This window comes from Silene latifolia, unplaced genomic scaffold, assembly GCF_048544455.1.
Source record: "Silene latifolia isolate original U9 population unplaced genomic scaffold, ASM4854445v1 scaffold_20.1, whole genome shotgun sequence".
Taxonomy (NCBI): domain Eukaryota; kingdom Viridiplantae; phylum Streptophyta; class Magnoliopsida; order Caryophyllales; family Caryophyllaceae; genus Silene; species Silene latifolia.
Window position 1 is genome coordinate 12439378 of NW_027413163.1, and position 72089 is coordinate 12511466.

Sequence of the window (72089 nt, forward strand, 5' to 3'; positions counted from 1 at the left end):
CTGGGCATTATAAATCTAGTCGGATCGGGTTAATTCATAGTTAGGCTATAATAAAATTGTCTCTTCAAAACCAAGTGCTTGCAGTCTAGTGGTAGACTTGGGTAACCTCAAAGCTTGCAAAGGCAAGAATTGCGAGGTCCCGTGTTCGAACTCACGGATGAGCAAATGCATGCGGTTATCTCGGCGGCTCCAATTGGGGTGGTTTACATGGTTCAGGTGGTGACGCCGGAATGCCTGGACCCGGGGGGATTAAACCCCTCGTCACCAAAAAAAAAAAAAAAATTGTCTCTTCAAGTATAAGTAGAATTGAATAAAATTTGGTTAATTTTATCACAAAATCTCATTATAGACGGTACATATCTGTCTATAACTAAAGACGGACCAAATACAATACCACATTCCTAATAAGACAAGCAACACATGGCGTGGTGAGGCCAAAAATGTCACCACTTTTAAGGTATTTGACCCGTCTTTAACTATAGACGGATATATCCGTCTATAGCAAGACTAGCTGTAATTTTATCAAGTCTATGTAATAAGTCACCAAGAATTGTAATTTGTAAATGACTCAACAACCACTTTTCACCACACGAAGCATGCTTACAACTAATTTTGAACTATTAAAAGAGACAATAAATAAAATAAAATACGTAGCAATTGATGTTCTGAAATTGAAAGCAATTATTATATGTCAATATCAACAAGATTAATTGTATGTTTTATCACCAAACTACGTTACGAGTAATAATTTACTAGGCCTTCTAATTATACCCGGCGAACGGGTCAATCACGTCGAGTTATTTTCGGGGTTAACAAATTTGGGTCGGGTTTGTGTAATTTTCGGATCGGCTATATTATCAAAGAATTTAAGGATAGCCGAATTCAGGTCTTCAGTTCGGATATCAAGTCGGGTCTATTTTGCCGGGTCTACTACTGATTGACATCACCTTCAATTCTTTGGTAAGCTTACAAAATACGTAAGTTTATATGCACATGAATTTGTTGAGCGAATCTACCACGAGAAATTAGGTGAATGAATCCCTTATTTTTAAAATTGTACTCTCTCCGTTCCGATTAATAATTATCTACTCTATTACTTTTGGCACAAAGACTTCAAGCAATAAAATGGGTGATTTTGGACCACACGGAACACATAATCTACTTGACATGAGAGATAATTATGACTAATACACCCCAAAATAAGAATAGATAACTTGTGACGGAGACGGAAAGGAGTACTCATGAAATGAATGTATTAATCGAGTTGAAAGTTGCTTGCTTTAAATGGTAACATAATGAAATGGTACAGAAACATTAAAGGACGATAAGAGAGTAATATTAGATCTGATTTGGTGGAATGGTATCATAAAAGGAGAGTGTTTGATCTAGATCTCTACCAGACAATTTGGCATTTGTTCGCTCTTAACTCTCTAAGATTGGCTTCTGGCCAACGACAACTTCTTCAATATCTTCATTTTCAGTCTTACTGTCTACTTCTTTTCTTTATTATTATTTTACCTCACTATTTTTTTCATAAATATGGTATGCAATGTATACATCCAATATATATAAACATACTTGTCATAATACTTCTTTCCTAAGTCAAAACTAAACCCGTCAAATCCGTGTCGTGTTTGTGTCGATTTACTTACATAAATGAGTCATTATTTCTTCACCCTAACCTGTTAATTTTATGTCGGGTCGTGTCGTGTCGTGTCATATCATGTCAATTTTGGAAATGTAAAAGCATATTTATGTGATGAAAGATCACGAAAAAATTAAAATTAATTTAATAAATAGGTCATTTAATAAAGTGTTCATGTTTAAAGAGTTGAACCCAAACTCATCCCAATTAAATTTCGTGCCGTGTTTGTGTCGACCAACTTACATAAATGAGTCGTTAAACCTTAAATTTCGTGTCGTGTCATTGTTTTCCAGCTCTAATCAAAACTGATCTCTCTTTGAATAAAAATCGCTAAGGTTAATAAACTTTACTCGCAAGTAATTGTATAAGGCCTCGTTTGGTTCATACGGGAATCAAATGCATGTGTTAATTTGCAATGCACGGGAGTTTAATTCCAACATCAAAATTCACATGAATTACAAGAATCTGTTTGGTTGCCATGTTGGAGTTATATTCTCCTAGGAGTTTCCAATGACCATGAGGAGGGTAGGTAGTCAAATTCCCCCATCATGCCTTGAGTTTGAAAGTCCCCCATTTTACAAAAAAATGGGATAACCAAACAACCTCCAAAAACCACAATTCATGGGATTTTAGAATTCCCATGAATTTGGTGGGCAACCAAACGAGGCCTAAGGTAGTCTTATATAAATTTATTGTAAAACAGTTTTTCTTAATAACTACTTTTACCACTAATAAAATTGTGTTTGGAACCGTTATTTTACACATGTTAGTATAAAATCGTCTTAAAAGTATTTAGCGAAATTATTTTATTAGCGTGTGATTGATTATTAGCTCATACTAGTTGTTTGTTGTTAGACAAATTAAAGTTTAGTCATTCGCTAAGGGTGAACTAGTTGTTTGTTTCAAAAAAAAAATTAAAAAAAGTATTTAGCGAAATAAAATCCATGTAAGTTTGTTAGAAAATTGACGAAGAGAGTAGTAATACCGCTATTGGCATACACAAATATTTGGTTAAACACTGAAACTTTGAAGAGACGGGGTCTTTTATTAAATTATTAAGAGACCATTTTATCATACCTTATTATGTATTTTTCAAGCAATTTCTATTTGTAGAAAATATATTAGGATCCTAATATTTTTTCTACAAATTTCAAGTGGTCTTTTGAAAAATAAAAATGAAAATGGAGAATAAATACTCCATAAGTTCATTTTGTTCCTCCCATGTAGCTTAAAGCTTAAGCATAGTTTTTAAGAATCAATATGTCTATAAGTATCATATTCTGTCTTATGTTGGACTTCAAGGATTATCAATTGAATTCATTAGAATTACAATTCACAAGGTAATATTTCAAGTTCACAAATAGTACTATTGTAATATACGAAATTAAGTTGGAGCAGAAGTCTCATAACTAAAAAGACATTATTTTTCTCTTAAAACGTAACCTCTTAATTAATCGATTAATATCATTCGTTTACCTTCTTTTTGAGAATTATACATTTATACTTTAATTAAAGGTAAACAAGAAAATAAAAATGCCAAAAGAGATGTTGTTTCACAGTAAGAAATATTTGGATTGATTGGTGGTAAGCTTGTAACATCTAGTTTTGAACTACAATTTATAAGCATTAAGTATCAATCACTAGTACAGATTGTCCGGTGACCTCCGATAAAAAAAACAATAAGCTAGTGAAAGTTAACGGTTGATTGATAAGTACTTCCGACTTGCCAATTAGACGGGGCAACATTGTAGGCGATGATAATCTCTCCGGTGGTATACGATTTGAGCTTAAAACACAAAGCTTGGCCACCCAATTTAGAGAAAACTTGGTAAGAAGCCCCCCAATTTTGAGACATACTAATCCAATTAGTTTGAGAGCCTTTAACCCACATTTGGCATACGTCGCCTGCCCCACCAACGTTCATTACGTACACCAAAAGCCAATATGGGTTGCCTTGGAAGCTAAATCTTATGCCTCCTGATCTTTGGCATGGTACCCTGCATTACACAACGTACCCTACATTAGTTGTCTTTTAAATTAATGTCATGTGCATGTCTTATATGCTTTATCATGTCCATTAATAATCGATGACGGAGGCTTGAACTCGTGACCTATTATAAATATACCTGATTAATTGCTATTAGTCAATTAGGACAAAACCTTATGTTCAGTGGCGGATCTTCGAGCAAATAATAAAGAGGACCGAGGTCTAAATTGTTGATTGGTTTGTGAATATATATATAACAATCACTAATTTAAGGGGAAACAAATGATAATTTTACACTGAAATCTAAAAAAATGATCGGGGGCCGAGCATATAACTAAGGTCATCCACTGCTACTAAAATCTGCCAACATTATTAAATATCATAAATCTGTTCTTGCTATTTGTCAAACAAGGCCTAAATATTTTCGTGTCGTGGTGAACATTTATATAATATTTTATATTTCTAACTAATAGTCAAACCTTGTAAGTTGTAACCTTTGAACTTAAAAAAGTGTTAAGTGAAAGACGCAAAAACATGTTGACATACCTTCGGTAGTTGATAGGGATGATACCGGCCGTGTAAACAGCAAGCCTTTGGAAAGCGGGTTTAGAGAGATCCAAGTGCTCTCGAGGGGGGTTACACCACCCGCCAGCGTTGGTATCCTGGTACCAATTTGGCGGGCAGAGGTTGGTGGCGGTGATAGTGATAGAAGGGCTACCACTAGTGCACCATTTCGAATTAACACACATGACTTGGTAGCAACGACCACAAGCGTAACCATTGTTGAATAACACTGTGCTTAATGCTGCTGTATTGGTTCCGTAACCGTTGCTGAATAAATTTCCGTATCCACATGCGCCTCCTATAATTCAAGACCAAATGGTGTAAACAACAAATCAAAGTAACTCGTTTTAATAAATTAAATCAAACACAGTGGTGAAGCCAGGGAGGGTGCTATTGTATCAAATTGTTAAGGTACAAGACACTATTAGTTCGGCCTCAAGCCCTCAACCATTACCAAGGGTTTGGTTGGGTTAATTCTTTGACATAGTATCATAGCCGACATGACTAAGATTCTTTGACACAATTTTATATTTAACACAAATAAACAGCTATACGAATTAGACAAAGCTCAATCCTACGGTTTTTCTAACGTGTACTCTAAGGATACACATTAATGACCTGAACGTGGTCAAAGTCACAAGATATTTTCATTAATTATGGTAAAAATGAGTATAATATCTTGTGAGTTATTTTTCCACATTGAAAATATTAATGCGTGTTTTTAGGGTACAGGTTAAAAAACCGTTAATGCAATAATCATGTAATATATACCCATGGTGGCAGAGGCGGAATCATCGCCATAGAAAGTAGCATGAGCAAGCTTCCATGGAGTTGGCTGAAAGACACTTTCTCCACGTAATATTACCATACACAACACTACAAACCATAACATTAGAAACTTAGAGGCCATGATTTAATATGTTTAGCCTCCCAAAACTCTTAAAAATAAAATAAAATTATATCTGAAAATTATTATGAACAAATTAGCGTCACACTAAATTTTAGATTAATTTGATTTAAGTTGAAGCAAACATTATATATAATGTTACCAAATATAGAAGAAATTCATTAATCAAGTTGCCAATCATGGAGCCGGCCTGCCATAATCTTAGTGACTCCCACGAATTACTTTGTGGGAAGACTGGTCATAGTACTACGCTTTGTAAGTTGTAACCTTATATACGCAACAAGGCTTTTCAATGGATCGGCCGTCCGTTCTTTGGACGTGGTCAATACACCTGCTAGTCCTGTTCGTAAAATAAGCGGGTATATATGCGAATTGCATTTTTTAAATGTTTGTGGCATTGACTTAATTTGCCCCTAATTTGTCTAAACCCCCGTTAGTGATGGAGCTTATTTATTAATGGGTGTGTTTAGGCCGGGTTGAGAATTATTCAAATAAGAAGCGATTTTGAATGATTTTGTTGTTTTTTATGAATATATTTCCGTATAGCTTAATTTGGTGATGTGGTAAACTTAAATAGGTCGAAAACGCAAGGTCAAAGGTAGAAACAAATAAATTGCTAAAAAAGAGGCAAGAGCAATGCTCCCTAATTAAACACACTTTTCAAGTTTTTATGCTTGAGTAAGGACTCGAGATCAAACCTCGAATTCAACACGGGTTCAAGCTCGAGTCTATCTTCGATAACTTGTCAAAAGAAAAAAAAGGTGTAAGCCCACAAAAATCGACCAAAAATGGAATGTGGTAAGAAATCAAAGAATCCAAGGGAAAAGTGGTCTCTTTGACTCATGATTGGAGATCTTGTACGAGAAATACATACATTATTAGTTTTAAACCCGTGAAAAAAAATACACGGGTCATAATAACATGCGTTATTATTGAATACATGACTCAGGAGCATATAAATGAGCGTTATTAAATGTGAATATCGTGATAATATAAGTAAGTCTATAATTGAAAATTCGACATAAATATAATTTAATTAACCTTTTTTATTCTGATGACATAATACATTTTTCATCATTAATACACATACGGAGTATAATTTAGGAGAAAAGGACGGTTTTTATTCTCACGACTTTCATCATTAATGTAATTAAACTAATCGAATCAATCTATTAGTCGCCACTTCGAACGAATATTACATGGAATGAGAATAAATCAGATAATATGTGATAAGAGTCCCATTTGCCCTATACATTGATGGAAATGAGAATAACCGGATATATCAATTGCAAAATGAGGACAAATAGAAACTACACTCATCTAACTAACATCAATAGTTCTTTCTTAAGATGTATATATCATCTTACGAATAAAATGGATCAATAACACCTCACTTGCATAGATAGGACAAATTATTTTTACTAATCTCAACGACTTATGTGCAATATTATTTTTATCTTATGTACAATACTTTACACATTGTAAGATTAAGACGGATATATCGGTCTTAAATATGAATATGTGATCTATATATGTCAAACTAACATAGTCAAGTTAATATATCATAAAAAAATTGGCCAAATTAAAGATCCGGTAATCTAAAACGACAACCCAACAATGAGATAATAATTCAATTGCACTCATCTGATACTCATATGGCCTATATCAAATATGGCTATATATAAACAGTAGGTATTGCGTAAGACAGTTTTACACTATGAAACGGTCCCAATATTGTGTAAGACGATTTTAGCAATAAATGAACAACTTTTTTACAAAAGTGGATTGTCTCACCGTATGAGACCGTCTTACACAATAATTTATGATATATAAATACATAAATCAACTCTTTCTAAGAATTTTACCCTACTTCATATTACCTATACCCGCAACCGCCCTCTTCCTCTTACAATTACTAACCGACTTTTCATTTTGCCTCCTTTCTCATTGACTATCACCATCTCAAAAATTATCCGTCCTACTGTTATCCCTTTTCTATCTATATGTTAATCGGCCTTTGTTCTTTAATTAGCCTAATTGTACACAATTGTCCACTACTTCAGAACATTCCACATCCCTTCTCCCTCCCCAATCACTCCACCTTCACAGTAGCATAAGACGGTTACTACTCATCCAACATTTCAATTCAATCGCACCTATTTCCCATTTCACTATATTAGAACACGATTCTAACGTGATCAATGCGAATAATCATATATTTGCGTTGTTGTGCCTCGAAATTTGTAGATCTATTGCTAATTGTATCTGGGTCTCCATAATTTTTGAAAATCTAATTTCAAAAGAGGCGGTGTATTATTTTATGTTAAAATTTTCATTTTAAACTATATTTTCACACTTTAAATATTATTATATATCTTTTTTCTTATTTTAGTATATTTTCACTACTTTTGTTATACTCTTTATTGTAGATCTGATGCTCTTGTTAGTATTAAATCATCCCTGTATTTGTGTTCCAAGAAAATATTCTTTTTTTTTTTAATTAAATTCTATTTTTAAGACTTTTTCCTTTTTAGTATTTTTTATATTTAGTTTTTTTTCTATATTATTGAAGTACTTTAGTATGTTTTTTTAATTTAAATATACTTTCTTTTTGGACTACTATTTAAATTATTTTCCATAATTATTTTCTGATGATTATTGTGTTTGTGTCATGAACCATAGTTATATTATTTCGATTTCAACAAAAAATTCATTTTTTTTATTTTTTATTTTTTTTCCTTTAAAATGTTTCTGGTATTTTTTATTTTAAATAAAGAATGGCTTATATACGCAACTTTATTTTTTTGCTAGTTATTAAATATTTTATCATTTAGAAAAATAAAATAAATATTTTAATTATTTTTTTAATAATTTAATTAAAGACAAAAATCTAATCAATCATAAATATCATATAGTAAAGACAAATTAACTTGATTGATTTTTTTTTTTTGTTGAAGTAACTAGATTATTTTCTACTACGTATAATGTATTTTAATTATCTTTTTAATAAGTTAATTAAAGACAAAAATCTGATCAATCATAAATATCATATAGTAAAGACAAATTAACTTGATTGATTTTTTTTGTTGAAGTAACTTGATTATTTTCTACTACGTATAATGTTCAATGAAGATTTGTCTAGAAAAAATGAAAATAAAAGCTTCTGAAGAAAATGAACTGGCCAATTTATATTAATTTTCAGTACAATTTTCCATTTATTTTGTCTTTAGTGTAAGATTGAATGTATTTAATTTTTTTTTTTATCATAAGCTTTTTAACATATGAATATGAATATACGAATAAGATTAATCAGGATAAAAATTGAGTTGATGAAAAGAGATGAGAGGAGAGAGAGTAATTAAATGTTGTATGAATCATGGGGGGTCTCATATATAACCAATTCTCTCAAATGCATCAGCCAATCAGAAGCCAAAGAAAAACCCAACTTTTATACTATGTAGATATGAACACGATATGATAACTGTATGCATCCCTGACTAGTAGAGATGAGAGCCGTTACCACTTGTTTAAGAGATGAGAGCTGTTACCACTCACACCAACCAACTTTGGTTCGTAGACCTTAATTTGGTGATGTGGTAAACTTAAGCTATCATAACAAAGTAGTCTTAAATAGGTCGAAAACGCACGGTCAAAGGTAGAAACAAATAAATCACTAAAAAAGAGGCAAGAGCAATGCTTGCTAAGTTGCTAATTAAACACACTTTTCAAGTTTTTATGCTCGAGTAAGGATTCGAGATCAAACCTGGAATTCAAGACGGGTCAAAGCATTTAAAAATGGACAAAAATGGTATGTGGTAAGAAATCAAAGAATAGAAGAGAGAAATGGCCTGTTTGATTCATGATTGAAGATCTTGCAAGAGAATACATACATTATATGAACATGATATGATAACTGTACGTATGCATCCCTGACTAGTAGAGTAGTAGTAAAAGACTGCAGTGGAATGTGGAATATACATGGTTTACAGTATTACACAAGTGTTTATTGGCAATTCGGTAAATGTCAATCGATCACCACAAGAGCTCGAGAAAAAAAATGAAATATCTTGGTCCCTCGTCTCAAACGACAAAGCAATATCAGCATCCCCACCACACCTTGTAATATGCTTGAATCTACACTATCTTGTACAAAGGCTGCATTCACATTACAGTAGTTACAATGATATCGGTGATAACATCAGCAAACTTACAAGTATGGCATTGCATTGCATGTACCTTGATCTCAAGCCTGGCTTCCTTCTGGCAGGGTTATCAGGCGACTCTTTGAATCATAGATTAGTTCTGTCGCACAGCTGGAGAATAATGTTTTGACAGTGATTAGAATAGTCGAAACTCAAACGTGTCACAAAGTCTCTTATGAATGATGAGGTATGAGAATCAGATGTATGCACCCTAGACATGACAAATGTCTTATTCTGTACGAATCCATCATTTTGGGTATACTATGCACTTCGGGAGGTGTTTGGTCGGGTTGGTTTTGATCGTGCTTTTATAGGGTCATTTAAGGTCTGAATCGGATCATTTCCAATGGTATACCAGTGATGCTTTTTAGTTTTCGAAAAAAATGGGTATTTTGAGAGGTTTTTATTTAAGTTTAGGGGTACCAGTACTGATGTTTTCGAAAAATGAGGGATACCACGTAGAGAGACGGTTTTGGTGGAACTGACATTATGAAATGCTTGCAGTGAATAGATGGGGACTATAGAATGTGTGGGCAGAAACTTACTTGGTGCATTTCAACTTGTTAGCGTTTCCCCCGCTGGAAATTGAAAGGATAGTCCCGAAGAACGAAAGGTTCTCTGTACCACAGTTGGGACATGGGCCCTAACACAAGTACAGAACCTATAGTTACAATCTTAATCTTAAATTATACCAATCATTAATACTTTTAATAAGAGTGGCAGTAATATTACCTTCAAGATAAGGAAATCTTTGACAATCAACTTAGTGATGGCCTGGGATATCCATAGTATCGCAGGCAATGCAGCGAACCAAGTGAAAATGAAGCTGAATGGCTCTGGAAGCTCCAATAGCAGCGTTATCTCAAATCCCGTCAAATCATCCAGAAAGAAAAACCTGTCCGTCACCAAAACATTATTGTTTTAACTTTCCACGGAAAACATGTCTGCCTAGGTCTTTCAGTCTTTATTGTTTTAACTCTCCCCGAAAAAGTAAATTTGTATCCGAACATATTGTTTCAAGAGTAATTAGTAGATGTAGAACGTGCTACTTATTACTTACAGTCCAAGCGCAACTACTGCAGCGGGAACATTCAACAGAAACATTTTGAAATAGTCGACTGTCAGGTCACTGTAAACCTGTCATACTGAAGCTTATCAGAAAAGCAGAAGAGAAGAAACCCTTTTAGCTGAAATTATATTACGGCGTACAAAATATTAATTTAGACGAGTAGACACTTCCAAGCTTAATTGAGTTATCCAACAAGTAAATGACATACCTTTCGACTCCTGAGACTGCACCGAGGACCCTCTACGACAATCATACTTCCTTCCGTCTACAAAGGTGAAATGTGTCAAGGATTCATGATACGGAAGCTAGAAGAAGCTTAGGGCACAAAGTGGAAAGTACGGACCTTAAGTTTCAACTTGAGGTCATCAAACTCTTGATCTGACAAAATTGGTTTTCCGGCTACGTAAGCCATTGAAGCTTCTAAAAACCTCTGCTCATCACCACCTGATTAGCAATATTAATCCATCAGCAGTGAGTCTTGTATGTGAAACCATCTCATATAAATTTGACATATAATGTTTAATTAAGAACGCACTTAGCATAACTACGCTGCTTCCTTCCCACATAAGCTCTTCCTTGAGATTATCGAATTCTTCATTAGACATGATTGCCTTTCCCTCATAGTAGAATGACTGGTCATATATAAGGCAAGCGAACAATCAACGATGCAGCTAATTCAAAGTCAGAGAACCAGTAGGTTACAGAAACAAAGAAACAAGGAGTTACTATGTGTATACTTGTAGTGCTTGTAGGAAGTCTTGTTCAAGCTCTCCAAGCGACTTCTTCTGCTTCTTATCGATACTGCAATATTGTAACATGTTACTATCTACCTCTTCTTCTCCAGCTTCAACCTGCTGCCCTGAAATAATACAGTTTGCCATGCATCACATGATTGTAATCTTCACACTAACATTAATCGGATAATGCAAAAATGATGTCTTTCATGCCTGCATGGTATATAACAAAAACCATGAAATTTCTTGTGACTTTTACATTGAAATGTAAATTGAAGATCACCAATACATTACCCCAATTCCCAACACCATGTGCTGAAAGTCCACTTCATGAGTTATTGGAGGCTGTCAGGATTCGAACTCGTGACCTTTCTGTCTCTGATATCATGATAGGTGAACTATCTGAACCAAAACCTTAAGGTGATGGTTGAGGTTCAACAATTATATTTATTTCTTATTACTTACAAGTTACTAATCCCCCAAAACAGTGAAAGAGTTGACCATGACAAAACAGAAACTGAGGAATCTATGAATTGTTTCCATTATTTCGTCAAAATGAAGTAATTCCACATTTCTAGCAATTTTCAATTCCTATCTAATCGGAAGCTTTATATACAAAACTTCCATGTCAAAAAGAATAATTGAGCATAACAAAACTAAAAAACAAATTGAAATCCTAAGAAATATTCAATCATCATATATATTTAAAAAAAAAAAACATTTTTTTTCTAGTTAGGGTTAAATTCACAAAATTAAACAGCAAGAAAAAAAGACCTGGTTTATCAGTAGTAGCCCGTGGTGCAAGTAAGATGAATTTACGTCGAATAGCCAGACGACGAGAGCCCGTAAAACGAATGGATTCATCCCTTAATGATGAAGAAACTAATGAAACCGAATTTCTAGATTTAGGAATTGGAGAAGTGAACAATCTTGGTGATGTTAAGGCAGCAACCCCAAGTTTTGAGGCCATTTTTTTAATACTTGTATTTTTCAGGTGAAAAACTTCTAAGTGTAAGTGAGAAGAGGATGATCAATTAGGAATGGTAAAACAGAGGATACTCTGAACATTGTGAGGTGAGGAGAAATTGAGAAAGAGAGACATGTGAGACAAGAGAGTTTTTTGAGTGATTGAGTTTCGAGGGATCTTTTGCAGATAAGGTAACGGTCTAATGTGTGGAGTTCATTCATTTTCACAATATTTATTTGATTGTGTTTGATTTCACTATATATGCCATGTCATCATGGACAAGGTTATGAACTAGGTTGTTTAGACTTTAAAATAATTAGAATTGTCGCGTACTACTACTCGCGTATCATATAAAATGGTTTACGTAATATAATTTGATTACCACCACTTATAACTTGCAATTATAATGGAAAGAGTTAGGGCAATCAGTTATATATCATCTTACTCTTGTGCTAACAAAACAAAAAAAGTTGTTTCCGAATTAACCAAGATGAATATCAATTAATGTATTATACAACTGGTTGTATATACAACTTATTTTATGTAGTCGAGCTTTGTTATAAAGTTGTCGAACTCTACAAGCAAAATTATCGAGATATGATACAAAGTTATTGAGTTTAATAGAATAATTATTAAGCTCAATAATTTTGTAAAATAGCTTAATAACTTTGTGTGAGAGCTCAACACCTTTAAGCCTATTGTATAGTGCTAATATACAACTAGTTGTAGGATAATATTTATGGATGAATATTGCTTTGAGAATTGCATCGAATGACTGATAAAGTGATAATTCACATTAATAAGAAATTCATTCACTTTATTGAACAATTTTCCTTTTTCCCATCATTATCAAAATAACGCGTCTTTGATTCCAGAGGTACTTGGAGTCTTGTAATGTACAAAAATTACAAATATATAAGAAGCAATTTAAAAAGTTACAATAATTTATGGTAAAAAAAAAATTAACATCTCATTCAATAATTACACTTGTAATTGAAGCTTGTATACCTCGTGTTGGGCTTCTGCTGCATCTGTGCCCACTGTCCATACGATATTGTCCGCTTTGAGCCAAGCCCTCACGGATTTACTCTTGGACTCCTTCCCAAAAAGTCTTGTACTATTATATTTTGTATATAGTTATAAAGATGAGCTTTCATTTGTATTCTACCGATGTCGCGATGTGGGATATGGGTTTGCACCCTAACAGAGGGAAAATCAAGTTTGATTTAATCCAATTTTACAGGACTTAGCAAGGGCTTGTTTGCAAAGAAGGCCAACAAATTCCCTAATGCAGTATCTTTAGCAGCCTGAAGCGATTCAGGAGTCAAAACCGCTTGATGAGGTGACATCACCACATTATTCAAACCAAACAACTCCTTAGGCACGCTTGGTTCATTCTCATACACATCAAGACCAACCCCTCCTAGCCTTCCTTCCACCAGAAACCTCACCATTTCCGCCTCATCGATCAAACCCCCACGGCCAACATTGATCAAAATACCCTTGTTTCCCAAGGCAGTCATGACATCCTTATTGATCATGTGGCGGGTTTGATCGTTTAAGGTACAACAAAGGATGAGAATGTCTGACTCAAGTGCTAAGTTATGGACTGTGTCGTAGAAACGGTATGGAACTGATGGGTTATTGCGCCTTGAGGTGTATGCAATTGTGCAACCAAATGGAATGAGTCTCTTGGCCACCCGTGAACCGATGCTTCCTAGACCTACAATGCCTACTCGTTTCCTGGTTAACTGCAATTACCACAATTGTCATGAACTCATGATTGAGGTTCAATTCAAATGCTATACATGAGAATTCTCAACAAATAATAAGCATTCAACTTGATGAAAATATATTGTACGAAACTTTGATCAGACCAAAGTGGCTTGAGTGTAGTGGAGCACGGGAGTGCCTCAAAGCGTTGCAAAAAGGCAACGAATTGAGAGGTCCCGGGCGAGACTCCCTACACGGGAGTGTTGCGGTATCCACCTAAGTCCCCGGGTTTGCAGGGTATTCGAGTGTTCCCTTGGGTAACCAAAAAAAAAAAAGAAACTATGATCAGCGAACAACCCAAACTGAGAATTGAGGATAACAAAAAAACATCTTACACTAAAACCAAGTGGAATCTCCCGACAAAGAGGCCAAGACCCGACCCGAACAAACCGATCAGCAGTGGAAATTCCCCGAAGCACATCCAGCAACAACCCTACAGCGTACTCAGCAACATCAGTTGAAAAAGCGTCACCAATATTAGCAACGGATATCCCACGACGGCCACACTCAGCAAGATCAATGTGGTCGGTTCCGACAGAGGACCCGACCACGCACTCCAAATAAGGAAGGCAATCCATCGTGTCCTTCCCTAGTTGGGACAGCCCTGAACAGTACACAGCTCGGACTCCACCTGCGTGGGCCCGTAGGGTGTCCTTGTAGGCCTCTCTGTCAGGGCCCACGTCTGCGGTTGGGTCCAGCAGGGTGAAGTATGAGGAAAGGTACTCGAAGGAGGTGAGTCCGGGGACGGGTTCCCGATGTATTAGGAGGAGTGGTTTCGGGTTTGGGTTTGGGTTTGGGTTCGGGTGGGGTTGGTGAGGAGTTTTGGAGTTTGCCATTGTTGAAAATGCGAGTGGAATTGGAAAAGTATGCGTTAGGCTAGTGAGAATGACGTGCATTATGTGTTATTATAAACATCACTTACCACTGAGTAGTTCTCTTTAATGCGATTTTTTACTAATATTGTGTAAAACGGATCTTAATTATCTACAAGATAGCCATATATGGTAAAAATAAGCTGTCAAAATAATCTGTTTTATAATATATTTGTGTAATACCGTGTTACACCGGTACTTGTATATAACCAAATGGATGAAAACGAAACGAGCTCGAAATAGAAATTGCTGATTAATTATGACAAGCTGCCAATTCAGTGGATTAATAGGCCTATATGCCTGAAATGAGTAAAGTAATGGAGAATGCAGTGGACTGCTGAGTCTGTGATTGAGAAAGCCCTTGGTTTCTTAGCTTAACATAGTAATAAGATGAGAATTAGTTGAATTTCAATTTCATTTCATGATCTCCTAGTTAGTTATTCCGTGTTAAATAATACTCCGTAACAGCTATTTATAGATTTGGTGATGATTCCTATTACTGAGTTGGTGTAGCTTAACCCGGGTGCAATTCCTTAAATTATGCATTCTAATTTCAGTGATGTAACCGGAGTTCTGTGTTGCTTTCTCTGTGAGCAGCAGTGTTCCTCCCTCTGCAATTTCTGCATTCCTTGTTTACTATAGTAGAATTAACAGCTGCATCATCGCAGGATTGGTTTGGTCAGTTTCTCGTTTAAGACAGTCACGTGATGAGATTAAAATGAGACTGATTCATATGATGTGCCGGTTATTTCATCAAAAATTAGTAAGTGGTAGAGCTTGCAAACCTAACCGGGCAGTTCAGGGAATGGCATTGCCTACTGCTCCGTATCAGTTACTATCAGATAAAGCAGCGAGTTTATTAAGACATTCATACATGATTCTTTCATTAAACCCTAATGAAATACCTCTGAGTTTGGAGGCATGAAGCTTAATCAAATTTTACAGGACTTATCAAGGGCTTGTTTGCAAAGAAGGCCAACAAATTCACTAGAGCAGCATCTTTAGAGGCCTGAACTGATTCCGGAGTCAAGACCGCTTGATGAGGAGACAACACAACATTATCCAAACCAAACAACTCCTTAGGCACGCTTGGTTCATACTCAAACACATCAAGACCAGCTCCTCCTAGTCTTCCTTCCACTAAAAACCTCACCATCTCGGGCTCATTGATCAAACCCCCACGACCAACATTGATCAATACACCCTTGTTTCCCAAGGCGGTCATGACATCCGTATTTATCATGTGGTGTGTTTGGTCAGTCAGGGTGCAACAAAGGATGAGAATATCGGACTCAAGAGCCAATTTATGAACGGTCTCATAGAAAGGGTATGGAACAGAGGGATTATAGCGCCTTGAGGTGTATGCAATGGTGCAACCAAATGGAACGAGTCTCTTGGCAACCCGTGAACCGATGCTTCCCAGTCCTACAATGCCTACTCGCTTTCTTGTTAACTGCAATTACCACAAATGCCATTCCACTGATTTTCAATTTTTTGATAATTCAGATGCAAATTAAATGCTATAAATTATCGATAAGAATCCTCAATACAGAAATAACAATTCGACTCAGAAAAGAAAATTGTACCACCTAAACTTTTTAGGAGTCTTTCTAATCGCTCGAGTATTCAAACTAACGGAAACACAATTGACAATTTCGCTCTTCTTACATTGTTAACTTTGGAAAGGACATAGCTTAAATTTTTAAGGACTTTACATAGTTTCGCTTTTATTCGTAAAATTGGTATCTGTGACAATAGTTCATGGGTTAGAAGTTTAGAACCCCCTCCCTCCCGAAAAATCTCGTGTCCTCCGAGAGGACGGTACTCCTTACACTCAAAAGGCAATCTTATCAAATAGAATATTATAATAGCTTAGGTCTAAGGAGTCATATATTAGCTGGGAGGACAGACAGTTTAAATAAAGTTTTAAAACTGATGCAGGTGAAAATTGACCCGACTCATTGCCATCCCTAACTCTCGACTCTACGAATCCCGGTTTAATTAAGTCAACTATATGTAAATTCTTCATTACAATAACAAGATCAGCAAAATTCAAAATGAGAAAATCCAAAGACCGAAACTTAACAACTCACACTGGAACCAAGCGGATACGCCCCAGAAAGAGGCCAAGACCCGACCCGAACAAACCGATCCGCAGCGGAGATTCTTCGGAGCACATCCAACAACAACCCGACAGCACAATCGGCGACATCATCAGAAAACGCGTCCCCATTATTAGTAACAGCTATCCCACGGCGACGACACTCAGTTAGATCAATATGGTCGGTACCAACAGCGGTACCGACCACACACTCGACGGCCGGGAGGCAGTCGAGCGTGTCCTTCCTTAGGGGGGACAAACCCATACAGTATACCGCGCGGACCCCGCTTGCGTGGGCCCGCAGAAGGTCTTTGTACTTGTCGCTGTCGGACCCCACCTCAGCGGTGGGGTCAAGCAGGGTGAAGTACGAGGAGAGGTGCTTGAAGAAGGAGACATTGTAGTCGGGTACTCGGTTGATTAGGAGTAGTGGTTTCGGGTTCGGGTTTGGGTTCAAGATTGAGGAGTTTGTCATTGTCGGGAGAGTACGGGCGCGATCGGATGGAATGAGGGGGTTGACTTTTGGGAAGGGAATAAATGAATAAAATGATTGGTTTTGGTACTTTGGTTGGTTTAATAGAGAAGCCAGATTCATGCCAAAATGTTACTTCTATTAATTGTACTAAAATTTTGCCCGGTTACATTTCGGCATGAATCCTTGCATTTAAACCACCTATCAAACGAGTACGGCGTGCGGGGTTTGTGTTCGGCAAAATTCGAGTCAGATTTATTTTGCAAAGAGTCTTTCTTGTAACGGTCTTTTTAAAGAGATCTTTCACAGCTCCTCCTCACTTGCCCCTAGACCTGGCAAAATTGACCTCACCCGAATGACCCGACTCAAATAATTCGACCCGACACCCGAACTTGACACGACCCGAATTGACACGAATTTTATTGTTGCAAACTGATTATTATCCACAAATAACTTGATAATAACTAACCCGAAATAACCCGAACCCCAGACGAGGTCCGACCCAACCTGACTCGATGTTCGCAGATCTGAAATGACCCGACTCGAATCCGACCTGATTGACTCATTTGCCCGTTCTACTTGCCTCTTTGTCTCACATCTCTTCAAAGTGACGGATCTTGTCTATTACAAATGAGAATTTGTATTTATTTTGGGATTGTATAATTGTTTGTGTGAAAACAAGATTAGTACCTTAAAGTATTTGGAGGTCGTAACTACCCTCCTAAACTTTGTGATCCACCCTTTAATGTAAGGGTTTGAGCCACGGTTGTAGATGCGTAATCTAATAAACAACGCTAAATTACTTATAATAATTTAGCGCCTAAGGATGAATGATATAACTCCCAAACTTAAACACGGGAATCTCCAACGATACTTATATATCAAGAAGGATCCAATTACAAAACATCAACTAAAGTCTTCACAAGAGTACTTGTGGATGCTAAATCACAAACTAAAGTATAGATGGTTGATTACCTCCATGATCGGATAGGCTCGCCGTGCTACTTCTAAAGCTAATCTACTCTACTATTAAAGATCTAAGATCTAAGGATAGACTAAATTGTAGTTGTTGTTGTTTGAGTTGGTTGTGTAATATTACGGTTTTCTATGTCAATGGGTACTCTATCGAGTGAGGCTTACTATATCGAGTAAGTGTGTTTTTACGCAAAAGCAGTGAGTAAATTCGATGGGTACTCGATCGAGTAAGTGTGACACTCGATCGAGTAAAGGTCACTCGATCAAGTAAGTCATTTACTCGATCGAGTAAGTTGGTCTTACGGGTTATTTTAGCCGGGTTTTGTTAATAACGCGTGATTGGTATAAAAGGCTTCCGTCATTATTTTTAATCATTTTTGTTTTCTAAAACCATTCAAGAGGAAAAAAAAGAGAAGTTACGTAGTTTGCTTTCTTCGCGTTGTCAACAAATCCCAAGGCTAAGATTGTCGGATTGTCTTATTCTTTACGCCGTTGTGATCGTCGTGCCAAGGGTAAGCTTCTTGTATAATTTTTATAATGATTTGATAAGTTTGTTTAAAACCCTAATTGGGTAGATTTGGGGGTTTTGGGAGGATTGTACTGTTTAGGTGATAATTGTATGCATGTGTGTTATAGGAGGAGGATTCGTAGAGGAATGGTATTGATTAGCTGCTGTGACGGTCGTGTGATTGCTATTCCATGTAGGGTTTCCCTACTCAGTATTGTTTACATGGCTTTATTGATGGTTAATCATTGTGGTTGGTTTATATCATATTGGATTTGGAATTGGTGATTGTTGATAGTATAATGTGGTTGTTGTATAATCGTCCGTGGTTTGCGATTTGCGTACTCGGCTGAGTGGAGTCACTTGCGGGAGTGGCTTCACACCCTTGATTCGCCTTTTGTGGAACCCGCCACAGAAGGGATGTGCACATTTAGGAACTTGGGTTTATCGCTCGGATGAGATGAGCGGGGCTTAGGTGGGAACGGCTACGGTCCCCCACTGGCGGTGTGGAATACTTGTTGCAATGAGTATTCTGGCAGGGCTATATACTTAGTTGTGTAGTCAGGTGTGTGGAGTTGTGGTGGAGATTGGTTGATTGGCTTGGATTGTATCTTGTTTTCAGCTGTGTTGTTTTGTGTAATCATTACTGATCCCGTTTAATTGTTTTAAAAACTGTGGTGATCCATTCGGAGATGGTGAGCAGTTATTGAGCAGGTATGAGATGGCTTGCGCGAGGGATATCTGGGATGGAGTCATCACATGAGTCACTAGAGTCTTCCGCTGTGTCATGAACTTAGTTTATTTCGGTTGGTTTGACAGTTTTGAGAAACAGTTGTATTTACTTTATCAGTTTTGAGATTTGGACTTGTATCACTTTAAACTTATTTGTTTAAGTACGTTTCTTTATTGTCTATTTGATATACATTGCCTCGGGTAACCGAGATGGTAGCATTCTCATGATTTAAGTGGTCCTGGTAAGGCACTTGGAGTATGAGGGTGTTACAAAGTGGTATCAGAGCGACGATTTTGGAACATGTAACTAATGAACCCAAAGAACTTAGGGAGTCAAAATAAAATGAACCCGGGTAGGAGTTGTTAGGAGCTAATGCAAAGACTTGGGAGACGTCCTAAATTCGCGATCTCGCCCTACAACTTTGAACCGGTCACTATGGGGTGTGTCTCGGGATCGTTATGTGTTTATTTATGTAAATTGCATATCTATATAGAAGTGTGTTGTGTGAATCGGTGGGTGAATGCATGTGGAGGATAGGGGAATGTTGTGGTGAAAAATAATGATTAATATGAGTATGTGTGTTGATTGAATGACGGAATTGCATGATAGATGATTTCTAATGTGGCTATTAGAAACATGTGAAATATGATTATATATATATACATATGTATATATATATATATATATATGTATATATATATGTATATATATATATATGTATATATATATATATATATATATATATATATATATATATAAATTGCATCAAGTGAGTCTAGGTATCTTAGGTGAGTCTAGCATTTTAATCTCAACCATTCGATTTTAAACAAATGAATGGCTGAGATTAATCCTAGCTCATACTATATAAACTTAAAAATCTAACATAACAGCATCATAACCCAATATCACTTTATCTCTCTTCCTCCCATCTCTCTCTAAATCGTCTTCTTCTACAGATCCCCAAATTCTAGGTTTCCAATTTTCAACAATTCACGTTTAATTAATCTCATCAATTTTAGAAACTCAAGCAATAAGCAATTTTATTAGTTCAATCAATTCAGTTAATTCATGATTATAGCAATTCGGGATTGAATCTATTCAATCGATTTAAACAACTTAATCAAACCCCGATTTAGATCTTTCACCAAATCGCATTTTTCGTTCGATTACCTTCAATCGATTTCAGTTAGTTCTACGCTTTCTAGTTAATTTAAAAATTGTTATTGTTGATTGTTCATACTATTAATGTCGATTATATGTTGTATTCAAACTATTTTCAAACGTTAGGGCTATGTCATGGTGAAACTAACAATCTTTCGTTTTCTAATGCTTTGTTGTAATTGATTTATGTGTTAATTTGCGATTTTATGGATTATTTTGTGGTATAACATCATTTTATATTATTTACCGTTTATTATTTGTGTTATAAATGTTTGTAAACAAAATTAAGGTTTTCACATTATTAAATTCATACCTGGATTTGTTTTCGTGAAATTGCGGTAAATGTGAGGATTCAATTAGTTTTCGTAAAAAAATCAACGAAACTCATTATCGTAATAGCGTTACATAAAGAACATTAAAACCGCATGATTTAATTGAACTTAAAATATCCTTACAACATTGTATATTTGATGTTATGTGATTTTTTTCAATTAAATATGATGGTTTAACATTGTCATAAACTCGCAATGATGTTACTGTAATGATGTTACTGTAATGATGTTACTGTAATGATGTTACTGTAATATTGTTACTGTGAAATTATCATTAATAATGGACCACCGACTTTTGTGATATGGTTTATCTAGTAATTGTCGAATGTTTTGTTTTGGTTGTCAGAAGAATTGAAGAAAGAAGAAGGTTTGAGAAATCAACCAACACAAAAAAAAGGCGCACAAGGATACAATATATACAAAAAAAAGCAAGACGTTGAATAATCAATCATGGAGATAGGCATGAAGAAAGCAATGTTATTGAAGTTGGAATGATAGTGGACACTTTTACCATTATTGTTGTGTTATTTGTTGTATGGTCAACACCACTTTATTGCTTTATTAGTTTATTAGATAACTTTGTACGTTCCTCCTAATTCCAATACAACCAATCCTTATTCTGCCACGTCACAACAATAGTGTTACAGTAACATCGGTCATTAATCAAAGTTACAGTGTTACTGTAACATCTTCGTTATATTTAATTTTTCAATGGTATATCAATATTACTGTAACAATGTTACTGTAAAAACATTAATTCATTGAACTAACATGACAACAATGTTACAATAATTATTATTTAGTTTGTGTATTATATCAAACGGTGTATAAAGTAGTTCAAAAATGTAATGAAAAAGTTGTATGTTTCGTATTTTAAAAGTGACAATGTTAACATTGATACAAAGAATTGTGTTCTTTGTAACATCATTCATTCATAAAAATAATACGGATACAGTGTTAAAAGACCAAACTTTAATTACTTCAATAATAAAAAATCAAGTGAAAACAGACTAGCCCAGTTGATCCACTAAAATGATTTGCAATATCACATCGTATTAATGTGAAAAGTTTACAAGAAGTATACATCATAATCACACATCAAAATATGACAATAATGTTAATGACCTCAACTAGGATTTCAACTTCATTAACGTTGCCTTCTTCACACCTATCTTCATGACCGATTAGCTTGAGTCTTACTCCATTTTGTATATATCTTCTCTTTGCGCGCCTTTTTTGTATTGGTTGATTTCTCAAACTTTCTTCTTCAAATATTCTGACATTAAAAACAAAATATTCGACTATTAATAACTAAAACTTATGCGAAGCTTGTGGTCCATCATTATTCATAATTTTACAAGAACAATATTACAAAGAACATTATTTGTGAGTTTATGACAATTGTTATACCATCAAATTTAATGAGAAAAAACCAATAACATCAAATATACAATATTGTAAAAAGATTTCAAGTTCGGTTTTGTCATGCAAGTAGTAATGTTTGTAAACGCTATTACAAAGAAGAAGAGTTGAGGATTTTATGAAATCGTTGATTCGTCATGCAAAGTAGTAATATTATAGTAACGCTATTACAGTAATCAATCCCACGCAAACACAAAAGCGTACATTAATTACTCAGTTTTTATAAATCGTTAACCCTAATTTTTAGGCGACAATTAGAACATGAAGTATCACAGAATTTAATAACTAAGAAAACAAAAACTAGAATTAATTTCTCAATTTCTATGTTCGAAAAAGTGAATATATATACAATCAATTGACAGTTTATTTATATAATTCATGATCAACAAAAGCAACATGCAAATTAAACCTAATTTTTTGGCGAAAAATCAATTAATCAGTTTGAGCAAAACATTAACCCTAAATCAATTAATAGTTTCTTCATATCATCAATAAAATCAACAACAACCACAACAACAATAACAATCATCAACAACAACAACAACAACAACAACCTGAAATAACATAAATCACAACGAAATTTTTGTAAAAATATAACGAAAATTGAGAGCGATTTATACCTCTTCTTTATGCGATAAACAGATCTAATATAATCTTAACTAAACTTTTTTGAAGATCTTCGCTTGATTTTAATAAAAATTTCGTTTGATTTTTAATGTTTTTTTGGAAAAAGAGGCGGTTGAAGGAATTAGATCGTCCGTTTTTTTGTTGAATAATTGATGACTATGGTGTTTAGAGAGAGAGACAGGGGGAGAGAATACTTGTAGAGAGATAAAATTTATGACAATAATGAGACGTGAAAGAGGAAGTGTTTAGTTTATAATTTTGCAGATTGATAGAGGGTGACGTGGAAAAATGAGGGTTGTTGGATCTTGTTGATCCAACGGTTCTTATTGATATGCTAGACTCATCTAAGATGATAGACTCATGGGATGCTCACTCTATATATATATATATATACATATATATAGAATCAGGATCCCGTACGAACTAAATTAGGGTGCGAACCGTACGAACTCCTTCCCAGTCCTTAGATTAGATTAATTAAAGGCTAGGATTCTCAACCGGATGGGGATCCAGAATCAGGAATGGTCTCTCTTAGGTATGATAGCTGACTGGCTAAGTACTGATCATCATAGACACTGGAAACAAATCTGGGTGCAGGTAACTTTAGCATCAGATATGGATAGAACGAAACAAAAGGATCTTTTCATCTCAATTTCTGCCTGTCTCGGTCATAATCTTCAAGATACAATTCCTTGTGGCAGTCAGGATGCCTATGTGGAAGAATCATCCTGCTTATTCTCTTATTGTTAATATCATTTGTTCATAAAAATATTGTGGTTTTTGGGCCTAGTTCTCCATCTTAGCTTTTTAGCTGTTTGATGTATAGTGTGATAGCTTTTGCAAATTTGTAGTTTCTTTTCAATTTTGAAATGAAATGATAATTTTTTTGCAAAAAAAAAAAAATAGCATTTTCGAAAATTTACAAAATGTAGTTGGAAGAAAACAAGAGGATGGCACTCGACACCTAGATTATCCTAGTTCAATATAGCATGGCCGCATGTGAGTATATGACCTCCGACCTCCCCTCAACTAGTGTATCGTTCAACGATTTCAACCACTAGCTCATACTATCAAGCAAACATAATAAAGATTCGAAAATGAACAAGTTTGATTAATTTGGAAGAACTAAAGAAGGCACATGAGTAATTACAACAGCAAAACTAACAATTATGGTAGTGATACCAACAAACACAAACACGAACACGAACACGCGCTCAAATTTTGTTATTACGATACATCTGTATTAACATGATACTTAAAGGATGTGGGTATTGACTCCTTAACCGGCATTTGTCAATCCTGGGCTTCTGGCACTCAGGGCTAGCACGATTTGAGTAGAGGAAAAGGCTCCTTATTAGTCATTTAAGAAAGTTCCAAACCTTAAATGTCTCACATAGTCCCATACATCTAATACTAGGAAAAATTATATTTTGAGAGACACCGCCATATGAAAAAGTTAGAAAGTTGAGCCATGCCAACTCCGACTAAACATGAAGATATACACGTAGTAACAAAGGAGATAGACACATGAGAAGAAGCAAGAATGCCAAAACGAAAAGAGAAATATGCAGTAGTAGAATAACTCAATCGACCAATCGACTAAAGAGCAATGAATGCTGCAACCTCAGAGTCAACATAATGAGATCAAACACAAAAGAAACAAAATGTAGAGTAAAGCTAGAATAAGGAGAAGATGAAAAAAAAAAGAGAGAAATAAAGTAAAGTAATGGGAAAGTACATACCTATGGGGACGTAATTAGTAACACAGGTCTTACAATCAAGGTTAAGGTTGTAATGAGAGATATAGATGATGTGAATCTGTCCAGAAGTTTGGCGCTCAACAGGGAATTTGGCAAATACTAGATGAGTTATGTCGGGCAGCTTAAACTCCAGGTAGTAGACAGCGAGGCAGAAGGTACCAGGTGGGGACATAGGAATTAAAGCATCGAACATGAGGTCAAACACATTAGAGGGGAAATCATCGGAGATGACAGGGTCGTCAAGTTCTTTGTAGTTTTGCAAGTCAAAAGCCTGAAAGTTGCGGCGGTAATGGAATAGAATGATATCATCAAAAACGCCAACCACGCGACTCCATCCAATACAGAAGAGAAAATCCCATCTGGGCAGACGATCAGGATAGAGAGCATAAAGGGAGCCAATGATAGGGAAATGGAAAAGGATGCGGTTATTCTTCGAGTCAACAAGAACTGGAGTACTGACATTAATGGACTTCGAACAATGGATAATATTGGCCTCTGGTGGTGGTGGTGGAGGACGTTGCAAGATACGCCAGTTGTCATGTGGTTTGAGTGGAAGGACTAATTTTCCCCATGAAACTCAGAAATATTGTCACCGTAAAATTCCTCAAAATTACCTCCGAATACAAAGAGATTACCTTTATAGGTAGCACCAGGGACAGTGGTAAAGGGAGTCACACATTCAGGGAGCTGCTTCCATTGAGGATCATCACTAACTAGATCAATACATGAAACGCGTGAATGTTGGGGATGCTTATCCTTAATATATTCGGGGTAGTCTTCATCGGCATCTGAACCGCCGCCAAGGATGTAGATGACACCACCTGAAATCGCCATGGAAGTAAGCTCGTCGTCGAAATACAGCTTACCTCATGGGCACTTTGATATCTTCCTTGTATCTAAATTAACCCGATATAGTTCACCATAAAGACATGCTTTTTGTCCCTCCAGTAGATCCTCTGAACTCACAGCGTGCACCACTATTTCCGTCGAACCAGGATCCATCTTTCTTTATTTCTTCCTCACAACAACAATTCGGCGCTTTAGATGAAACCACCAAATATTAGGTTTGATTTTACCAAATATCGCATCTTAGTTGGGCCCAATTTTGTTGAAATATTCTTATAAAGCAACGGGTGCCCCAATATAAAACACCTTTGTTAAAACCAACAAACAATCTCATTTAAGATTATATATACACCCTCCTAACTTAGATAACTCACTATATTTGGGTGGCATGAGAATAAGCTAAAATATAAATATTGTAGGAATTACTGGTAGATGAGGTAATTGGAGTGAGGGAAGTTATTGTGGGAGTGAAGTGATTAAAATCAATCAATCAATCAATCAATCAATATATATATTTATCTATCTATCTATCTATCTATCTATATTATTAAAGGAAACTTTTTTTCGAGCGATTATAGAGAGTCCAAGTTTTACAAAAGGCTTTCAAACAATATTAAATATTAAAATAAGTACAAGTAATAAGTAATAAAATAGTTTTATTACCCGTGAATTCACGGGGCTAGCTATGTTGTCACGGTAATGTATACAAGGCCGGATTTGCGATAACACTGGGCCTTACGGACAAAAGGGGCTTGTAAGAAAAACAAAATGTATTTGCCAATATGTATATTGTCATAATATATCATCAAAATATATTTATTGTTATGCATATTGCCACAAGTTGCTTAACTTTTGCCACATTTTATTATTATTTTGTCACGAATATTGCTATGTTTGTGCTTCTGTTTTTGTTTTTGGTTGTTGGTGCTATGTTAGTTTTTCTATATTTTACTTTGTTATTCTACTAGTGGATAGCCGGTGCGATGCACGGGGCTCCCATTAGGAATATCTTAAAAAATATATACGTTACGTGTTCAGATAATTATAAACGTTGATTTACATAGTCATGGTTTAGTAATATATTTCAGCTAAGTTGATTAAAAAAAAATCAACTATGTTGAAAATCAGATCAAACAAAATTTCGAAGTTAATTTAGTTCATTATTGATGAATCATCCGCCTTTAACATAAAAGTTACACCATTTGGTATTAAATTAGTTATATCAATTGTATCACATTTAGAGACATAGTTTAATAATGTAGTTATCTTTTTCGATTGTTGCTTGCACCACCATTTTCTGGTTAATATAAAACACTATTATCGGAAACGAAGTTTAATTCCTCAAAATGAACATGTGATAAGTGACTACTTAAAAGAGTAAATCATATGAATGAACAAATGAATGAACAGCGGGTAGTAATAAATGATAAATAAAATGACCAATCATATTTAAGCATCTATGTAAAACTAATAAGGGGCCCACTTTGACATGGATGATACACGAAAGATATCCGATGGCATGTATATGACGAACTGAGTCATTAAAATTTCATATATGGTTTATAGACAGATGTATATTTATAACTTATTTTTTTACTTGATACATTAATTTTAACAAATTCAAGTCTTATCTTACATTGTTATTCTACCCCTTATTTATAGAGAGTTTCAGTTTTTAGAAAATGGTTTTAAATACTAAATATATACTCCCTCAGTCCCTCCGCCCAGGTTATTTGTTTGTATTTGGTTTTGGCACAAAAACCAAGGAAATAGGAAGGGGCAATTATTATATGACAAGTGAACTGATACAAAAATTACTCGAAAGAATAAGATTCGTTAGAGTTGCAAATGAATTAACAAAACTGGGACAAAGTGCGGAAGACCTGTCTCGATTGTCTCGATTTATGTGATTTGGACGGTTTATTGAACTGTTTGAGTCAGAATGAGAACTTTGTAATTTTTATGTGTTTTTGTATTTATTGAACGAAAATAAAGTAACAAGGGATATTTGATTCGAGATCTATGAAGAAAATAAATCAATGGGATATTTGCTCAAAACAGACCTATGCTTTGAACAATGGTGACCGATGTAGCAAAGCGCGTGCTAGTCGATCTAGTTTAAGCCTCGAAAAACGCGTCGTATGTAAACCGTTTTGGAACGAAAACGCGTCGATTCTATGTTTACAAAACTTGCAGTATTTAATAAAGCAACAACTTCAATTTTCTTAATCAATATATCATGGTTAAAATAAGAATACAATGACTCCTATTTATACTAATTAAAAAGACTCCTAAACCGATTAAGGAAATAAGCTTCCTTAAACCGATCTCCTAGATCTACTCGTGTAGATTAAGATTTCTATGGAAATTCTAATTGCCTTATTACACACTCCTTAAAGATATAAGAAATACTTCCCTAAAACATAATAGGTAAAATGAATTTAGGAAACGAGTAAACTTTCTTAAAACGGAATAAGCTACTAATTAGGAAAGTAGAACTTCTAACACAAATAGGAAATAAATAACTTATACTAATTCAACTAAGATATGATTTCTTTTAGAAAAGAAGTCTTGACACCTCTTCCTTGGGCGCCAAGTAACCGAGTAAACAGCTGGGGAAACTGCCTTCTGACTGAACAGTCGTGGCAACTGTTTATTTCGTCTAATCTCTGCATCAATTTCGTATCATCCCCTCCCCCTTTAAAAGGAATTGTCCTCAATTCATGATGCTTTAATCCTCCGGGATCAAATATGAACTTCACAAACCTGGATGCAAATTCATTTATAAGAAATAGTAATAAACTTGAATTATCTTTTAGTTCATCATCTTCAATAAAAACTTCAAGCTCATCTATCTTGTTTGCTTCCAAATTCCTCTCGTGTCTTCCACCCCTCCACCCTCCGTGCATAAGAATTAGAAACATGTTAATATCTTCATATTCAAGATCAAGTGAACATGATGATCTTTTAACAGTTGAAGCATTCACATCCATTAGAATACCGACCACATAAGAACTATGCACCTCTTTCAACTCTATTGAGCCAAATAATAAGTTATCATTGCCTTCAATATCTTCATAATTCCCCATTAACACCGAAGTGAAGACAGTAAGATCAGAATACCTATCACCATATAAGAACTCATCTATATACAATTCCAATGGTGATTTATATTTTCCCTTCATCAATGTTGGTTTGACATGAATTAGATTGCTATGAATCGAATTAATGTTCAATGTCAATTATTCAATAATTTCTTTTTTCTCTTCTTTTTTGTTATCATCCTCATCTAAATTCACAATCTTTGAAACTTCATCATCAAGAGCATCCACCATAATCGTCAAATGTTGGTGGATGATTTAAATACAGGGAAGCATCAATGGTGTTGTCTTTAAACTCTTCCTTGTTTAGCTCTTGGTCAAGTTCGTCTTCCATAGCAAACATTGTTAGATTCGATCTTTTGTCACGACCAGAATGCATAACATAAATTGCTTCGGATGACATAGGCCTCAAGACGATTTTCTTTCCACTAGATGATAGAATATATTCATTGCTTCGACCTTTATGTGTCACATCTCTATCAAATTGCCAAGGTCTCCCTAAAATAATATGACAAGCATCCATAGGGACTACATCGCATAAAACCTCATCTTTGTAAGGACCCATTGCAAAACAAACTCGAACTTGTTGTGAAACTTTCACCTTCTTACCATTATCTAGCAAATGTAAAGTGTATGGTTTAGGATGAGTTGTAGTTGACAAAGCAAGTTTACTTACCATCTTGGATGAGGAGGCGTTGGTGCAACTTCCTCCATCTATGATCACACTACACCATCGATCATTCACTTGGCCCTTGGTATAAAAGAGTTGAGCTCGTTGCTCCGTGTTGATAAGTTCCATCTTCCTTTCCCCCATAGGACCGTCTTGTTTTAAGGAAATCAAGAGCCGAAGCTCTGATACCACTAATGATACGAAAATTACTCGAAAGAATAAGATTCGTTAGACTTGCAAATGGAATTAACAAAACTCGGGACAAAGTGCTTAAGATTGTCTGATTATCGGATTTATGTGATTTGGAGTTTATTGAACTGTTTGAATCAGAATGAGAACTTTGTAATTTTTATGTGTTTTTGTATTTATTGAACGAAAATAAAGTAACAAGGGATATTTGATTCGAGATCTATGAAGAAAACAAATCAATGGGATATTTGCTCAAAACAGACCTATGCTTTGAACAATGGTGACCGATGTAGCAAAGTGCGTGCTAGTCGATCTAGTTTAAGCCAAAAAACGTGTCGATGTAAACCGTTTTGGAACGAAACGCGTCGATCCTATGTTTACAAAACTTGCGAGACACAATAAAGCAATGACTTCAATTTTCTTAATCAATATATCATGCTTAAAATAAGGATACAATGACTCCTATTTATACTAACTAAAAAGACTCCTAAACCGATTAAGGAAACAAGCTTCCTTAAACCGATCTCCTAGATCTACTCGTGTAGATTAAGATTTCTATGGAAATTCTAATTGCCTTATTACACACTCCTTAAAGATATAAGAAATAGTTCCCTAAAACATAATAGGTAAACTGAATTTAGGAAGCGAGTAAACTTTCCTAAAACCGAATAAGCTACTAATTAGGAAAGTAGAACTTCTAACACAAATAGGAAATAAATAACTTATACTAATTCAACTAAGATATGACTTCTTTTAGGAAAGAAGTCTCTGCATCAATTTCGTATCATGAACCAAATTGAGTGCGGAGGATCCAATTGCCCATCAAAGGCATCCCTAAAATAGAAGGACAAACAATTGACTCCACCTCAATATGGAATAGGCAAACAAATGACCAAGATAGAAGGAGCATTTATACAATCAATGTACTTCTCAACTGATATATATGCGCAATTAGTTGTTTTGATCTCAAGGTCAAGACTCGTAAGACTGAACAAAAATCCCGATTTACTAAAGCCATATGAGATACCGCATAGTTAACCATTGACGGAAAAAGTATGAAACACTACTGTAAAACTATTGCACCATACAATTATTGCATAACAAAGTAATATCGGCTATATGGAGACCAGTTAATGATTAAGAAAAAAAAAAGCATAAATGAACTTAGAAAAGTAGAAATGGATGTCACCACATATTTTGTATATTTGGCACTTCAATATATTTTTAGCGTCAACTATGGGTTTGAGATATATTTGAGACATAAATCCCATTAATTTTGACGAAAAAATTCGGCGATATAATACCAGCTTATATATTGTTCACATATTTCTCTATATATTTATCATACATTAAGTATATTCGGCTTATTCATATTTATTCTACATCAAGTATAATATATATTTATTTTAAGTATTTTTAAACATAAAATCATAATTGTTGACATTTGTTCATTTGTATATAATTTTTTTAACTCATAAAATATGATTTTTAGATTTATTTAATATTTTAAAATGCTAGCTCGGATTTTTACCTTTTATGTGAATATTATTGGTAATTTAAGCATACACATTTGATACGTTACAGAAACTCATAGTTGAAACTATTCCATACCATCACTGTAGTTTTTTATTTTTAATATTGTCATTTCTGATCTATTGCTATGGTAAAAGCGAAATGTTAAGTAGATGTCATTCTTTAATTACCTTTACCTACTATTACAAATTGTTTTTTCCTCAAGTATTCTTTTTAAATAAAAAAACAGTTTTTTTCTTAATTTTTTCTTAGATAATTAGGGGTTTGGTTACAGTTATTTTTCCATAACTTTTTAAATATTTGGAAAATTTTTAAAATAAAATTTGTTTTTTTACTACACGACTTTCATTAAGTACTAAAAATTGAACAAGTTAGATTTTTGACGATATTTTATATTTGTAAAACTTTAAGATCCCTTTTTTTCCTCATAAGTAATTGTATGTCACATAATATGCAATCTCAACACTTTTAGACGTTCTATCATATATTTTTTTTCTTTATAAAATCTTTCTAAAATAAATATTCTTTATAAAGTTATTTTGCTTTTATTTTAGTAAATAATAATAGATAAAAAGGTTTTCTATTGTTAATTTTGCTTAAATAAATATCTTGATTAATAAACCAAATATTTTTTTCTTTAAATCTAACTACCTCCTTTGTTTTTTTATATGTCTTTCTCACTTGAGACACTTATTTATCTCTTCAATTTTTCTTAAATTATTAGGTTAAAATATCACAAATTGTATACTCGTATGAAAGTTCTTTTCATAAGTAATTTAATGAAATAATTATGATAATTTTTGCACTACTATATTTTTGTCATTCTAATGGATATAGAGTAATATATTTATAACATTAGTTTTTTAAAAATTAATCTCTAATATCGGTAGTTTTTGTACCATTATTAATATACAATTTCTACTTCGAGTGAGAAGTCCGACCATCTAAATGGTTGTTATATCTTAACAGTAAACACACTCTATGAGAATACCTTGCTTTAATGGGTTGGCAATTAGTGGTAGGGCAAAGTACGGATCGGGTATTTGATCCAAAGTGCTAGTTCAGATCGGATATCCATATTAAAAATCCTGAAATTAGATATCCAATATCCAAATAAATGTTTCGGATATCCAATGTTTGGGTATCCAAAATAATCGGATCGGATGCGGATATCCATACTTTTGAATTTACTTTAAAATTAAGTTTGAAACACGATTATATTCATAGTCTTACATTATGATTTTCTTTAGTATTCTTATTCCAATGTTCTCGACATAAAATTTAAGTACCACCTAGATATTTCTCTAATATTTTAAACATTAATTAAGTTGTTGTATCAAATAAAATTTTATTTTCTCGAAATTATACTAGAAAACTATAGTTTCGGATCGGATCGGATATCCAAATGTTTTAATTCTAATATCCATATCCAAACCAAACCAAAGATTTCGGATCAGATATCCAAACCAAACTTAACTTTCGGATCGGATATCCAAACATTCGGATCGGATACGGATCGGATATAGGATCAGTTTGGATAATCGATTTTTTGCTCTGCCCTAATTAGTGGTGGAGTTAGGGGGGCTAGCACGGGCGGTCGTTCTCCCGACGGATGAAATTTTTGAAGGTTTTAGTTAAATTTTTCGAAATTTTTTCGAGTATACCTTATGAAATTAGTTGTTCGTTCCCCCTAAAATTTTTCGCCCCCCTAAGTTTAAATCCTGGGCACATCCTTTGTTGGCAATTTAGCATAAAAGACTACCGAGCATTAGCTTATGTGCAAATTTTTGTGTAAAGCGGTTTTATTATACCATAAATTTGGAAAATGATTGAATTATTTTATATACACATAGATTAGTAAGTTTGTTACATATAACCTCTGTCCTGATCATTTGTTTACCTATTCTATTTTTTTGTGTCTAAGTTAGTTATAAACCTTTTAAGTGTAGGAATGTCTCCTCACTCAATCAGTCCAATTGTCATCCAATAAATGGTCAACTCTCATTTCCTTTGTCTTTGTGCCAAACAAAAGTAAACAAATGAGTTAGAGTTCCTGTTAAATATTTTTTGCCATAATTTTATAATACACAGAGATAATTAAGAAGTTTTAATACACATAGATTAAGGTGTTTGTTATATATGAGAATATGAATACTACTCGTATTAGATTTACTTTTGTGTTGATCTTGTAAGGACATTTGAGCACTCAGTCCACTGACAATGCCTGTAATTAAACACGTCCATGGATGACCATATACATCATCATGAAATCAGATCAAATTAGGGGAAGCAAGGCTATGGCGGATGATCCATCGTGTTGCTTAAAACATTATATTATATTCAATTTAATCATACAATTACACATACAATCATTTTTAGCGTTAAATACACATAAGAATAATTATCGATGAAAAATAAATATTTTCAAGTTATTAATTAAGGAGTCAGAGGTACATAGAACTTGAATCCAGTTGTGTTAACAATGAAAAGAGTATTCCCCTTGTTTATAAGACATGAAACATTAATATTGTTTCTTATATAATCTCTAAATAAATATCACTTAAATTGTTTCTTATCTAACCTCTAAATATTAATAAATTTACTTTTAGGTATTTGTTTTGGAATGGGACTATTTTAACAGTTTATTTAAATATTTTGTATTAATATTAATATTAATTAATCTCACTAAAAACTTTAGGAATTCTAAAAAAGTTGGACTCTCTAATATCGCTCGAAAAGTTTCTGCTTTATATATATGTACTAGATTTCAAGCCCGGGCGTTGCCCGGGTCATATCAGTACAGTGGCTTCAAAGTACTTATTAGGAGATTGTTGTTAAAAACGACTATTGAATTGCATTTTGGTCACTTTGTTTGCTCAATACCAAAGAAGAATAAGATGGCCATGGTTCTTTTAAGAGAACTCATTTTTCATGATATTTGATGTGAGGCATGTTAAAAATGATTCGACCTATAATAAGTGTATCTCGTGACTCAAGATTGATCTGAAATACCAAGCTTTTAGAAACACATCAAGTTGATAAAAAAATGATCTGAGTGTGATTGGGTTTTACTTGGCTCGTCCTTAAACTGCACGCTCCGTAACAACATATAATGAAAATTCGTAATTGTTATCTTTGTTAGGATAAATGGGTAATTATCAAACATCTTTCTAATTGGTGCGTTAGACTATGACAGCAAGATTATGAAAACATATAATTGATCTTAGGGTCCTAGGTGTTAGCTTAAAATTGTAGGATAAGCAACAATGAATGAATAAGTACTTTTACCAAAAACATATTGACAATTCAGATTGATAAACAAAAAGTTAGTCTCTTAAATAAAATTTGTAGCGACAAAATCCCTCTTGCAAAAACATCGTAAGTTCATTAGATATGTATATATTGCCTCTATCCCAATTATTAATATACATTTGTTTTTTTCCCCTTACAAAATAAATTAAATGTAAACTATTCACTGTAATAGATGGAGGAATACTCTTTTCCTCATACAATGCATACCCTCAAACATAAAATCTTAGAAGTTTGTATATTATATTCTTTTCGTCTCAATTCTTTGTTTACCATCTATATTTTTGTGAAATATATTATTATCAAAGGTAAATAAATGATTTGAATGGAGGGAGTAAAAAATAATATGGATTTCTTTACAAATTGACAAACAAGTGAAACAACAGAAGAAAAACTCTAAGTTAGACACATCTGATTATTTGCTCTAAGTTAACAATTGAGTAAGATGTAGAAATCATACGGAATATATCATTATACATACAATGAAAATAGCGTGGAAAGAATGATAAAAAAAAAATAGAACACACATCTAATTTAAACCCCCTTTAATAGTTTATACAATATAAAATATGACTAATAACTTCAAAGTTTTGGACAAATACAAACTCATGTCTACGAAGTATTGAACATTAAAAGTGATATACTTTTAGGAGTTTAGATCCATTAGAATTCTTTGTAGCTCAAATCTCCAAACTCATAAGAATTCTATACACGTAGTTGTTGGAGATCACTCGTTATTCATCATGTTAAGATATAGTGAGAATTGAGATGCATATATACTATATATAATTTGTTGAATTCTTTTTATATTACGAAACTTCCATCGAAAATGTGTTAACTATGATATAATCGTAATACGCATGCAATTTCAAATTCTCATTAAGAATGAGAATGATGGACGGTATAAGGCTTAGTTTATACGGTATTTATTTATTTATTTATTTATATTCATAATCAGCTTATTCCATATTGCAAGTATATCATATTAGCTAGTCTCCATTAAGACAGATGTATCCATATAACTCATAATGAACAATGTCCCCAATTCCGCCAATCAATAGTAAATACTCACTATATTGCACTTACATATAGCTTTGACATAGGATTTAAAGCAAAGTTCTATACTTGGAAGGGCTATGCGTTCTCTCATTCATGTTTCTTTTTTACTAAGCAAAAATGCAGTTTTGAGTATGCTAGCATGCCCATAAAACTCGTACACCATGATACATACCGTATATACCAACATATTTTAAAAAAATAATTCTCCTTAATGTGCGATTATGTGGGAGAGTTGCTCATTCTAAAAACCATAGCTAGCCGCTTCATCCGTTTATTACCATTTAGTAAAATTAGTAAAAGCACTCTTTTTTTTCCTAAGATCATCACTCAACTAAACTTCCTTTATTGTATGACTTACTTAATAGTGAGTCATAACTACACTAATTTCGTTATTTGTTTAACAGCAACACAAAAATTGAGACGTAAGTTCAAGAAAAAAACTAATAAATATCTATCTTGCTTGGTGGACACCAACTATTCAAATTCTCTTACACTATAGAAGAGAGACCTGATATATATATAAGAGAAAAAGGTTAGTACTTGTTAGTTGGTACGATATACCGAATAATATAAGCACAAAGAAAAAACACAATGTCATAGTTACGGGTTTGCTGCTAAAAATCGTGCAGGTGCTACCGTTTCACCATGACTAAGTTGAGTAGGCTTGTAAGACGATTCCATGATTGTACCTGCAATATGATATGAAGAATACTTATTAGAAAAAAAATAGCAAACCAAAATACAAACTAAATTATTACGAAGAAAATAGCTAATGAATTATAAACGAAACTATTGTTTGGAAGATCAAATATGTAATTCGTATTATATATACTGTAAAACATATAGTGCCCTAGTAGTAGTTGAAGAGGTAGTATAGTTTTGATTGATTCCCTAGACCTTATTTCATAGATGCTATAGGACTCTAATTGAATTTTCTAATTATCTAAATATATACGTATTATTTGTTCTAAATATTTATTTATATAGATAATATGCAAAAGTTATAGCCAATAAAATCGCTTGAAAAGTTCCTCTTTTAAGTATATATATTGATTGATTGATTTTTTTTTGGCACGTGATGATTTTTTCTTTAATTTTTTACATTTTACATTGTTTTTCTACTTTTCTTTTTATGGGTCACATGATGTGTTTGATCTTTTATTTCTTTGCTTATTTTTTTTTCTTGCACTAAAGTGCATTTTTTTGTTTGATATTTTTTTCAGTTATTTTTTTCTCTTCGCTTTTATTTGTCTTTATCTTATTCCAACAATAATCGTGAAACTATAAAATTTAGTATGTATTTTAATTTTTGATTGTTGTTTAATTTATTTTAAAATTAAATAGGCTAAAGTTTAATATTTATTATGTTATTTATTTGCTTTTAATGTTTACAAATTCAATTTTCTTTTCTTTTTTCTTTTCAAAATAAAAAATGATGATATGGCTTGATAAATTGTTCTTAAATAGTTGAATGGTGAAATGTTATGCTTTTAATTGACTTTTTATTATATTTATAGATATTGGAATAGGAGATAAGATTCAAGTACAACTCTACGAATATGCAAACTACGGTACAAATTGATTTGTGTTCAACTATTACATAAAAGAAACCATATTGTATTATAACTACAATTCTACGTCCATTGCGTCTACAATTCTAAGCGCATTGCAACTCTACAATTCTATTTTATGTGTGGGTAAATATATATGCTCCTTATTATGTAATTCATGGTATATTTTTCTTCTTTGCTTCTATATTTCGTTTATTCCTTTATTAGCAATATATTTTTGTTATTATATACTCCGTATATTGTTGTCCTTATACTTGATCATTATTGTTGTACAATTTTTGTAATTTAATTGCATATATTTTTTCCTTCTTATGAATCGCTTTTATTTTTTCAGGAATTAAGCACGGTCACATCAAGATTATTATACATGATGGCGATCGACCTAGAAACTGATCTCCAACTTCATTTACTGCACTTGTTAATTAGCTTTGATTATGATTAATTTTTTTTGGTTAATGTTTTACTTATTGTTAATCTTTATTGAAGAATAATACAGAAAATGATGTAAGGCATGCTTTCGTTATTTTGTTGGTCACATAATAACATGTATTCTACTGTCTACGCTAGAATGAATTAGGGTTCGCAAGTATTAGATTAGAACTTATTAGAATAAGCGCGGAAAGATGAGTTTTATCATGGAAGTCTCCAACGTGAGTAGCTTTTCACTTTTTTCTTTCAAGGAAAAAGCTTTTCATTGTTAATTCTCCTTATCATCTTTAATTCCCTTATCATAATATGTAATTTATATTGTTTAACGGCAATGTATTATATGGTGGAAGATGCAAAAAACGGAGCAAGTTAAGCCCTTAATTCACCAGACAATTCAACCCAATGGTTCAAGCGAGTTATAAAGTCTAAGGTGTGCCAAATGGGGACTTCAATTCGTAAAAGTAAGCTATGAAAGTATTAAGAATTTGTTAAGAAATATATGACATTGAATTTATGTATACACAAGTCTTTGAATGCTTAGTATGACAACACGAGTGTTTGTAAATATAACTGGAGTAGATATTTCGTTAGAAATCTCATTATTAGAAGTATGAAGTTTGAAAGAAATTAGAGATTCTTCACTCCTCCTTATTAGGGAGGACTCTTTTGAATTGAAAAAGTTGTTTTAGATCAGACAAAAACCAAGGGTACTATTCAATAAAAGGATCGAAGATGTATATATGTGTTTTTTTTTTGTGAGCGTGTGTTATTTTTGAAGTTGCAGATAACTATCGGCCAATGAATTTTGGTGGCCCTGTTCAACATCTAAAAGTCAGGCCTCGATATATAAATAAATTTCATTTTTAAATAAAACCAATCTAAATTGTTGTTTTAGGAAAAATACATCATAGAAAGTAATATATTGTTCTTAAAGAAGACAATAAAACAATCTCCAATGACATTATTGATTTTGTTTGAATATTTTCTACTTCCTTGCATTTTGAGAAGCCAAATCTAGCACACATGACAGAAAATTTAACAACTAGCAGAAGACGAAACATATAAGCAAATGAGCAATTGAGAAAAAAAAAAGACTGAGAAGTCACCCGGGCTATTGAGGCACAACTATACAATTCATTATCGACTGAATTCCAGTAAATTTATATATCTAACTAAAGAAAAAGTTAGTATTAACAACAAAAATAGAAATTAAAGAACCAATGAAAAAAGAAAAAAAAACAAACAACAACTCTCCTATAGGACCGTCCTATAGCATAAAACGGCCTAATAGAAGAAATTAGGATTAAATATTTATAGCCTATGAAAATGGGGAGATGATGAAGAAGTAAAGTTTGGGCCTTCTGGGTTTGTATAAGATCTTTGAAATTGAAAAAAAAATGTCGAGGTTTACTCATAAGCCTGAACAAATTCTTTATTGGGGAAGCCCAAAACAAATGAAGAACAAATGAGGGCCTGCCATTTGTTTTAGGGGAAGAGTAAATTTTAGGCCTTAAAAATTTATCATTTCTTTTATTGGGTCGTTGTATATTGGGTTAGGACTTAGAAATAGTAGTAGTTTTTCATTTTAGCTAATAAGTGAATCAAGAAATTTTGGGCCCCTTATACACTTGGGCCCCGGTGCGAAGAGCTGAAATGCTCTATATATGGGCCGCCCCTGCTTTGACATTTATTTTTATAAAGATATATTAATCTAAAAATTATAAAAATTATTATACCATTAAATTTCTCATGAAAAAACCTTCAAGTGAGTATACATTTCATTGTGTTACCTTTTGTTTAGATGGGAGGGAGTATAAAATTAGAAAAAAAAAGCTTATTCGTGTGATCATAACCATGAAAAAGTGCGACATAATCAAATTTTGTTATACATGAATTAGTAATCAATTTTTTAAAGTTACTTATCTTACAACTATCTATTATAGTCTTGCCTATCCATTGTACTTATGTCTACTAATGACAATGAGTGAAGTGTTTGAGAGCTCTTATTAAAAGTTAAATTTACTACTCCCTCTTATTCACAGATATTTTTCACATTTTCTAAAGCGGGAAATTCACAAAGATCTTTTATTTTTCTTATTTGTCTATAATTTGTGGTTAATATGACATGTAAGTATGTAACCCTCATTCTCTCCCCAACTTTCATTTTCCTCCACATATTACTAAATATCCGGTGTGGAAGATCATACAGAACTAGGTTAAAACCAGTGAAATTCACGGGTCTGTTTTTTGAGGTGGCATGAGAATGGTTAATAGTAGCAAAAATATATAGTTTAAAGATTTTACGTAGTTATTATTTTCGAATAATTATTCATCTTTGAGATATGTCGTGTTCAGTACTATGATCAAAACTTACAATACACATCTAATTATTTATTGCACAAATTTTAAAATATATAAAAATTTAATTATCTATTGCACAAACTTTAAAAATATATAAAAATAGTCTTACATTTAAATTTGTGTATTACCGATTGTTAGAAAACTCGATTAATAAAAATATCATCAAAAAATTGTGTTAAATAATTAAACATTACTCGACACAAACTCGATTAATAAAAATATCATCAAACTCTTATAAAGTTAAACATTTCAATTTTCATTAATATAGAATATAAATATATCAAATATTGAATTAAAATTCACGGGTAAGAAACCGAGTCCATTTACAACATTGTAATAAAATTAATGTCCGTATTACTCATTTACATTACTCGACACAAACCGCTAAAACAAAAATAAACCGTTAAAACAAAAATTAGATGTAAGACATCTAGAAAACTCCGTCCAACTCTCTCACACACCTCTACCTCCTCACCTAACATCGTCCAACTGATTTCATCATCTCCTCAATCGTCACACCCCAACATCTTCTACCTCAATCATCATCATCATCTCTCAGGCAAAGGATTCCCTTGGCTTTGCGCGCTGGCAGTAAGGGGTGGTTCCGATCCCGCTTCTTTGATATATAGGCCGCTGAACGAAATGTTAAGGTAAATCCGTCATCATATATAATTAATGGGCCGTAGTAGAATCTTTATCAGAGGGACCGGGGACAATCGTCTCTCGCATCTTTGTTAATCTGAGTATTGATCGTCTTTCTTAATTATGTCACAGATCATCTAGCATCAGCGGATGTCGTCCTCGGTGAGTAATTATTACCTTTGTATCAGATATTTTGATTATATAATGCTAACGATTGCTGTGATGGTAGTTTAATTTGATGTTACTTGTGATTTATATGTTGTCAAGGAAGCAGATCTGTATTTAGAGGGAAAAGAATCACAGCTGGGAATCGTATTTTATCAGTCGTGATGATGTGAAGGGCGGAGTGATAACTCAGATCACGCTGATTATTTGATGTTCGATTGTTCAATTAAGGTGAGTTTTTGTACCTTGATTGTTATATTCGTGATTAATTTGATGATACTTGTGATTTCATTTGAGTTTTCTGAAGCAATGTAAATTTGACATTAGGGAACAAATATTTAACATTAGTCGTTTTGTTGTTCACCGGAATTTTAACAACAGTAACCACACTAAAAAAAATTCTTTTACCATAATTATTTGGGTTTCTAAAAACCGTCGTCACACGATATTTGAACACACGCTGATGATTTATTCGAATACATTTAATTAAAACAGCATAAGATAAATAGTGCTACCTGCTCAACATTAAAACACTATCATTCATTTTCACCGGTGACTTCTTTGGTGTTTGAAATCTGGTCTGCGTCTTGATAGTATTTGCAAATAACCATGTAATCTTGATAGTTTGCTTTCAAGTAGCTGCAACCTCCTAAAAATAATGACGGTATAGTTATATGGCTCCTAGATATAGATGGTCCAGTCTCTGCCTTCACTACACAATTATCTATATTTTTGAAACTCTCTGATCCATTCTCTGTCTCCTTGTCTTTAGACATATTGGAATTCTTAATTTTTTTTAAGTTTTTTGTGGTTGTGAACAATGGAGATGATTAGGGCTGTATTGTCGATTTTATAGTGATTCTTGTAGGGTTTGTTTTGTGGCCTAATTGCCGTTATTTTAGGTCGTATATTTCGCATATCATTTTAGTTCAGTTATTTTAGGGATATTTATATTGGAGAAGATAATTTTCTAAGAGAAGATAAGTTGATAAGATATATATTTATATTGGAGAAGATAATTTTTTAAGAGAAGATAAGTTGATAAGATATAGGGGGTGTTTGACCTTGTTTATATATAAAATGTGTTTTTCCTTTTTAAAAGGTTTTTTGTATAAACTATTTGTTGGAATTAAAAATTATGTTTCAGTGTTTCATACGTTTCAGCAAGTGAGTAATTTTTTGTTTCTTATTTTAAAAATATCACAGGTATACCTAATATTATAATTTGAATGATATTTATACAGACGAAATTTGCAAATATTTTTTTATACGCTCAAATATTATTTTTTGCATGTCATAAAATCTTATGAATACAAACAAAAAATAAAAGTAGAAGTAGATTTCACGTGATATTTGAGCAGGTAGTTGGAAAAGGGGGGTCTCTTAGTCATCTCTAAGAAACTTCATATTTGAGCAGGTAGCACTCTAATTCATGGTAGGACAAATGAAATAAAAATTAAAATCAAAAGAGCCTAACAAAAACATGCTGCTATTGGTAGTGAAAATACATGCTGCAATTGAACATGAAATATGATTGTATATATTACTTCTAAAAATACTGTTTGATCTGCTGTTAATATTATACACAGCATTTACTATTTTATTTTATGATTCGAAACATAAATCTTTTGCGCTAATGTCTTGAAATTAAAGAGTAAAAAGAGTCGCTAAATTATTGAGCTAAGATCAAAAAGTAGGCAATAATGTACGCTGACAACATGCCGTTACAAATTATCAAATATTTCCTTGTAGACGACATTTGTCGTCACATTAGATGTGACCCCTTCTTGGTCACAAATGAGCACTTTCAATCCCTTTTTACTTGTTACCCTGGAGATTGCAACGTATAATTGTCCATGACTAAACACCGGCCTAGGGAGGTAAAGTCCAACATGGGAGAGAGATTGTCCCTGACTCTTATTAATAGTCATAGCAAAACATACGGTAACTGGAAATTGTCTTCTTACGAACTTAACGGGGAACTTAGTCTCATCTGAAGGAGACAAAGATAATCTAGGTATATATACTTTGTCCCCCACCTTGCTACCGGTTATGATAGTGGCACCAATAACGCGTTCCCCTAGTTTAGTAACCACCAGCCTTGTGCCATTGCATAAACCACGGGTTTGATCAATGTTTCGAAGGAGCATTACCATAGCACCGACTTTCAACTTCAGGTTATGATTGGGGATACCAGAACACTTTATAGTGTTGAGAAACTCGGTAGAGTACAAATCTTGCATGTATATATTGCTCTCTTCTTTACTTATTTCATCTGAGCTTAAGTATTCTTTTTCAATCTCGGGAATCTTCGACAATATATAATCATTGACTGTCTCAAAGATTTCATGCATGGGAGCAAGAACAGCCCGTTCTTGCAAGTACTCGTGGTTCCCTAAATTATCTTCCAGTGATGGATATGTGCTATTGACAATCGCTGCAATAGGGTCGCTTGTTTGGGGTATGAGAATGTCCTCGGGCATCTCAATATCAACCTCCCCATCATTAGGGCCGCCGAGTAACCCATCTCCCACCTTTAATATCCATTCTGAGAACTGCCTGATCTCATCTGCATTGGAATTAGAACCTCCAGCTTGGAGACGCATGTTTCTTGTAAGCTTTAACACCTTTATATTAAAAAAAATATATATAGCTTATCAAAAATGGAGTATAAAACCATATATATATATATATATATATATATATATTAGTAGGTAATAGTAAATTCGTATAAAGTATAGTTTTACCTTGCATTCAGACCATAAGTATGAAGAACTGATCGAAGCGCCCACGATATCTTGCCTACTCCCTTTCGGCACCACCGGTAGAATCTGACGAAAGTCGCCGCCAAAGACGACAACTTTACCACCAAAGGGCTTATTCGGGTCACCATCAGCCGAGAACCTCATAACATCCTTCAAACTCTTATCAAGAGCCTCGAAACAATTTTTATTGACCATGGATGCTTCATCCCAGATAATAAGCTTAGTCCTTATCAATAATTCCGCTAAATCAGTACCCGGTTTTATGCGCGGACACGTGGAGTGCTCGGACGCATTGATTGGTATACCAAATCTTGAATGAGCTGTCGATCCATTTGGAAGTAGGATTGCTGCAATCCCACTTGAAGCGACAGGAAGTACAATCTCTCCTTCGCTTCTTATGGCGGCGCATAACGTCTTCCATATGAAAGTTTTCCCCGTACCGCCGTATCCATAGACAAAGAAGACCCCTCCTCGTTGAGCCTTGACTGCATCCATTATTTCATCATACACAGCTCTTTGCTCATCTGTCATAGATGTGATAAGTTTAACATGCTCCTCCTTTAGTGCATCTTTGTCATAAGACAACTCACCTAATATCAATTGGTTTATGTCTCCTGATGTGAATGAATCATCAAGGGATGGCATATTTTCAAACCTACGAAGGGTGCTACCATTGCTTTTGTGCAATGCTTCAATTTCTGCCAAAGCATATTGTTGCAGCTCCCTCTCGCTAAGTTGTAGATCTGCACAGTTGTACACGAACCCTTAACAATGTAATCAAACTATTTCATAAATCTTACATTATATAAAATTTGAGTATGGTTTTAAAATACCTTCATTCCGTAGTGTTAAACGTCTCCTATAGAGAATATCATCGGTCAAATGACGCCAGGTCTTCTCCCATACTAACTCAGGCTTAGCTAAGTTGCCGGCCATTAATAAGGTGGCAAAGAGGTGTCTTAGGTATACACCTGATCCCCAATCACTCGCTTCTATAATAGCATCAATATATTCTTTGTCATCACCAAGCAAGCCTCGAGCGTAGCACGCTTCTTTAAACGTTGGAAAGACTTCCTTATTAAACGTCCGTATGTCCTCGTATGATGTAGGACCCTTGACAAAATTCAATAGTGTTCTCATATAATACAGTTCACCACCACCAGGGGACATATGGTGCATCCTTCCAAGGGAGAATCCCCGCTCTCTTTCGGACCATCTCTTTTGATCCCTTTTCCACACATACTTCATCGGAAACTCAGCATATGTCAATTCTCTTGCTTCAAGATGGTGTTTGTTATATTCCATCCACTTTAAGAACATTGTCTTATTAATATTGTCTCTTTCAAGGACCGTGTTGATGTGGTCTTCATCATTAAAAACAACCCTCTGCTCATTTGGTAGGTGAAAATCTAGCCTCTCAACGGGTGGTGTCTTATAATGAATGTCGAATGCAAAAATTCTCCAAACGGCCTCGCACGGTGAAATATATCTGCAATCATAATACCTCTGGATCTCGTCTATCTGATCTGGATTCTGATTATTACGACTTCCGTGAGTCGACTGAACTGTGACTCGATCATAGCCCTTATTAATGTACTTGAATAAGTATTTGATAGATCTCGCCTGATTGCACCACTCCACATTAATGTGTGCGCGATATTTAAGCAACAATGTGGTATTGTATGGGACTACAAAGCTATTGTCAAGAAGTTTGCCACCCTTTTCAATTTTTGCTCCATTATTCCTCCTCCTATACCGGGGGTATCCTTCAGAGTCGACAATAGTTCGGTCGTTAAATTTTTTTGGAAAATGTCTAGAGCAATTCGAATCAACCATACACGGAGATTCTGGATAACCATCCCCACACGGACCGTGAATCATGTATTCCTTAACTGCCTCATACAGAACAGGATGTGTAGCTGGATCTGGTATCTCTGCGCATATCAATTTATCTACGTCAGCAACTTCGGGGAACTTATCATCTAGGTGTAAGAAGAGCAATATATGAGCATGAGGTAGGCCACGTTTCTGGAATTCAATTGTGTATACCACTGTGAAAATAGAAATATATAAAATTGTGGATTAGTTCAGTTGTTGGTGTTAAATTCGTTTGATTATAACAGCCTAATTACATTACAAAGTTGTAAAGGTAAAGAAATTACCTCCTCTTGTGCGGCCAAAAATATGACGTTCTTTCAAGTCTTTCATGAGCTCTTGTAGCTTTATCTTGAAAACTCGATCGAGTATATCAGGTCTGTTTTCAGACCTTAGTCCCTTCTTTTTGAGGAACCTGGTTATTTCTGGCCACTTTGGATTACACGTGAATGTGATGAACAGATCGGGATAACCGCACCATTTGCAAATAACCATGGTATCCTGATAGTTTGCTTTCAAGTAACTGCGACCTCCTAAAAATGATGGTGGTACAATGATACGGCTCCCAGATGAAGATGGTTCGGTCTCTCCCCTTGCTACCGAAGCAGCTAGAATTTTGAAACTCTCTGATCGAAGTTTTGGCTAGTTGTAACGGATAAAGGAAAGCCGTTGAGATTCCACCATCATATAGCCGTCAACCAAGAATTGTTGAAATGCTTTACCCGATGATAATAACGTTGAAGGTTCTTTGTCCAACGGTCGATCCTGTATACGGAAAGCAAAAAACTCACGAAGAGTTAGCTGATTTCGTGCGTTTTCACCTTTGCTTGACTTAGAAATTGATTTTTCACTGTGCTTGATGCCGAGTCTGTAGCCGTCTTCGCCGAATGGAAATAGGAGAGGATATTGCAATGATAGGTAGGAAGGATGCAACTCAGATATTCGTTGCAATCGGCCACTACGCGTCTCAATAATTATGTCCCTCTTCTCTAATGTTTCATCAATGTCACCAACAATAAGAGCTGCAACCTCAGAAGCTGTTGGGAGATTGTACGTTCTTCCGTCAGTTTCTCGCCTGCTGATTAACCTCATCTTAACTTCTCCTTCCATTCCTGAACTCAATCTAACCCTGACCATTCTGAACATTTTAGCTAGGGGATTGTACCGATCAATCATCTCTCGTAACAGAGTTATGAGCTGATCATTAAATTGTTCAGGATTTGTTGGGCTGCATATCACATAAATATATAAGTAAGTGAGTCTCTTAGAACATAAAATCAGGGGGATTTTTCCTATGCTGGATCATTAAATTGTTTTTTAGATTCTTTCTTACCTGACGGCATTTTTCCTATGCTGGATTTCTTCATCTGTATCATAAATGTAAAGCTGGCAGAATTTTGGGGGAGCCGAATCTGGTGGTAGCAAAGACCCTATTAAATGAAAATTCTGACCACCCATTTTGAAAGTGTAAGGTCCTCGACCTCGATTGACTGTATTGTCGATTTTTCCTCCCATTGAGGTAAATGAAAACATCGAATTATATGCTCTGATGTTGTCAATAAAGTGCCTGCTTTGCGGATGGCTTTGACTCAACAAATCTCTTAATAATTCAGGAGGATGTTTCAACATAGGGAGTTCTATGGTTCCATCCATGCAACACAGAGAGAAGGTTGGATTTTTTTGGCGTCCTATTCTTTCGTACTCTTTCTGCGTACCACATTTCTGCATAACAGTGTTTGCAGCTGTAATCCTTATCCCCAATATCCCAGTAACCTTCGAGTGTATCTTCTAGTGTTTCTGTTGCTGACATTAAGTTAGGTCACAACGTTATGTTAGTAATGATTGAATATTTTTCTTAGGCTTATAAACATTGCCATTTACTTTTTTTTTCCATAGCTACATAAATGACTCATTCTAAAATTACCTTGCTCAATCTCGCCAATATCAAAAACATTTCGACTTGATGATGCCTCACATCTGGTCAATTGTTGTTTATTGGCTGTGTGCATCGTTCTTGATTCTGCGAGGACGAAATGCCAATTACCCAAAGTAGAGTAGGTGGTTAAATAAAACAAATAATCATAAATTCATATATATTATACCCACCACTTCTACTTGATGACGCTTCTATATATGGGAAACACATATTTCTAGTCAGGCTTTGAGATATGTTTGTATTCTGCGAAGTGAATGTAGTCACTTGGCGAGATGCTGCAATAACGAAGTGTATATAAGCAAAGGCAAAATAGGTAGAATATATAAAAGAGGTGAGATAATGAAATGTATATATATATATATATATATATATATATATATATATATATATATATATATATATATATATATATATATATATATACCTTCATATGCGTTACAAATATTCCTAGTCAATTCCTCAAGTATTTCTCTACTGTAGTAAGCGGATTGCTTCGAGGTTACGAATGAGGTCATTGGAGTCAATGCTGCAATAAGATCAGAGAGATTACGAAATGCAAAATATTATGCTAAAAGAGAAGATGAAATACATGTTTAACATATATTATTATACATACCATTCTGACTTGATGATGCTTCATATGTGGAGACAATATTCATTTTTAAAGAGTCAGCTATATTTAAGTAGATAGCATAGTTAGTAGAGAAGAAAATTATGAGAAATTTTGATGATACTGTAAAAAAAAATAGGAAATGTAGTTCTGAAGTTTCGTGTTGATACCAATTGGAGGAGTAAAGTGATTTGAGCTCGTATACACATTCGTCTCATATTGAATTCCATTATTAATATCATCTGCATTACCTGCATTTGTATTGATTATAATACTTTAATAACACGTCTTCTTATCAAATTGTTAATATTAAACACTAACACAGTGATGGTGCTTTATGAATATGAACAGGTAAGGTGATGAATTGTACCGGTGGCACCACAACTCAGCAGTCTAGTAGGAGTACCGCTGCCAGGTGATGTGCTGTTGCTCATCCTCTTTGTAGTTAAGATCAATTTTCTATTCTGTCTTGCATTGGTTGCATTTGTTCGATGTGGTGCTAAAAGATGTAACATAAAGCATATTATGACCCATACATTATGTACTTGAAAAGTAACAAAACAGAATCATGAGTGGCTTTACAATTAAGTGAACTCTAAAATTACCTTGAAGTATATTAAGTGGTGATGTGCCCGTGTGAAAGACATTTTGGTGAAATGGGCATGTAGCATGGAAAGTAAGCCATTCAAAGGTCGCTTTGTTTCCTTTTTTCCTTTGGGATGTAATCAACTTTCGCTTTTGTCTTGCGATTTTAGAGCATATTTGACAATTTTGGAAATATTGATATTGAATAGCTCCTGGTATAAATTAAGTAGATGATTGATCAGAGTGATAAATTCCACAATTTATCTTTGAAAAACTTTTACATAATGAATAGATTCGAATGACGTACCGTTACGGATAACATTATTCAATGCATTAGATCCGTAATTTGTCGGGGTGATACTGTTCACAACAGGAGATGCGTTCCGACTTGATATGTGTTGTATGTTTTCTGAAGATAGGCACATTTTCATGTGGTCACTTAAATAAATGGTTATACGTACCTGTTCCAAAATAATGGCCTATTTCTATACCTGTGTGTCTTTTATTCATAATGGCTTTTCCCTTTGCACGAACATTAGTTAGGGCGCTTTGAGTATTGGCTTTTCTCTTTCCTCGAACATTGGTCTCTGTATTTTGAGAGTTTGCTTACTGTTCAGCATGTATACTTGCAGTATAGACAATTGTGTGATGCAAAATTATAAATTGAAATTTATAGTGCTTACATGCATACCTTTGTTCAGTGGATGTTCAGTGGATTTTAATTATTTGTGCCTTTGTTTCTAGTATTGGCTAAAATGTAACTTTGTGTGCTTATAAAATACTGATTGTCCTAAATTAAACGATTCATAAATAAATAAATAAATACCTTCTATGGAATGAAATGGTTGTTTCTTGTTTTCCAGATTCAGATTCGTTATATCACGTAAAGGATTGACCACGCTGGTATATGAACTCTGAGGTAAGTCTTTCCGCTCCGATTCTGTGAAGGACCGTTCATTTCCTGAAATGATTGAAAAATTTTATAAATACTTTGAGCAGAGCATTTCAAGTTCATTAACTTGACTGAGTTGTATTACCTTTGTTTTGATTTTTGATTCTTGCCTTCCTTTTCTTATCATTAAAGAAATGGTTATAAGAATATCACACTAAATAATGGCCTATATCTTTACCTGTGTCTGTGTCTCTTTTATTCGTAATGGCTTTTCCCTTTCCACGAACATTAGTTAGGGCAATTTGAGTATTGGCTTTTCTCTTTCCTCGAGCGTTAGTCTCTGTATTTTACTTGTATTAGTACTGTTCAGCATGTATACTTGCAGTATAGACAATTGTGTTATGCAAAATTAGAAATTGAAATTTGTAGTGCCCACATGCATACCTCTGTTCAGTGGATTTATATTATTTGTGGCTTTGTTTTGAGGATTAGCTACAACATGAATTCATAGTTATGTAATTTTGTGTGATTATAAAATAGTGATTATCCTAAATTAAATGGATTCGTAAATTAATACCTTCTCTGGCCTGAGATTGTTGTTTCTTGTTTTGCAGATTTAGATTCGTTATATCACTTGGAGGATTGACCACGTTGGCGGATGAACTCTGAGGTAAGTCTGTCCGTTCCAATTCTGTGGAGGACCGTTCATTTTCTGAAATGATTGAAATTTTTTATAAATACTATTAAATGGATTCGTAAATAAATACCTTCTCTGGCCTGAGATTGTTGTTTCTTGTTTTGCAGATTTAGATTCGTTATATCACTTGGAGGATTGACCACGTTGGCGGATGAACTCTGAGGTAAGTCTGTCCGTTCCGATTCTGTGGAGGACCGTTCATTTTCTGAAATGATTGAAAATTTTTATAAATACTTGGAGCAGAAATTTAAAATTCATTAACTGACTGATTTGTATTACCTTTGTTTTGATTTTTGTTTCTTGCCTTCCTTTTCTTATCATTAGTGGTTGGAATATTTGGAACCATCCCTGGTTCGAAAGAATCCTTGTCAAAGCTTGCAGTCTAGCAATTTTTTTTTATGCAGAATGTTGGTGAAACCAATTCTGAGAAGTATTTTATCTTTTTGTGGCATTTAGATCGTCAAAAGTGTGGAGGTTAAATAGATAGAATATTAGGGTTCACACTAACCTTAGTAAGAGTGAATTCATTTAAATTTTTGTTTTCCGCCAAGTATTAATTATTTAAAATGACAGCATAAAAATCTTTTAAATGAAATTTTTAGGTGCCAATAATCAGTTCTGTTATTTTTAGGTGAATATGGTCATTTTTTTATGCGCAAAAAATCAGTTTTCAATTTTTTAGGTGAATATGCTCAATTCCCTCTGAGGCGCGAAAAATCAGTCTTTGGTAAGATTGAATTCGTTTAAATTTTCAATTTCCGCCAATTTTAATTATTTAAAATGATAGCATAAAAATCTTTTAAATGAATCTTTTAGGCGCCAATAATCAGTTGTCAAATTTTTAAGTGAATTCATTTAAAATATATGGTGAATATGGTCATTTTTGTAGGCGCTTAAAATCAGTTCTGAATTGAATATGGTCAATTTTTTAGGCGCAAAAAATCAGTCCTTACTAAGAGTGAATTCATTTAAATTTTCGTTATCCGCCAAGTATTAATTATTTAAAATGACCGCATAAAAAACTTTTAAATGAAATTGGTGAAGGTAAGGTAATGCTCACAGGGGAGTTGGCTAAGATCAGTCCTTATGGTCAAACTAATGCTCACAGGGGAGTTGGCTAAAAGAAAGAAGCAAGCTCAAACTAATGCGACTATGTCTGAGTGATATGCTTTGAAACAAAATATGTATCAAGTCCTGTTTTCTCATGATCATTTTAGTTTGTAGTTGTCCTTCTCAGTGAGGGTAATTACTATTATAAGTATGAGTTAGCAACATACCTATGAAAAATTGATCGATACTGTCAATGCTCAGATTTCAAGTCTAACAAATTACTTTGAAAATCGCATGATTTATTAAAAAGCATAATATTCTATGTTTGGGTCGTTTAATACCCTTAACCTAATTATTTTGGGTTCTAAAAACCGTAGACTAAGATAGCAAACTTGTAAATGGGGATTAATACCCTTAACAACATTATTTTGGGTTCTAAAAACCGTAGAACAAAATAGCAAACTTCTAAATGGGTTATAATACCCTTAACCTAATTATCTGGTAACGTGTCACCGAGATCACTCCTTTTCGACCTTGACTTGGATCAGTTTTTTGGTGGCTGAAAATTTGTCCTCTATGATGCTTTTGGTGGCTGAAAATTTGTCACCCATGATGCGAACCTCACAATCATCATCACTGCTTGCGTCTAACATTTTTGACAACGATCGTTTTAAGGGTGGGGTGATCAGGCAGTCACTGACTGAACTTTCGGATGGACATTCCTGCATTCAAAATAAATAATAAATGCTGTAAAGTTTTTATGTCATTGTATTTAATAGGTAAACTTGAGCAGAAAAGACCTTATGCAATGTCTAACCTTATTTTCAGCTATAGCAACACAGTCTTTGGGCTTAAGATCGTGGCACACACTGCCAACTTCAGCTTCCTACACAATTTGTTAAATTACGTTATATAACTTTGTGAGCTCAAATTGTCAATGATGTACTATAGCGATTAAAATCATTTGGCACACCTTAATATCCAAGTACTTAGTTGCCCAGCGGCCCACCATATCCTGATCATCACTCATACTAAGTACTGTGTATGACTTTGAATTTTGCTCCAAGTTGTACTTTGAGTGGACTTCCACCTTGAAGACAAATTGCTTGTCCATAAAAATGTCGAAATCTGGTATATCATCCTTTCGACCATTCTGCACGAAGTATGTTTGATGAGAATGTAGCTTCCCCATATCTCTGATTTTTGTTTTGGTACAAAGAGTGAAACTTTCTTCCAATTAATCACACCTCTAAATTTAAGAAAATAATTCTGAGCATACTAATGTGTTTACTAATTTCAACGAATTAGTACTCATATTTCTAATTTGAACAATCTTTAATGACAGAGGGACGATAACCTGTTCAAGAGCAGAGAGCATGTTTGCTGCCGAGACTTTGGTGAAGCTCGTGATTTGCGTCTCAAAGATGACAAATTCAGAGACCTCATTATCTGTACCAATGACGCGAAACTTCACTTGATACCTGATTGTGAGAAGTATATGATCATGCCATATCAGATATACATAATCATGGAGTGAGGTATGCTAAAATGTAAAAAGCGTTTATTTGAAAATACTACGTCATCTTTATAGTACCTTGGTATGCTAGTGTCAGACCCTTCCGTACTACCAATGCATTTTGCCCTCTTGCAAACCCACCTACCTGCATCATTCTTGAGAGCTTTTGTTGTGCAATGTTTGCAGCTATCGTAGTACCACTTGGCATTCAAGTCAACATCATATATAGTTGCAACCGTCACATATTTCCCAGCCTATATTTGCAGCAAATGTAGTTGTAAATTAAATCATATATAGTATCATTTGTCACATATTTGCCAGCCTAAATAAAATACAATAATACCTTTTGACATTTCTTGATCTCTGAGATTGTACTCAAATTATCTCCCGATAGCATGTCGTCAGACTCACTCGAGATATAGGATATAACATTCGAGTCGCTTGGTTCCTCACCATTATGTAGTCTTTGTTGAATTAGAATTGTGAAAATCAGTTAGTTGACAATACTTATCTCAGTAATAAGCATAATGTTATCAATAATAGTTAAGTTTGCAAGAATATTTTCATCAATAATAGTTAAGTTTGCTTACTCTCCAATGAACGCTTCCACCTCTGGAATTGCATGGTTGAGATAGAAGCGGGTTGCGTGTCTTGTAGTTGTCACTCTAACTTCCCCTAGATAGGTCATCGAATATTAAACATGATTTGAAAATGATTATGATTAGTACAATTTATTTTCGTATACACAAATAGTTCTATACCTTCCCATTGACAACGTTGAACGCAACGAATGACAATGATGGCAGGTTCAGTAGACCGATTACATGCATCAACATAAGCCTGTACTAAACCAACATAGTCGTTCCATACCGAGCATGCTAATTTTTCCTTCCTGTGTATATGTGGTTTAATAGGTTATTTAAATGATTAGAGTAAATAGATAGGTAGTTAGATAGTTAGAGGATGTATAATTGAATGATAAAAGTATATGAGTTATACCGAATATTCTCAAGGTATATAGTCATCCAACTATTTCCAGCCTTAGTTGTTTTGACTTCTCCGACTCCAGAAAATTTGCCAATGACATCTGCGTGTATAAATTATAAATAACAATTTTAAATTATTCTTAATATCAGTAAAGAAATTAAAAGTATAGAAATTATAAGTATGAGTTAGCAACGTACCTATGAAATGTTCATCGGATACCCTCTCAGATAGAATATCACCAAAGTCCACAAACTTGAATCCATATCGAGGAATGAGTAGATCGTGAACTTCTGTAACAACTGTAGGATATGCAAAATAGATGCGAACTTCTCCTGAAGTTGCAATTTCAGCCCCCTTATTTGCATTCACGGTGAATCTTGAAAGTTTGTATAAATGTCCCTCGTTGATTCTATTCTTGAATTTGAAAATGATGCTTTTGCGGATAGTTGCTTGAATTAGATTGTCCTGTAAATTATAGCCATTATGATATGTTATGTAAAGGTACATGATTCTTTCACATAAAACTGTGTAAATTAAGTTGAAAGAAGCAATACCTCTGCATCTAATAATAGCATTTCTAAAGCTAATGTTTCTTCTTTATTGTAGAAGCTTTTTCTTTCCCATATGTGAACAACACGCACGACAATCTCTGCGTTGAGCATTTCCTCTTTCAGTTGACGGATTGCAACCGGAGTGCAGTTGAAGGCCATGGTACGGTGTTGGAAATTTTTTCTTGGTTTTGTGAAAAAAAAAATATGAATGAACGATGGAGATGGATGAAAATGTGTGGGTTGCTATTATTTTTATAGTGATTTAATGGGGTTGCACTGACTGTTACCTAGATTTTAGGTGGATAATAATCACATAATCATATAATGAAATCATTATTATAATTACTATAATCATCTTTGATTTTATTATCATAATCTTCTTCCTAAAATATAGGACATAAGTTGTTTAGCTGATTGTAGATGAGATGTATGTATATCAGTATATGGTAGCCGATTTCTCTCAATATGGATGGATGGATATGATTTGATGATTTGATTTGATATTATCTCCTTTCTAAAATATAGGAAATAAGTTGTGAAGTTGTGTATTTCTCTCATTTGTGAATATTTTTGTGATGTTGAAAAAATCACGTTGAAATAAAAGGCAACAATGCAGTGAATATTTTTTTATTTATATGGTTTATGCGAGATTATCACAATGGAGTGAATATTTGTGAATATGATTTCATTATCATTATCATTATGTTAATTATGTTAATAAAATAAGAAATGATTTGATTTGATATCATCTTTGATTTTATTATCATAATCTCCTTCCTAAAATATAGGACATCAGTTATCAGTTATTTAGCTAATTGCAGATGAATGTATATGGTAGCCCTTTTCTCTCAATATGGAATGGATGGAATGGAATATATGGAATGGAATATTCCATCACGTAGGATTTTAGATTTTAGATAAGATATTTTTTTTTTTTTCTAAAATCACGTAGGATTTTAGGTGAGATTTTTTTTTTCTTCAACTAATGCTATGGCCGTGACACGTAGGATAGTGCTTTTCTATTGTGATGCCACGTCAGCTTCTTGGCTTGTGCATTAGAGAAGTATATAATGATAGGAGGGAGTATTAACATAAGTTTTGGCTTTAATTAATAAAAAAATATAAAGTAATGTTATTTAAGAGAAAAATGGACGTAAAATATATATTTTTTTTAGTAAAATTTTGCTTAGAACAGAGTAATCTGAATACTCATTCCAAAACGTTAAGACCAAAAATGATTTTACTTGAAGTAATGAAAAATAATCCAAAACAATGCAAAACGGCATTTGAAAATCGCATGTGACATAAGTTATACTGGATGACAAATACCGAGTATGACATAGTAATAATGAGATGATAATATTGATGGGCTTCTCTACATCAGAAGAATAGACTTGCCTACACCAGGTAGGAATTTGTAATGGATAAGTTTAATCAACATGGCTCTGAGTTTGGATTGAGTTTTTTTCGCTAAAAGGATTAGAAAATTGAAATATTTTTATAATCTCTCTGTTCCAGTCATTTGTTGTCCTTTGATTTTGGCACAAAGACCAGGAAAAGAGAAGATGACCAATTACAAAATGACAAGTGGAACAAATTGGGTGTGAATGATCAAATTACTCATTAAGTTCATTCTTAAAATAGAAAGGACAACAAATGACTGACACATCCAAAAATGAAAAAGGACAACAAATGACCGGGACAGAGGGAGTATAATGCAATGTTTATTTGTTATTTGTACTTAAGAATATTACAACTAGCTCGTGCATTGCACGAGTATTAAATCTAGTATATATACTTAAAAGATGAACTTTTCGAGCAATATTATTGGTTATAATTTTTGACTACTATTTTTGAAATTTAATATATTGATAAGAAATTAAAATCAGTTAAAATAAAATATGATATTTGGTAGACTTCTACGTAAATATACCAATTAGGATATTATTAGAAGTCCTTATCTTATTGTTATTAAAAGGTGTAACACAAATTCTCATCAAGATACATTTACATATATCCACAAAGTTCAAGACGGATACCATTTTACCTCACAATGTACCCACTTTTTCTCTCTCTGCAACACTATTCATGTGGTCCCCTTTCTCCACTAACCCATTTTGTTACCATTTTATCTCACAAAATATCCGTCACAAATGATAATCCGTCACAAGTGAGACCAATTGAAGGTGTAATGAGTCTAACAGTCCTAATGTCAATTATAATCAAATCCTTCGTACGAATATAAGCGGTTGGTTTTTGAGTGTAAAGTTTGTATCAAAATCAACTAAAAAACTCATCAATCCTATATCTATCAATCAATATCAATCAATCAATCAATATATATACTTAAAAGAGGAACTTTTGAAGCAATTTCATTGGCTATTGCTTTGGAGCGATTTCATTGGCTATTGCTTTTGTTGAATAAATTATGTGTATAAAAAAAATATATTTAATTAAGATAAAAATCAATTATATAATTATTTTAATTAGGATAAAAAGATGGCAATTTTTTAGTTGCACTCACATACGTATTCCTTGGAGAGTTTCACTTCAATACAATTACATATTAGTTTTATATATAAGATGTAGCCCCTAGGATACGAATCATTGGTTGCCTATATACAAACTATAAATGCAATTTGGTCATATTAGTTTTCATGAATTTGGTCATAAGTACTCGCTGCAATTACGTCGTGGCTTCAATATTCACTCGATCAACTTTTTCTTTTTACTATGTATAATCCATCCTTATACGTTGATTATTGGACATATTTATATGAGACTAAGAAAAGCGGGAAAATCAAAGTTGATATTTCTAAGCTATAGGATGTTCTAAACTTTGTGGAGGATAATAGTCTAATATATGTAGATATGATTTTAATCTCGATGAAGAGATATGTATTAATCGTTCATTGTTATCTACTTTTTTGATTTCATACGCACTAAATTGACGTGCGGATATTTTTTTTCTTCTTAAGGCGATTAATTATATACATGCTACTGCAAAGGGTGATCGTGCCGAGATGAGAATTGACTGAGATGGAAAGGCAATGGTAGACCGAGATACTGTGAGCCAGACAAATGCATCGATGGACGGTATAGGTGTGCCGAAGGAGTAGATGACCAGTGCGTGGTAGTTCGGATGTTGTGATCGGAGAGAGTGGTAATTAGTAAAGCTCGGGGGAAAGTGATGTCGGTGGAGGTCAGTACATACAGCTTAGGAAATTGAGTAGTTTATACCGGCAATAGGAGAGAAAGAGAGGAGGACGAACATGGAATAATGACTAATGAGTAGTATTATTGAGAATCTTCTCCATTATCAAAACAAAACAATCTGTTCACTCAAGATTTATTATTGTAAATCTATTCGGTGTAAATCTGTTTTGTTAGTTGATATCCTTTACTAATATTCTTGTGTAAATTTGTCCATACTAACTTTTCTTGTGTAAATTTGTCTATACTAACTTCTCTTATCAGTTGATGTCCTTTAATATTGTCATGTTATCTCTCATAATTTAGTTGTATGATATATATTTGACTTGGCTAAATGGCAATTTTAAGTTCTCTAACTATTCTTATGCTTTGACAGCAATAATTACGCATACTATTTGTTCAATGTTACCAAGCATATATAGCTCGGCAACATAATACAGAGTAAAACAAATAGTGGTATTAAAAGTTTCACGAATGCTTATTTAAAACCGCTGATCAACCCTAAACATAAGATGGGTCAAGTAGTTAAATAAAATAAAAGAAGAATGCATATAGAAAAGTAACAGAGATGTATAAGTTTTACCCTTTCTTAACTAATAATATGGTTCTTGGAGTTTGTACTACTGTGATACTATCTAATTTGTCCTATTGGCGTTTATTATACTTGAGCATAATTGTCGCTCCGATCAATAACTTAGAGTCCGAGTTTAATTTAATAAATGATCAAATTACAAAATTTAAATAAAACAAAAGATGGATAAAAGAATATAACTTTGAGGATAAAGATTGAATTGCTCAAATAATTGTTTGTTATTATGTATGAGTATAAAATTAATTTTTGTTCATTTGAGTTTAAATCAAACTCAATATGAATGGTGTATTTCATTGATGATGAATCAGTTTTAATTAGGTAGTTAGTTAGTTTTAAGATGAAAGCAGAATAAAAAAAAGTTTATTTTTTATTTTTTATTAAATAACATTAATTTAGTAAGTATTATGCCAGAGTTGTGTTTACTTGCGTAAATTTACGATTTAATTAAAAGAAACGCCATGAGATTTGATGTTAGAACATTGGGATTTAGGATTGAAAAATAAATTGAGTTCTGTATTCCCTATGACAATAGTCTCACTTAAGTGTAAATTTATAATAGACAAGTAAATTAGTTTGAGACTGGTACCTCATCTGACACTTCCTCATTCCGTATATTAACTTTTCGTGAATATGCATTTGAACTTAATTTATCTTAGTTATTTATTTATCTTGAATTAGAATATTCATCACAAAGAATGAAAAAGGTAAATAAATAATTAAACGAAAGGAGTATATAGGAAAATTACATGAAGTAGAATGCATAGGGAAAGACAACCTATTTGCCATATATACCCAAACGGGTGATATTTGAGCCGTTTTATTGTTAAGATAGATACCTTCGTCTTAGGAGAGACTGACTGATTTTATATTACCCGAGGACCATCAACACCCTATTTTTTTCTTTAATATTAAGTGTACAAACTGATCAAAATACGAGTAAATATTCGTTTCAAATAAAGAAACTTTCTTTTTTTAAGGACAACAAAACGAAAGATACCTTGAAGCCACTATTGTGGTATGACCCGGGCAACGCCCGGGCTTGAAATCTAGTCTATATTAATAAAGGAAGCTTTTTTCGAGCGATTACAAAGAGTTCCAAGTTTTGTGAATCGCTCCGAACAATATTAATCTCCAAATTTTACACACTACTAAAAAAAAGATAAAAAAATAAACAAGTGTTTGAATTCCGTTGCACATGCATGTCTATCACATACAATAATAAATATTATTAAAAAAAAAGATAAAAAAAAGTGTTTGTGTTCTAATAATAATGAATTCCGTTGCACATGCATGTCTATCAAATACAATATTATTAAAAAAAAAAGATAAAAAAATAAAGTGTTTGTGTTCTAATAATAGTGAATTCCGTTCCACATGTATGTCTATCAAATACAATATTATTATACATTATAAATTATTAATATTAATAATATAATACTATTATACTAACAAAAAAGAGTTTTTTATGACTTCAAATATGTATTTAGCCTTGCATATAAAAGAGATTATATCCAACTTACAAAGAAGTCGAATGCCTCGTACTCTCAATCTTTCATCTTTCTCTCTTAACTTTTTCTGATTTTCTTTTCCTGCTAATTGTACCCTTTGTTGTGTGATATTGGTGTATATAATAATTACTATTGCTAATAATCTGTTTGCATGCTATGCTATATTATATCTTCATACGATTTTTTAGCCAATACTAATAATGTTATTTTGTTAAAAATTTCAGGTACAATATTAAGTCGAGTGTTTAGCAAGTTTGTTTAATCATGTGCGAAACAATTCTTCAGAATAATTATGTTAGAGAAGGTAATCCACATTGTTTTACAATTGCTTACTCAGTAACTATAAAATACTTATCATAGGGTTTTATTTTCATTCTTTTTATTGTTGTTGCCTGTTGGTAGCATTTACTTCCATGTATTATTTACTCTTAAATTGGCTTGCTAGAAACTCCGTTTATGATTATTGTTATTACTCTATTTAATGAACACCGAGACGGTTCTTTTCTAGAAAAAATCATTCCTTCATTGCAGTAAATAAAAGTGTTATTTTTACACAAATAGACCGTCAAAACAGTCTCACAGAATAAATAGAATAGAATTCTTGCATACAGGGCAATGGGAGGTAGTGAGGTACGTACCTAGAAACAAAATAGGGTATAAAAACTTTCGGGAGGTATGTAGCAATCAATAGAGTTGAGAGGTTTTATTTCTTCTAGCTTTTTTTTATTTGTTTAATATTGAAGGTTTCGAATTTCTTTCCTTTCATCTTAAATTAAGACTAAACATTCTAAAGCTTCGGTAGAAAGGCAGAAAGCCAATCACTACCAAAAAAAAAAAAAAAATTAACGAAGCAAGTAATAGTGTATCAATATCAATATCAATATTAATACCAATACCAATATCAATACCAATACCAATACCAATACCAATACCAATACATAAAAGTGAAGGTTAATAGCCTATAATTGATGATATGAGAAACTTTGTACGTAAATTACCAATTAATATATTTTTTCTTTCAATGCTCATTTATCACATTTATATTTATACACATTGTTAATTGTATTTGGTCTGGTGTAGGTATTCACTTATATTCTTTTTTTTTAAGGGAGTATCCACTTATATTGTTATAGTTTATGTAAAAGAGATACCTTAATTATCTATGACGTTAGAAAGTGTTTCTCTAATTTCTCTATAATATTATTTATATACTATTTATATACGGAGTATATACAAGTAATATAAACGAGCTCAACTTCTATTAAAAAAAATGGAGACAAATTGAAATACTATGTACCACTCACTCCGTCCCGGTCATTTGTTGTTCTTTGGTTTTGGCACAAAGACTAAGGAAAGGAGGAGAGAGCCAATTACTAAATGACAAGTGGAATAAATTGAGTCATAATGATAAAATTACTCATCAAATTCATTCTTAAAATAGAAAGGACAACAAATGACTAGAGACACCTCAAAATGGAAAAGGACAACAAATAACCGGGACAGAGAGAGTAATTAATTAGACGTTATTGTATAATAGTGAAAAAAGGAACTACATACATCACAAGTATAAGTTTTGGTTTAAAAACAATTCTAAAGAAAGTACGGATCAGAGTACTTTTATATGGAATCTTAGTGATTGTTAAACTTATTAACAATTGAGGGGTAGCAGGCACGCTCGCGGTCAAAAATTTCGAAGTTTTTAGTTAGAAATTTCCAATTTTTTTCGAGTTTTTCTTAAACTATTATCAGTTTGCTTCTACTGAGACTTTTCGCCTCCGCTGGATTTAATTCCTAACTCCGCAACTGCTTATTCACATATAATATGATCCCTAAAAATAAGTTTATAGCACTATATGATGTCATGCTGGCACAATTAACCAAGGGATAAATTCGCTACTAATAAGAATGAAGAGTACAAGTTCTCCTAATGAGGAGTACGTACATAAGCCTGTATGTATTGGTAAGGATAATACGACGGTATATACGTTTATATTTCAGCTGGATACTAATAAGGAAATTTGACTTATACATTTTATAATTTTTAAGGTAGTTTATAAAAATATAGACTAAATCGTTTTTACAATAAAATAATTGAGCAATGCACAGGAATTACCATATTATTATATTATTGTAAGTTATTTTTTGGAGTAATAATTAACCTTTTTACCATAATGAGTACAACTATGATAAATAGCGGTACAAGATTCAAGAACAAACAAGATCACAATTATGAAAATAGAGTAAAAAAAAGTAAATTATGAAAATAGAGTAAAAAAAAGTATTTGAAGGCTCAAGATCGGGTCTTCACTTTGAAAGCATGATAATGACCACCGTGTTAATCAAAATTTGGAAATAGATGATTTAGTTTAGAGCCAAAACATTAATTCTCTTAATTAAAAACAAAAAAACTAACCAAACAATCAATTTTTTTATGATATTATTTTATCGCCTTAAACAAATGTAAATAAAACGATATTATTTCAAGGCCCGTGCATCGCACGGGTATTAAATCTAGTATATATATAAAACTGGGTTGAAACGCTGTGGATGCGCCACGGGTCAACCTAGCATTAAATATAAGTATTAATTACAGCTGAACATTAAATATAAACATAATAAATGTTGTATAAATCTCAGCAAAATATATTATAATTTAATAAATTTTATTATAAAATGAAATTAAATAATTAGGGTGATTTGATTCTAAATTTATTAAAAAATTATTTTGATATAAATTCTAAAACGTAAATAATTACGTTCATTGCGAAAAATGCTTCAAATTGAGTATAATTTTCATTATACTTATTGAAATATTTTTTATTTGTAGAAATGATTAAAGTGAGTGTCTCATAATGTTTTATGTTTACGTGAAAAGACATTTTGAGAAAGTTATAAAACTTAGACTGATCCCGTGAATTTTCACAAACACTAAGTTATAAAACTTAGTGTGATCCCGTGAATTTTCAAAAAGACATTTTTGAGAAAGTTATAAAACTTTATATCTATATATAAAGTTGGGTTGCAACAATGTAGATTAGACATGTACTCCCTTATATTCACTATATTCTTCCCCTTTATTTTTTACCCAAGAAATAAGGAAATCAATTTGGACCACACAAAACACACTACCCCCACACGCCATTGAATTTGGACCACACAAATCAACCCAAAAAAGGAAATAGGGAAGAAAACCCGAATAATCGAATATGGAAATAGGGAAGAATACCCTGAATAGGAGGGAGTAGCATGCAAAAGAAAATAAATAATTGGAAATTGGAAATAATATAGTACTTTGAAATATAGTAGGTCGTTAGGTATACAAATTAGTAACTTACTGTAGTATGTAAAGAAAAATGATAAATTGACTAGAAATGAAATGAGGTGTACTAAATTACTACGCACATTCCCAATGTATGATTTATCTTCCGATACTCCGTATGAGACTACGAGTATACTATTATGTGCAATATTTTGTTTCAATGTAATGTCAACAAACAATGTTCAACGCACATTTTCCCAATTTTTCATTCAAAAGAGTGGTAGACTCATCATTGAATGTAACTCATATTTTTTTATTGACTACCTTCTCTTCATCCACTTATTTACCCTATAAATTTATTTCTCTCATCAGATTTGAGTCACATCCTTCTTTTTCTCTTTATTTTAAGAAGATTTGCAAAAACTTCAAATAAAAACTTAGCATTTACAGTAGTCACATTGATCATTTCCTAAATGTTACATGTTTTTTATCATTGATTTGAGTATCATCGTCTAAGATCAAGATGATCCATTAAAGAACTTCACCGAACCCGCCTCGCTCCCGGCAAAATGGTCGCCAAATGCATCGGAAATGATAACCCTTTATTTCAAGGAGAAAACTGAAATTGGTCATACTTCCCATGAAAAACAAATACTATACAACTTCAGTTGTTCAATGAATAGCAAAGTGAAATCACACATTCACACATATATGGTGATATTATTAGGTTCAAGTGCAAGATCAACTATGAGTTCAAGTGAGGACAATTCCCTTACTAATATGATTCTATATTAGTTGTGGATAATTGAATATGTTTTTTTTTTTGGTAGAATGTGAGCTTTTCATTAATAACAAAAGGATTACATCATAATCATTGTACAAGAAATTCCAACCTTCATCCAAGCTAAGTACAATAGGAACACTTAATGTTTATACTACTTAGCCAACCACAATCACTAGGCATAGCACAATTCCTAAGTTTTAGCATTAGCCTGCCATGAACTTGCCTCTGAATCTGCTGAGCCAATCTTTCAGGCCTGCAAAGAGATAATTCCAACCGAGCAGAATTCCTTTCCATCCAAAGAGCATACCAGACTGCACTTTTAACTACTCTACATACCCTCATCTGCAACTTAGAATAAGTAACAGACGGATCATTGAGCTTCAACTGCAGCCATTGTTCTAACTCTGCAAAAAGTCTGGAAGCATAGACACAGTCCCTGAATAGGTGATCATGTGTCTCCTCCCCCATCTCACAAATGACACAAGTAGCAGTAGTAACCAGGCCTAGCTTATACAGTTTAGATCTAGTGTTTAAAGCCTTCCTCTGAATAAGCCAACCAACAAAGGCTTGCTTAGGGAGAATCCAAATATCCCAGACAGACTGATACCATGGGACAGGTGGGTGCACAACCTGTAACCATTGATATCCTGAACTAATAGAGTAACCACCAGTAGATGCAACCCAGCAGTTACCCTGATAACCACCAGCTAACCTATCTTTGATCTTGCAAATGTTCCTCCAATTCCAATTAGAATCAGGAGGAGGATGATATGTTTCCCAATCAGCCCCTTTCATATATACATGATCAACCCAAAGAACCCACAATCTGTCAGCTTTAGTATAAATCCAATTCACAAGTTTACCCACACTTGCTATATTCCACACCCCTGCTTCCTTTATACCCAAGCCACCTTCCTTCTTGCTACAGCATACATCCTGCCATGCCACCAAAGGTGCCCTGTTATAGTCTGAGCCTCCACACCATAAGAAATTCCTGCATATACTCTCAATTCTCTTGATAACACCTTTAGGAATCAAAAAGATAGAAGCCCAGTAATTATGTAAAGTGTTAAGTACTGAGTTAATAAGAACTAATCTCCCAGCATAGCTCAATTTCCTAGCCCCTATACCCCTTATTTTAGACACTATCTTCTCCAGAAGAACATTACAATCAGCTCTTGTAAGTCTGCCTGGTTGGATAGGAATACCAGGTATTTAAAGGGAAGCTTACCCTCTTGAAAACCAGAAACCTGAGCAATATCAAGTTTAACAGAATCAGGAACACCATTATAAACTACTTCAGATTTATAAGCATTGACCTTGAGCCCAGAAGAACCAGAAAAAGTAGCCAACACCCTAAGAATAAGCATGATAGACTGCACATCACCCTTACTGAACATGAGGAGATCATCAGCAAAGAGTAAGTGAGTAAGTTTCAAACTCTTACACATAGGATGATATCTGAAGTACCAAGTTCTAGTAGCATACTCCATGAGCCTAGAAAGATACTCCATACAAATGCAAAAGATCAATGGAGAAATAGGATCTCCTTGCCTAAGCCCTCTCCTACCAGGGAAATACCCAAACTGTGCCCCATTAAGGTTAAGGGTGTAGGTAGGAGTAGAAATACAGAGCATAAGCATTCTGCTAAACTTTTCAGGGAAATGAAGGGCTTTTAACATCTGTTCAACAAAAACCCACTCTATTGAATCATAAGCTTTTTGAAGATCAAGCTTAAAGAGACAACGAGGGGAAGCTTTCCCTCTACTATACTGTCTAACAAGGTCTTGGCAAATCAAGATGTTTTCCAAAATGCTCCTGCCTTTAACAAATGCACCCTGTGTCTTGGAAATTAGGTCAGGAAGAATTAGAGCCAGTCTTGAGCAAAGCAGTTTTGAAATAACCTTGTAAATTACATTACAGCAAGAAATAGGCCTGTAATGTTTCACACTTACAGGTCTGTCAATCTTAGGGATCAATGTAATGACAGTAGCATTGATCTGAGTTAAGAGCTTTCCAGTGACAAAGAAATCAGTAACAGCTGCACAAATGTCAGTCCCCACTATGTCCCATGCATCCCTATAGAACTGACTAGAGTACCCATCAGGGCCAGGAGACTTATTAGCAGGTATACTGAACAGGCACTTCTTGATCTCCTCAGCTGTGACAGGACTATTCAAAAGGAGCCAATGACTCTGAGTACAGCACTGTCCTTGCCTTACAACAGTTTCATTAACAGCAGCAGTGGTATTTTGAGTCCCCAGGAGATCCTGGTAATATACCAGGAAAGCATTTTGAATAGCTGCTCCATCAGTACATATGACACCATCTTTATCTTCTATTTGGAATACCTTGTTCATCATAACTCTCTTTTTGATAGTGTGATGGAAATAAGAAGAGTTGAGATCCCCCTCCAACGACCATTGCACCTTAGCTTTTTGAATCAGAAAGCTATCTCTGGCAGTAATGAGATCCTTAAGATCACAGGCCAGATCCAGTTCCTGCTGTAAGAGAGTAGCATCACCAGGAGTCTCCATAAGAGCTTTCTGTATAGATTCCAAAGCTATACTAGCTATGTTAGTATTGTTTTCAATGTCAGAAAAGCATTCCTTATTGAGAGCTTTCAAAATAGGCTTCAGAGCTTTAAGCTTTTTTATAATACCAAACATCTTAGTACCCTGATAATTCATGGACCAGCTTTCAGAAACAAGAACTTTGAAATTTGGTGCTGCCCCCCACATGTTGAAGTACTTGAAGCTTTTCCTACCATGAATTTCAGAATTCCTATCCATAATTGTGCAAGGACAGTGATCAAATAGGCCTTCAGGATGAAAATGAGCTACACTATCTCCAAAAAGATCTAACCATTCTTGATTCCCCATAGCCCTATCAAGTCTACTATACACCCTATCCACAGGTGCCTGCTTATTTGACCAAGTAAAAAGAGCACCAGTGGCAGCAATATCTTCCATACAACATATAGACACACAGTCCTGAAAATGCTCCATCTCAGCATCAGAAGTGCTTCCACCTAATCTTTCAACAGGACTTAGAACAGTATTGAAATCACCTAGCCAAAGCCATGGAGCAGTGCAGGTCTCAGAAAACTTCTTCAAGAAATTCCACAGCTCCATTCTTCCATTAAGATCATTATAAGCATAAATGAAGGTTAGGTAAAAACTTTTATTATCAGTATTAGAATTGACTAACATGTGAATGTATTGAGCACCATAAGCTAAAAACTGGATATCAAACAGAGTAGGCTTCCATAGTACCCAAATTCTACCACCCTTATGCCAACTGCAGTTAGTGGAGACACTCCATCCATCACAAATAGAGGTATTCTTCTTCAGTAGACTACTTGGTTTCAATTTTGTCTCAAGCAAACCAAACAGTCCTACCCCATTATTGTGCAAAAACCATTTCACCACCTTCTGCTTATTCAGGTCATTCAGACCCCGTACATTCCAGAATCCCAAGCTATGCATTAATAACAGGATCAGGGGGGTCCTTTCCACTCTCTACTACTCCCCCCTGAATAGTAGAGTTACTCTTCAAAGCATCCACAAAAGTATAAGGACTGAACTTCCCAGACAATCTAATGCCAATAATTCCATCCTGCCTGTTCATGCGCATTATTTGTTTAGCAGGAGTAGCCTTAACTACTGGTGTAGCTCTGACAGTAGTCAAGGGAGGGAAATGAGCAGGTAACAGAGATGGAGGGGTAACAATAACTTCTGATTCCTTTGGTTCCTTTTGTAATGGCCTCCAAACTTTCTGAGGTTTTGAAGGTGCTTTGGCAGCAGGAGCCTTGGGTCTCCTCTTATCAAGCTTCCTACATTGAGCTGAATTATGACCAATCCCATGACAGCTTGTACATGAGATAGGCCTCCATTCATATTCAACTTGGACAGTCACCATATTACCATTCTCATCTAAAAATTTAACCTTTTCAATCAACTCCTGATCCATAGGTAGTTCAACCATAACCCTAGCATAGCTTAGGCGAATTTTTTCCTGAGTATCTCCATCCCTTTTAACAAAATTACCTACCAGACCAGCAATTTTAGGTAAACAGTTGCCCCAAAATTTCAGAGGAATACCATACAACTTTACCCAAACTGGAACAACTGCAACCTTTTCCTTAACCAACTCCATATCTAGTACCCAAGGTTTAACAATAACAGGTTTATTGTCAAACATATAGTAACCAGAACGAAGAAGAGCATCTTTTCCTGCTATCTTAGACAATCTAACAATGAAAACCCCATTATCAAGAAACGAAACCCTATCGATACCAAACTGTTCCCAAACATTGTAAACATAATCCTCAACGATATCCCAAGGTGGGTTAGCACCGAGAATATAACATATAACAGAATGGTTCCAGAATTCTACCTCAGATTTTATATCCTCTGTTGTAAACTGAAGCAATTCAGACATATCCTCATCTTCCAAAATTGGTTGCATAACTGGGATATCCTTTCCACCATGCCTAACATACCAGCTATCAGATAGAACTGTTTCTCCTTCAGGCAAATTCAGGACAGGAACACCCTGAATTTCATTCATTGCTCTCGTTCTACCAGTATCTGATGGTGAAGGTCGAGGAAAGTTACCATCTTTAGCACCACCATTTGTTGGAGAGTATACTACTGAAGCTTTAGCTGAATTTAGAGAAGATTTAGTGAGTGAACGTAAAGGATTGAAACGATTTTGTGAATGTTTTACCGCCGTCATAGTTATTGCAGGTAGGAAAAAAAAGTTTAGGTCATGAATTTTAGAGCTTTTTTCTCTCTAGCTTTCTCTCTCATCTATACTAAGAATTACAACCAAAAAGAATTACAACCAAAAAGGGAAGTTAATGAGATTAGAGGTTTATATTTCCTTATAGTAGAATGAAGGTCAAACTACCAAATTTTCACTTTGTCTTATTTATTCGAAATGCTGCATCCGTTTAGTTATGCATTCTTTCTAAATGTAAAAATTTCAATGGGTTCAATGAATAAAGAGTTCTAAACGGCTAACAATTTTGCATAACAAGCGGTATAGTTGTTGAATAAGTTCAAAACAGTTTGAGAAAATGGTGTAAAAACAATCGAGTTGGTGACAGTTATGCCAAAAATAAAAATATGGTACAACTTTTATTTTATACATCTATGCTTCTTTTCTTTAATTATGCTTATTAATTTTTTTTATATATATAGGCTTCTTTTCTTTCATTATGCTTACCCAAACTGAGAAAACAAAATCTAATGTATAAAATAGTTGATATTGATACTCCGAACAATTTTACGAATGTTGCCACTATTAGGGACTACTGTATATAGTATGGAGTACTAATGTTTCTATGAGTAACGATTTTCCCTATTTCTTAGAAAAAAACGAAATGGATGTTCATTACTTCTCAAATGTTCAGATTCTCTAGGCCTAATCGAATGGTTGTGAATTTACTTAAAAATGAAAAGGGTTAATGAGTAAAATTGGAATATAGTATATAATAATAATAATAAACATCTTTGTGAGAGCAAATGGACAACAAAAAAAACAGAGAGAATCCTCTCCCTCCATAGCTTTACAATTAGTAATTGTGTACACATTTTCAAGATTTTTAAATGCTCATCGCAATTTTACAAGTGGAGTACAAAAGTAGTGTGTTATACAAATATGTTGAAGTTTCAATGGTTTTTTTCAAAACGTCATTTCTCGCTTTCAAATAGTTGAATTTCCAAATATTAAGAAGTTTACTCAATATGTAATGTTAAATTGGTAAAAAATTTATGTCACAACTGGCGATAAATTGTCTTCATAGAAACTATGGAGAAAATAAAATACTCCCTTCATTCAAATGAATTTCATATATTTTATATTTATATGTGAAGTATATTTTAACAAAATTATAAAATTCATTTGAAAAGAGAAAGTACAGGAGTCAAAATAAGTTAAATAGAGGTGTTTATGCGTAATAAGTTAAATAGTGGTGAGAACCCGATGATTTAATAGAGGTGTTTGTGAAAATTTTTATGAGGCTTGGTGTCGTCGACATGTCTTTTTACGTAAACATAAAGCTGTTGAATCGACACCAAGCCTCATAAAAATTCTCATAAACCCGTGAATTTCACGGGTCACAAACCTAGGTAGAATCCCGTAATAAGTTAAATGTGAGATTTTGATAGCTTTAAATAGTGTGATAACGAGTATGTATGTACATAGTGATCGCGAGTGCATTTAAATAATCAAAACAAAAGTAATGATTATAAAATAATATAGAATTATAAACGACATGAAAAAGTAGAAAAAGTGTTATATTTTTCTTTAATATCTTCAATTAAAATATGTATACGTCGAGTATAAATATTGATCATGACTAGCTAAATATTACTTTTAGTTAAATATTTTATATGACATCTTCTAAATACTTTGAAGTTAAACCTCAAAATATATTATTTAAGAAAGTTTAACCTATTTTATTTACAGGTAAACTCTTAAACATCATTTATATATAGTTGTTTAAAAATACAAAAGGTGCAATTCTTATAGATATGCTTGACACATAACACGTGTAAGACACAATGAAAACATTTGAATAAGTTGAGTTTGAACTCTATATGTTTGATACATTAATATCACACGTTATAAATAAAAAACAAAAAATTATATAAAATTATATTCACATTATTTTGAACAAATATTAATTGATTTGGAACATAAAGTATAGTGAAATGATATAATTTGAGAACTTAATGTTGATTGTTGCATTATTCGAATAAATTTTATTATAATTAATAAGATATTTGATCAGTCATAAAATAATTTATAAACATTGATCATACATAATTAATTATCACTTATTAGTTTTAATTAAAACGGTATGTAATTTATTTTAAAACATTGAAGTTAAACCTAAAAAATTAAATTTGAGAAAAATTGATTTATTTTTATTTATAGTTAAAAATATTAAAGGTCATATACAAATTTTGTTATTTTTCTTCAATTATAATAATAAAATTTTAAAACAGGCCGCGCGAAGCGCGGGATACTACCTAGTATATGTATAAAAGGATGTATTTAATTCTTAATATTCATTACTAGTTTTAAACCCGTGCAAAATTGCACGGGTATGTATTTGGGCCGGTATTAATGTTTTTGGATGTATATTTGTTTTTGCATTTATATTGTACTTATCTAGTTGGTCTAAATCAACTATCTACATAATTAATGTTTAAATTTGTTACAAACACGTGTTGATATGCACTGATTTATGAGGAAATAACGTAATCTACTCTTGTAAATAAAAATTGCATACATAAAAAACTTTATATCCGGATAAAAGAAATATAATCTAATAATCAAGTTTAACATATGCAAGTTATTCTAAAAATTGAAAAATTTCATGATACACTACATTAGTAGTGCATATTGACTTGTAAATTAAATTAAAATTTATTTGTTTTTTTAGAGTAAAAAAAATTAAAATTTGCTTTAAAAGCTAGTTGAAGACTAAATTAACTCGGTTGCCTATCATTGTCGCCTACCATTTTCGGTGTGCGCGGCTGATAGTTAAGTTGCCGAGTTTTATATTCCAAGTAAATACTCCGTCATGATTGATTTTTTAAACAAAAAATTTTGTACCATGTAGTTTTAAAAAAATATGTTGTGATGTTGTTGCCGCGTGGTACAATAATATTAACCAAAATACATGAATATTTTATACTCCAAGTAAATACTCCGTCAAGATTTACTTTTTAAACAAAAATTATTGTAGCATGTAGTTTTAAAAAATTATGTAAGTAATTCATTTGCGTTTTATGTTCTATCCCGTATATAAATGTAATTCCTTCTCGTAATTATGTAATTTTATTATTATTTAATTTTGTTTTAAAAATTATGTAATTCAATTTTATTTACTCCCATTTGTAATTAATTCTACGTATATGTTATTAATTTTATTTACACGGAATGTATAAAATTATTTCATAATATTAATTCATAGAATTTTTTCATAATATTATTTCATAGAATTTGTTACAAGACGGAATTTATCACATGTTTGAAAAGACGGAACTCTGAAGAAATAAATACATTGCACACTAACGGGTCCATAACATGAATTTCCAAAAAAAAAAAAAAAAAAAGAGGTTGCATTAATGACGTGGCGCGCTGAGGATTGAATATTGTCTTTTGTATTAATATAGATAAGATTTCTCCTATTTTTGATATTTGTGTTATTTTATTTACTTTAGTTATTAATCTAATGCATACATGATTTTTCTTAATAATGATTTTGTTTATGTAATCTGTTGCCCAATTTGGGGTATACATATTAATGGCTTAAATTGTTTTACTAATATTTTCAGGGGTGGATCTAATCAAGAATAGTCACCTACTCTTTGATTAAGTCATCAACAACAACAATAGTTTGTTTGGAATTTTTGAGATTACAAAGAAAGGTATTTGCAAATTGCGGTTGGTTACGTTATACTCTCTCTGTCCTAATGAATTATTTACGGTAGATTTTTTGGTGCTTTTTCTTTGAAGAATTGTAATATTTGATATGCCATAACTAAGACACTTAATTTAATATTTTTT

General features: G+C 33.4%; 4 protein-coding genes, 1 long non-coding RNA gene and 1 pseudogene across 5 annotated transcripts; 1 reads left to right on the plus strand and 5 right to left on the minus strand.

Annotated features, from left to right (window-relative positions):
- Nucleotides 1-3329: 3329 nt before the first annotated feature.
- On the minus strand, nucleotides 3330-5106 carry LOC141638332 (expansin-A7-like). The gene is made up of 3 exons (XM_074447736.1): nucleotides 4968-5106; nucleotides 4179-4494; nucleotides 3330-3642 (listed from the first exon to the last, which is right to left on the minus strand). The coding sequence occupies exons 1-3, from the start codon at nucleotides 5104-5106 to the stop codon at nucleotides 3330-3332; spliced, it is 768 nt and encodes a 255-aa protein (XP_074303837.1).
- A 3828-nt stretch (nucleotides 5107-8934) lies between these two features.
- On the minus strand, nucleotides 8935-12313 carry LOC141638341 (PGR5-like protein 1A, chloroplastic). The gene is made up of 10 exons (XM_074447742.1): nucleotides 11883-12313; nucleotides 11112-11233; nucleotides 10910-11006; nucleotides 10718-10818; nucleotides 10583-10639; nucleotides 10366-10442; nucleotides 10038-10200; nucleotides 9851-9948; nucleotides 9340-9416; nucleotides 8935-9258 (listed from the first exon to the last, which is right to left on the minus strand). The coding sequence occupies exons 1-9, from the start codon at nucleotides 12076-12078 to the stop codon at nucleotides 9347-9349; spliced, it is 981 nt and encodes a 326-aa protein (XP_074303843.1). The 5' UTR covers nucleotides 12079-12313; the 3' UTR covers nucleotides 8935-9258; nucleotides 9340-9346.
- An 882-nt stretch (nucleotides 12314-13195) lies between these two features.
- LOC141638491 (glyoxylate/hydroxypyruvate reductase HPR3-like) lies at nucleotides 13196-14777 on the minus strand. The gene is made up of 2 exons (XM_074447905.1): nucleotides 14184-14777; nucleotides 13196-13826 (listed from the first exon to the last, which is right to left on the minus strand). The coding sequence occupies exons 1-2, from the start codon at nucleotides 14742-14744 to the stop codon at nucleotides 13302-13304; spliced, it is 1086 nt and encodes a 361-aa protein (XP_074304006.1). The 5' UTR covers nucleotides 14745-14777; the 3' UTR covers nucleotides 13196-13301.
- Nucleotides 14778-15552: 775 nt separating this feature from the next.
- Nucleotides 15553-17383, minus strand: LOC141638443 (glyoxylate/hydroxypyruvate reductase HPR3-like). The gene is made up of 2 exons (XM_074447859.1): nucleotides 16814-17383; nucleotides 15553-16173 (listed from the first exon to the last, which is right to left on the minus strand). Exons 1-2 carry the CDS (start codon nucleotides 17291-17293, stop codon nucleotides 15649-15651), a joined length of 1005 nt encoding a protein of 334 aa, XP_074303960.1. The 5' UTR covers nucleotides 17294-17383; the 3' UTR covers nucleotides 15553-15648.
- A 22928-nt stretch (nucleotides 17384-40311) lies between these two features.
- On the plus strand, nucleotides 40312-40872 carry LOC141638231 (uncharacterized). The gene is made up of 3 exons (XR_012542050.1): nucleotides 40312-40523; nucleotides 40648-40677; nucleotides 40790-40872. It is a non-coding gene; the product is annotated as an uncharacterized LOC141638231 (long non-coding RNA).
- A 1532-nt stretch (nucleotides 40873-42404) lies between these two features.
- Nucleotides 42405-54370, minus strand: LOC141638333 (uncharacterized; annotated as a pseudogene).
- Between the last annotated feature and the right edge of the window lie 17719 nt (nucleotides 54371-72089).

What these genes read in the sequence shown, in the direction of transcription:
- LOC141638491 (XM_074447905.1), bottom strand. Translation starts at nt 14,744, where the DNA reads ATGCACGTCATTCTCACTAGCCTAACGCATACTTTTCCAATTCCACTC. An exon ending in AGATTCCACTTGGTTTTAGT is followed by an intron (nt 13,827 to 14,183) that starts GTAAGATGTTTT and finishes TGGTAATTGCAG; the next exon opens with TTAACCAGGAAACGAGTAGG.
- LOC141638443 (XM_074447859.1), bottom strand. Translation starts at nt 17,293, where the DNA reads ATGACAAACTCCTCAATCTTGAACCCAAACCCGAACCCGAAACCACTA. An exon ending in CGTATCCGCTTGGTTCCAGT is followed by an intron (nt 16,174 to 16,813) that starts GTGAGTTGTTAA and finishes TGGTAATTGCAG; the next exon opens with TTAACAAGAAAGCGAGTAGG.
- LOC141638332 (XM_074447736.1), bottom strand. Translation starts at nt 5,106, where the DNA reads ATGGCCTCTAAGTTTCTAATGTTATGGTTTGTAGTGTTGTGTATGGTA. An exon ending in TTCCGCCTCTGCCACCATGG is followed by an intron (nt 4,495 to 4,967) that starts GTATATATTACA and finishes CTTGAATTATAG; the next exon opens with GAGGCGCATGTGGATACGGA. An exon ending in ATCCCTATCAACTACCGAAG is followed by an intron (nt 3,643 to 4,178) that starts GTATGTCAACAT and finishes TGTGTAATGCAG; the next exon opens with GGTACCATGCCAAAGATCAG.
- LOC141638341 (XM_074447742.1), bottom strand. Translation starts at nt 12,078, where the DNA reads ATGGCCTCAAAACTTGGGGTTGCTGCCTTAACATCACCAAGATTGTTC. An exon ending in AAGCAGCGTAGTTATGCTAA is followed by an intron (nt 10,819 to 10,909) that starts GTGCGTTCTTAA and finishes ATTGCTAATCAG; the next exon opens with GTGGTGATGAGCAGAGGTTT. An exon ending in GCAGTCTCAGGAGTCGAAAG is followed by an intron (nt 10,443 to 10,582) that starts GTATGTCATTTA and finishes TCAGTATGACAG; the next exon opens with GTTTACAGTGACCTGACAGT.